Here is a 72,089-nt window from a genome sequence, read left to right on the forward strand (position 1 = left end):
CTCCCAGATGCAGTGGCAAGCATCCTTGCTCTCTAGATTCCTGCTGTGATTCCTTTTCTTTTTAATTTTTTCCCTAAAAAAATGCAGGGACTTAGCTCATGCTGAATGCAGTTTAAATATATATATATCCTGTGGCATCTTTGCTGCTGCTTCATTCAACACCCAAAGAAGAGAAGTGTGGCTGCAGTAGGGGTCTCACATTTGCCTTGCAAAGGTTGCAGAAGAGTAAGACTGTCTTTCAGTATCCAGATAAAGCGATTGAGTGAATCTCGTCCATCTTTTTTGGCCATTTCAGGAAGGCATGTTGAATATTTCTATGGAGTTAGAAGGAAAAACCAATACATTGAGTAGGAAAAGCCTTGGAATAAACTTAAGAATAGATAGGGTTCTTCATACTGGGACTGAGAAAACACGTCTTTGTAAACAGTTGTATGTACCTCCTTTCTGCATAATACATTGGTTTGTTACTCCTGTTTCTGAATGCTAGCGTCTCACAGAGTTCCTCTTTGTGTAAGTAAACATAGGCATTTGTGAAATCTCAATCACAGAATCACAGAATGGCCCGGGTTGGAAGGGACCTCAAGGATCATGAATCTCCAGCCCCCCATCACAGGCAAGGCCACCAACCTCCCGATTTAATACTAGACCAGGCTGCCCAGGGCCCCCATCCAACCTGGCCTTGAACACCTCCAGGGACAGGGTGAAAGTGTAAACAAAGAAGTATCTGTAGTTTTATCTAGCTGTTGCTCTATGTAAGCATGAATGTATCTTTCACTCCACATGTATGTGCATGTGTGGATAGAGAAAAACTGTGGGAAACTCCTCAGGTGACTGCCATCTCTATAACAGACCCCGGTTAGTGTGCACTTAGACATAAGAAAAAGTCCAGCTCAGCCCTCTGTGTCAGCCCTCAGCACTTGTCAACAACTGGTAACCGAGCTTTCAGAGACATCAGTGGAAGTGATGGGCATAGGTCATACATTAAAGAAATGCTCTTTCTACCATTTCTACCAAGGTTAACTGGCTGGTCACTCCATTGTGACATACTTGTCCCACACAGAGTAAGGCACAAAGTCACAAAGCAGAGGCTTTCAGTGGCTTTATTTGCATTTAAACTATTAAACTATTTAACACTATTTAAGGGTTGAAAACATTGCACAAGAGATAAAAGAGATGGTTGTTTATGTGCAAGCCCCTTTGTGTATGCAGAGCAAAGTAAAACTGGAAAACACATCTATAAGGCTATTTTTTGACTAGCAGTAGTAGGATCAAAGACACAGCAGGTCAGTGTCTGCACTCATACTTTGCTTTTTCGTCTCCTCCCCTGCTGTCATGCACAGGAGCACAGAATCACAGAAACACAGAATGGCTCAGGTTGGAAGGAACCTCAAGGATCATGAATCTCCATCCCCCCTGTCACAGAGCAGCTGAAGGAGACACCAGCAAAGCTCTCCCACAGGATCATCCTGCTTCATGTGCGTGCCCCACAGGGCCCTGTTGCCCCAACCAGCAGCAGAAGGGATCTGTGTAACTGCCCTGGTTTAGTTCTCTTACCTGAAGGCTCTGAGTCACGTTATCTATGGTTGTACTGTCGCAGTCACTCTGACTGGCAAAAGCTCCAGTTTCAGACAAATCTGAAAGACATACAGAGATGTATATAGTTAGTTGGTTAATGAACCCTTATGGCACCCACATAAACCCCAAAGTTCACATAACAGTACTTGCTTATGAGAATCGTGCCACTGAGCTGCAGTCTTAGTGCTGCCTTGTATACCTGAGGCAACTGGGTATTAAGTGGGACTAAGCTGCACAAACAGTCAGCAATCTAATTGCATATTGGTGGCTACTCAGGGCTGTGTTCCCAAGTAGAATATTTCCTTGCTGTAAGATAGTCAGTTTTTAAGTAATTATTATTCACATCAAAAAACAATATTACCTCACCTGAAAGAAACCCTGCAAAAATTACAAAAAACAGCATTCTCCAGAATGGGCAGGAGCTAAACAGCATTTTTGCTGCAGGAGATCAGGGGCTGGCTACCTACTGCTGGTGGAGCCTGGAAGATTAAGTGCTGGAACCAGACAGACCGCTACATGTAAATAGGTGTCTGGTTGTTTGCACTGTGCCTATCACCAGCACCCGGTGTGGATGCAGTATTGCCCAACCTGCCAGGAAGCCACTGGGCAATTTGCAGAGTGCTTTGAGGAGGATAAGGGGAGGGTCTTGTTACCACACTGAGATGGGCTGGCTTTGGATTAATTACTGTTGTATTGTAAACATGGTTAGCACATGCTTTCCTGCTCTTGCTCTCTTCCTCTCTAACTCTATTACTATATCTCTCTCCTGAGTTAGTCTGTCTGTCTCACGTGCACATTCATTTAGAAGACATAATTGTACTGAAGGACCTCAGCCTTGTATCTCACTCTGAAAGAGAAAGCTCAGGACAGCAGATAATGGCTAAATAGATTTGGATCGAGGAGCTGTGCAATGTTATCTGGTAGCATCCAGAGTTTAGCTACTTAGTAAGGAAGGCTTCCAGTTTCCGTATGGTTTCCGTTTCAGGTTATTAAATACAAAATAAACAAAGTGGAGACCCAGGCAGAAAAAAAAAAACCCACAAAATCCTGAGAACATGAACCTATTCTCCAAGCATACCATATCAGTAGCATGGTATTTCTAGATGTAGTTTGCATTTTTTTAAATAGGTCCATGAATTTCATACACCCTTAAGTCCATTCACAGGAGATGCCAATTAATTAGCAAAATTACCGCTCAAGTTTAATCATTTCTACCTTTTACTAGCAGAGTGTTTCAGTAATCCAGATACTGCTGACATGCTGGGAGTGATTGGCTGACTGCCCCATTTGCAGGGGTCAGGTCTCAGTGCCCAGCCTCTTACCGAATGCACAGGCCTGTGCCAACCCTGTGGGGCCCACCAGCAGCACATCCCAGCACCTCAAACATCAGGTCTGTTCTTTGGCCTCTGATAGTATGTAGCCAACCTACAGCTCACATTTTGTGCTTTACATCACCTATCCTAGGGTACGTACATGCATTTTAAAAAAATAACAACCCCTCCATACATATCACCACCACCAAATTCCTTAATGGTTCTTCCTTTTACTGTTTGTGTAGCACAGTTCAATTTTTTTCTGCAGATATTTGTTTTGGTTGAGACATAGATGTTCTGCTTTCATGCCAGGTTGCAAAACATATTTATTTATGCAGCAGTCTTTCAGGTGTCTTTGTATTTATTTTGCTTCCTTGTTTGCTTCTCTTAGTTTCAGTATAACCCATTATGAGATCCTGAAGCTGTGAAGCCAATGGCAGGGCCTCTGCTGTGCTGACAAAATATGCTTTCTTGTCCTTGTCTTGGAGAGGTCTCGATAAAGGGATGCAGGTAACCGTAACCCACTTCCACAAAATAGTTCTATGTCAGCATGAATGGTGACAGCCTTCTTAATCATAAAAATAATCCTGTATACATTCCTGTAAGCTCATTAGCCAAACAACTTTTTAATACCAAAAAAAGCCAAAGTTTGTGTTTCTAGGCAGACCAATAGGACCTAGCCCCAAACAGTTTACGTTTTTGAGGCTTACACACAAACAGCAATCTTGTTCCTTCTGTGATCAGCAATATGCAGCTAGGAAATCACTTTTGCCAATTATTTAAGGTGCATCTGTACATTAAGGTATTTGTCTGCCAGAACATGTTCACGGGTCTAAAGAAGGCCATTGATAAACAATGTAAGGAGGTAGGATGCTACACACAAACCTACTACTTACTCTGCTCAACTCACAGTTCACCTAGCACATTAGCATGATGAGTAAAGCGGAAAAGCTTCTGGCTTGAGCAGATGTAGATTTGTTTGTGATAGACCGAAAGAAGAGAATAAATGGCAGCTTTTCTTAAACAATCATCACAGTCATGAATTCTCCACCTCAACATCTGTTTGGATGACAATCTGCAATGAAAGTCAATCTGGAGAAAAATATGGGGTAGCAGGACTTGTCCAGGGCAGACTATCTAACAGGCTGCCGTTTAAAGCATAAAACTAGAGTTTAGTGACTCCTGGAGCCATATGCAGGTGAACCTTGTACCGTAGCATTAAGTTCGTCCTTGTTGCCTGTTAACAAACAAAACTTTTCACAGAGGATAAAGAGGATAAAGGTCCCACGTCCTCCTGAACTAAACAAGCCTGGGATTAATTTGTGGTCCTTTGCAAACAATTTACTTACTTCTTTACTTTATAGAACAGTATAATGCGATCGCACAGCAACAACATCCTTGTCATCACTTTCAATCACAACTAACCCATCATACTCACCAGGTACCCAGAAATGGTACAAGGCAAAGCAGCCACCATCAGCAGCAGCGAGGGTGCAGGTACCCGGATTTAACAGCTGAGTACCTGCACAAATGCCGACATGCTTTCTACACAGACTTGCTCCCTTAGCTGCAGAGGGACGCACAGCCATCTAGTGGTTAGTTCTTTGATGAGAGACTGCTGGATAGGCCAGTGGTACAAATTTTAACCACGTAGTATATGTGTTTTTCTGATGTTCTGCAGTTATTTCTCTGCATTTTTTATTTTATTTCAAATTTAGATAAAATATAATACGCTGTGCAATAAACCTAACATTTGGGAGCAAATATTACTTTAGAGAATACTGTCAAGGGCAAACTTAAGAGTTTAATATCTTTTCAAGTTTCTATTAATGAGAAAGACTAAACAATAATCACGAATGTGGTGAAATATAAATTCATATCACAATTCCAAAAGCTATTAAAATTTAATCACGTTAATAAACAAAAATCCTACAAGAGTATTAAAGGCTAAGTGGAGAGGACTATTATACTGTAATGTTAGAAAACAGGAAGAGACACCCTCACATGCATGGTAGGAAAAAGCTTTTTATTGTATGATTGTTTTATAGGAGAACACGTTTCAAAAACATAGGTAATTGAAACACAACAGTAACAGCACATACTTGGTGAAGAAGATTTAAATATTATGTACCTGGTAACATCTTCCACTAAAGAGGCCAAGATACAGTTATGTGATATCCAGCCTTCTCCCATCAAAGCAACCCCCAGCTGTACGCAGTGCTAACTCCAGTAAGGAAATTGGACCCCAGAATTTCCCATTGTCTAATTAGAGGTAAGAGATCTGCTGATCCTTAGTCAGTTGGGAAAGTCATCCATTCCTTTGCCCATGAAAGGTTTGAGGTTCAGCCATTGGTTTGAGTACCTGAGTCATACTTGACCTTTATCAAAGGAACCAATGGAGCAGCAATGTGTTTTGTTGTCTTATGTTGATTAAAAACAAGATTCTGTCTTGTATATTTTAGATAATGAAGGACACCGAGGGCTAAAAAAAAAAAAAATCAATCTCCAAGAAAATATCCTTTCCTTTCTTTCCATTTAAAATCTAAAATTCCTTTGGTTAAATACAAAGCTGTCAAATCTGATTTTTGGAAGCATCCTCATCTTAGTGAACTTCTCTTCCTTTTTGTTTTTAAAGATAGATGGCAAGGGTCAAAACACAAGCTTTTTAGGCACCTCCCATGAGAATTCGTTTCTTCCAAAGTGACCATAACATGCAGTCTTCTGGTAAATGGGCTTTTTTAGATCCAAATCCCTGTGTGAATAATTAGAAAAAACAAAAAACAAAAAACAAAATCACCATATAATATTCATAGTATTTATGAATAAAATCTTGACATAGATATCCAATTCATAACCTTCACCTAGGAAGCATATTCTAAAGATGTAAACATATCAGCGATTGTGTCCAAATGTAAACTGAGTCACAGAACCACAGAACTCCAGATGTGATCTTGCCAGGGCAGAGTAGAGGCAGGGGAACACCTCCCTTGACCTGCTGGCAACATTCAGCATAATGTACCCAAACCATACAGCTGACAACAAAACATACATGTGAACTTCTTAGGGCTACAGGAAATGTTCTTTTTATTGAGAATAATGAGTTTTAATAGAAAAGGAGAAATACATTCCACTCATTTCATAAAATTAAACCTATTTCTTTTTCATAGCAAAATAAGATAAAAAAATATTTTATATTGTAGAAGAAATGTTAAGTCACAGCTTGAAACAGTGACGGAGCACCTGGTGTGAAGGCAGGGCCAACTCAGAGAAGCTCAGGTGCGCTCAATGCAGCTGAGTGACCAGAAGGGCTGGAGCCAGGATCCACCCTTCACAGACCTCATTTAAGGGTTGGCAGGGGAAGCAAAGGGATCTTGTTAGAGCTCCCTATGTATTTGAAGTTTTGCAAAGGTAAGTAGCTTGCTGCTTGCTTTTTTTTTTTTTTTTTTTTTTTTTTTTTTTTTTTTTTTTTTTTTTTTTTTTTTTTTTTTCTCCTCTCTCCTCCTTCCCCCCCTCCTCTGTCTGTTTGTGTCATGTTTCAGTATTTTCTCTTTTGCTGTAGCCTGGTGCTTTGCTTTTGTTCTGTTGTTGCTATGCTTTCCGTCATGTTATAGCTTTATGCATATCAATTCCATTTAGTATATTTGGTCAAAGGCTGGAAGTATATGAAACTTGAAAACATCTGTCATTTTAAAATACATGGCATGCTAGTGCTATATCAAAGCTATCAACTGTGCAGTCTGACAAAAGGTCTCTTTAGAAGTGCACAGAATAATTCTGAACTGGCTTAGTAGGATCGTTCTCACATTGCAATATCTAACAGTTCTGCAAGAAAGCAGTTCTAGGGTGTGATCATCAAGGTGTTTCCATATCTTTCTGCTTTCTTACCTGACAATGACTCCAGGCCGCAGATCAAAGTTTTTGTGCACGATGTCCAGCAGCTCTTTCTCTGTTTTTTGGGAGGTTCCATAAGTGAATAGTGAGATTGAGAGTGGTTGAGCTACTCCAATGGCGTAAGAAACCTATGGGAAAAAAATACACCATAGTTAACAAATAAGCATGGTGCTTCAGTGGGCAAGAGTATGAAGAAATCCAAGTATTTTTTTCAAGACCATTCTTATGAAGACTATGCCTGGTATTGGCACTACCTGTATTTGTAGAGAAAACAATCTTTGTAAACATAGAAGTTTCTGGATAATTTTTTTCCCTGTTACCTATGCTTGTCCCCATGACAGTAAGCATCAAAGTTAAGCTCAGTGAATGTCTGGAAAAGAAAGTCAAGAAAATGGAAGCTAAGCAAAAAGGGCCAGCTTCAAGGAGCTGTAACGTGTCTAACAGGAAGTCTTTCTACTCCCCCAATCCATCACCAAGACAGCTTCTAGTACAGTGTCTTGTATGATGTTTATTTGAGGTAAAGCTGGAAAGGAACAAGCTTTTAGGGAAGAGCACCAGTAAGAACAAACCATACCTGAACCAGAACGCGACGACAGAGACCAGCTTTCACAAGAGACTTGGCCACCCAACGGGCTGCATATGCAGCTGATCGGTCCACCTTTGTGTAGTCTTTTCCAGAGAAAGCACCACCTCCATGGGCTCCCCAACCACCATACGTATCCACAATGATCTTTCGACCAGTAACACCAGCATCACCCTGAATCAGTAAAAGAATTGAGCCACTTTACAAGGCATTTTATTATAACTGAAACAAGGCTATGCAGTCTTCAGAAGACTATAATGTATGAGGAAGTTATCAGTTGTGGATTACTGTGTGATAGCTGAAGGGGTGAACTCATCTCACTGTGTTGCAATAGAGGCTATAAATGTTCTTTAAAGGCAGATTCGTAAGACAACCCTGTCGTGAATGGTGTTTGGTGATCAGACAAAACATAACACACCTAGGTAGCTAGAGCATTCAGTGCTTGTTTCAAAAGTGTAGGAACAACATGGGAACCTTGGTTTAAATGTGACCTGTTTACAAGATTCAAACTGAATACGGAGTATTTCTCACAAAGTACACACTGTATTTGAACCACTGAGAGACTTTATGCTAGGTTAAAAATATACATATAAATAGACCAGTTTTTCATGTTTTTGGACAAAATCTGAAGTTGTGTGACTAATATGCAATATAATTATTATTTACTGTTGCAAGGTATGCCTATGCAACCTTATACACCATTACACGGAGGCTGACAGTCAACATTTCTGATGCAGTATCATTACACAAACTGTCAGGCAGTTATGTGCTAGAAACACATGTCCAGCTTCACATTATCTGTACGTTTATTTGAACTGTACATAACGGGTATGGAAGAATAGGCGGTTAAAGCTATCTTGATTGCATACTTACAAGTACTTGGGATTTTTATTCAATCTCAGTTTACGGATCTTTTGCTGACCAGTTGTCTGACCCCAAACCTAATAAATGTTTGATCATCTGACATTCAGCCTTCACCTGTATGGGCAGGCTTGAAATTCTTTTTGTAGAGAATATCATGCTAGTGAAATTCAACTGCTGGAATGTTTGCATAGCAAACAAGTGGAAGGCCAGAGTTGTTCTTAGAAAGACTAAACATACACACGTAAGAAAACCTCTGGCACTATTTTTCCCACTCTGTTAAGAATTTAATATGAAGGAGCCTTTTGGGTTTCCTATAATTTGACTAAAACCTTAATTTCTGACAGCACAGACTGGTGCAGTGAGAGCACCTTACATGCCATGATGAGTTGACTGCAGAAATTACAGAGGAAGAGAAATGGACTGGTAAAAAGTATAATTAGAAAAACTTATTTTTCAAGAGGCTGCGAGTGTGCTAATACAGCCTGCAAGAGACTTTAAGGAGAGCTGCAATGTCCTCACATCACCATCAGGTGATGCTGTTGGGAAAATTGTGACGCCTGTAAAAACAAGCACAGAGTTCAAGCTATCACTGGACTTGGAAACAATGGGAAAATCCCAAGTGAGATTTAGTTTACATCCTTAGATAAACTGAGGTGAAGTTGAAGATAGAATTCCTTAGCTTACTTTGTTAAAAACAAAACTTACTGGAACCTGGAAAGCTGAAGATGTAACAGAAAGGGAAATATTTATTTTTTTTTTTATTGCCACAACACTATCATAAATTGCACAAGCCCACTGATGATAGCGATTGTAAGGCCGCAGACATGCAAGCAGACTGACCCATACTAAGTAAGCTTAGCCTTGGTTCAAAAAGCTGCAAACACACACTGCAACATACGTGTTTGTATGTGCAAACATTAGAAAAAAAAAAAAAGTTTCTAACAAGAGATTGCTGGCTGGCTTAGAAGTACTAATAATACATTTTTAAATGAGTACAGCTGAGTGCACACTTCAAGATTTTGTATGTGTGGTTGTCATTTAGCGTGTAGCTATGATTGCTGTACATGTTGTTGGGTTTTTTTTTCTCCTTGTTACAGTTCAGTCCATTTGTCTGTAGCCTAAAACATCAACAATACACTATTATAGTGATATGATCGATTCAGCTACACACTAAGACTGTGCAACAATGATTAACTTCAACATTTTCCTGCCTGTTCTAATGTGAAGACGTAGAGCCACAGAAATACCTCTGGCAAATTCCAGTAGGTGAATGAATTTGAATGATAACAACCACAAAAGTTTGTTTGGAGTTGCTGCGAACTTGAATCTAATTTCAGGAAGGGGCTTTGAAATTTTGCTGTGACAAAGGCAAAAACTTAGAGCATGCTGTGAAACAGTTTTTAAAACCTTAATCTCAAAAATCCCAGTCCTACAGAGTGTGAAATTTCTGACTTATCCAAGTGTGAGATTAAATTATCCCTCCTAGTTCCCATGTTGTCCAGATAAAGCAAAAGCAACATTAGCCTTCTCGCGAGAACAGCCTGTCATAGAATCATAGAATGGCCTAGGTTGAAAAGGGCCACAATGGCCATCTGGTTCCAACCCCCTGCTATGTGCAGGGTCACCAACCAGCAGACCAGGCTGCTCAGAGCCACATCCAGCCTGGCCTTGAATGCCTCCAGGGATGGGGCATCCACCACCTTTTGAGAACAGATGAGCACCTCAGCTCTCACTGGTGTGGGACAGAACTATATAGGTCTGAAGATCACATTCATTGTAAAAGATGTGAACCTACTGTTGTCCATCTCTTTCTGAGGCATGCTTTCCATGAGAATGGTTTGTTTGTCTCATACAGTGTTGGATTCAGACCTAAGAAACCCAGAGCTGGGCTTGTATGTTTGATATTAATTTGACTCAGCTTATCTGCTGAAGTTACATCACAGAGAATGATGCAACCATGCCCTCAAAGCTTACTTTGGAATACAGCACACAAAACCCTGAGTGCCTCTCCCACCTGCAGCCACAGTTAGAACTTCCACTAGTCTGCTTGCTTCTCACAACTTAAGAGTGGTTGTGCAGGGCTGGCTGAGCATCTGTGTTAAGGCACACAAACACTGGGGATGACAAGCTGATAGAAGCATCAAAGTAAATGCAAACCTGAGGCCCTCCAATAACAAAACGTCCACTAGGCTGAAGGTGATAAATAGTTTTCTCATCCAAATATTTTGCAGGGACAACAGCTTTAATCACACAGTCCTTCAGGGTTTTGCGCATATTCTCCAGTGAAATGGTTTCATCGTGTTGTACTGAGATCACAATGGTGTGAACACGCACTGGTATGACTGCTCCGTTCTCCTGAATGTACTGAACAGTGACCTGAGCAAAGCAGGGAGAAGGAAATAAACAACAAAAAAACATTTGTTCCCTTGTACATAGTTAAGTGCTTCTGGCAGTCTGATGCAAGCTAACCATTTTCTGACAGTCAAGCAGGCTATCATAAGCAGTGGAAACTCTTCCCCTGCTAATTGTAGCTTATTCAGTAGCAACCTTGGCACTCTGAGTGCCTTTTATTTTTTTCTTTAAAATTATATAATGTTTTAGAGAAGTGAAATGGGATGATTTTCAAGGACAATCAGTAACTGATTGGATTGCTACTCTGTTGGTAAAGGAGAAAAACCAGAATGACAGCATCTTTTACCTGTGTCTTGGAGTCAGGCCTCAGCCAAGGAAGCTCCCCGCTGCGCCTCAGCTCTGCTAACCTGGCATTCAGTTTATGAGCAAGAATAATTGTTAGAGGCATACATTCCTCTGTTTCATCCGTTGCATAACCAAACATCAAACCCTACAGGAGGAGAGAAGAGACTTCAATCACTGTTGAAAAGCGCCAGAACCGAAGGCAAGGAGATTTTGTCTGAAAGAAAGAGCAAACAGCACCCTCATGTTTACTTTCTACTATTTAACGTTGCAATCTAAGAAGCCTATATTCAGATCAGGTTCCAACATGCTACAGTGAACAACCACGTTCAAGAAACAAACCACGTTCCAAGGATTCTTCACAGAAGTCCTGAAGGTTTACATGTTCAGTTGGAAACCCAGACAAAAATGAGAAAGTTTGGGTGAAAAAAATAAATAAATAAATAAATAAATTGGAAAAAAAGATCTGTTTGAGCTGAACAATTTCAGGACTGCTCTGTCACATGAAAGATGTTTTTACTACTCTGTAAAGACTGTAGAGGCTTAGACTGTCACTAACTCATACCGAAGCTCACATCTGACTTCTCAGAGGAATGCAATTTGAATGGTACAAAAAAGAAGTACGATTCAACAGCTATGGCACCTGAGTCAGATTTGCACTGCAGCATAGCATGCTTCTACTCACAGCTTCTACTGTTGTTCAGCCCCAGTCCCTGTGTCACAGCACCATTTGTGAAGTAGAGTCAGTAGCGTTTTCTTTCTCCTCACACAGCATATGTTCTGATACAAAAATAACGACTGGGAGCTATTCAGATACAATGGGAAAGGAGGCCATGAAAGTGCTAAAGAAAGCCAGAAATCTTTTTTGTCTTTTGTAGTCCTTTGTCCCCATGACAGCATAAAAGCATTTCAATTTTTGTCCGCAAGGTGTGTTTTTTGTTTTTTGTTTTTTTTTTTTAAAACAATATTAGCTTGGCTCCTGGACTCTGATATCCTCATTTATGGTTCTCAACAGCATCGTTATAAACTAGATATTACTACTAATGATAACTACTGTAAATGTTGAACTCATTCATACAGGCATCCGTCAGATTATGGAGTTTTTATGTTAGCCTGTTTCTCTTGGGAACACACTGTAATTATCTGCACATGTTATTTAGCTCACAGAAATGGAGCTTGGACAACTTTAATTACGTGGAATACCTATTATAATAAAACAGATCTCTGCCTCTGGGAAATAAGGGAGAATTAAAAGTACTCTGGCATATTTGCCTTCATTTTACTAATGCTGCAGACAGTTGAAACATTGCCTAATTTTTTGCTGCGTAAAATCTCGAGAGCTTTGTGAAAGTGCTAAGGTCCTTTGTTTATTTCATCTTACAAAACAAGTCTGGCTGCAAGATGAATGGTCAGAGGCATCCAAAGCCAGTCAACAAAAATACAAGAAACATAAGCAAAAATCTTTGTGAGGATCTACAGACTGCATCCTCACTACTACAAACTGACATAACTCTCCTGGCTTATGTGGACTGCCATAATAAAATCCAGCAAAAAGCCTGCCTGCAAAATACTTCCAACTGACTCAATAAGCCTATGTTTTTTTTATTCTGGGCTAGACCAAGCTAGAAATGCGCAAGTCTTCAGATGGGTTTTGTTTTAAAAAACACAGTAATGATATGAGGTAATCTCTTTCCATTCAAACGTTTTGGATATATCAGGTGTGATGTCACATCTACCTGATCTCCAGCACCAACATCCTCTTCATCCCTGTGTAAATGAACTCCCTGGGCAATATCAGGTGATTGCTGTTCCAGAGCCACTAAAACATTGCAAGTCTTGTAGTCAAAACCTAGTTGAAAAAAAATAAATAAATAGAATAGTGACAAATAATTTTTTGTCTGTCACAGTTTTGTGGAGACAGGACTTGGACTCGATAGACAGTAATACAGAAGCAAGAGAACAGAATTTTCATTCTGAAGAATATCACATTTAGAATTCATCATCTAACTGCTATTTCTTGATAAATGTTTGTCGATAGACCTTAATTTTGTGGCAGAGGTGGTAGGTTAGGAAGGATTGCCTCTATTGATTGTTACTGTTTGTTTTCTCTTGCATTGGCACCCTCTGCCAGTTAGGAACTGGAGATAAGTTGTAAAAGAAAAATAAATAAATGATAAGCCTCTCCCAAACAAACAGTATTCAAAACCTCTGTATAAATTCCTATGAGCTGATGTTTTCAGCAATTGAAGAACTTGCTTTCTGATATACACGTAATACATGCAAAGCAGTGTTATGTACCTAACTCTCTCGTAGGAGTTCATATGAGAGAAAAAACAGATTTGAGTCTCACAGAAAATCTGGAAATGGGAGATTACTTTACATTACATTCAAAGACCAAAAGGAAGATTTAAAAAAGAAATGTGAAGAATTATATACAATGGTAGGAAAGTTTTCCACCTTTCCCTGGGGTATATTAAGAATAATTTGAATTTCTCCAAATTTAGCATTTCCTAGAATTGTAATTACTGCTATCATTCAGTTAATAAATCACATATACATGTCCATATGCATATGAGTCACTTAAAGAATCCTCACCACCCTCTTTTAGATAGGCTATAATGAGATGAACACTATATGTCAGTATGCAATTTTTTTTATCTTTACCTCTACTTTCATATAGCAACTGTTTTTCTCTGCATCTGCCCTTATAATTTTGGCAGTTAAAATAAAAATCAGATTTATGAACTAATCGATTAGCCAGTATATTCTGAGAATCCTGCTGCTGTGTCGTGATGGAGGCAACCTGCAGATGTGCTGCTGTGATTCTCTCCTACAACAATCTCCCTGGAAATTATACAGCTATAAAAAGATTGCAGCTAACAACAATTTTTAAATAAAAGACTAGGAAAGGTACAATTATTGTAACAGTATTCTTGGAATATCTGTATCATATTAAGAGATTCGTGGCAAATCCAGTAGTGGAATATGTCTGGTGTTTACATTGTTTTGTCTTTTTTATCATTTTACAAAACACAGATCTGCCCTGGACTGCATGTTCCTCAGTGTGGGCATTTGTTCAGATGCTTTGCACTGTGAGAGTCTCCCAGTAATTCTGGATGCCGCCGTAGTAGATATATGTAATAATAAACCTAAGTTTCTTCTTCCTTATTTTCCCCACCAAGACGCATCTACCAGCTTGTCACATAGCAGATTCAAGTTCTCACAAGTTTATGTTAGTGGTAGATTCTGTGGCTCAGGTTCACAGGTCAAAGTATATTCTGCCCACTCCCTTTCAGTTTTAACAAACATACAATGTTTTTTTCTACTTACTGGGATAAAGCCAGAAAGTGTTTCACGTAGCACCACGTAAGCAGCTTTCACACAGGATATTGAGTTTTTATCAGGCTTGCTAAAGCCCACATAAAGAAGTGCTAACAGACCTGGTTTGCAGTTGCTTACTGCTTGCTCTTCAAGGATTTCAGGAGTTTTTCCACCAACCTTTAGCTGAGTCATCATAGCCAATGTGTCTAATTGCATCTCGGACAACCCTCTGGTAATCCACAATAGCATGAGATGTGATTTCCCCACAGAGCAACACCATTCCTGTTTTACATACTGTCTCTGAAAACAGAGATGAAAACAGCATTACAGTAGCAGAATAATCAGCCCAATAAGACAAATAACTATGTCTGTGATTATGGTGATTTAGAGAAATCTACCAGATATATACCATCTTCGTATTTTTATGCATTTTTTTTGCAGTATTTATCTCCTTCTACAACCAATTTCTTTACCACGTGTGTGAAAGAATGAAAAAGTCAATTACGTCCAACTCAAAAACGTGAAACTCAAGCATTCAGCATAACTGAGTTATATGTAGAGATGTTCTGGGAAATGTAGTATTAAACCAGGATTTCCATGTCCACTTAATCACTCTAAGACACACAATGAGGTTAAATAATTCTCATCAGTGACCAAGTGTTCTAAGAACTTGCCTCCAGCCCAAGGAGAAAGACTTTAAAGCTGAGGTTTAGTTAAAAGAACTGAGAAAATTAGCTGAGGAATGATGGTACAACTCTTTCTGAATAGATAATAAGCAGTCATGGGGACTAAGACTTGAAAATTAGTACTTTATTAAACATAATAAATGTACTGTTTAGAAAGGCATTCAAATATTGAATGATGAAATCCAATGTATTTTTTCTCAGAATTTTCAGTCCACACAGAAAATTAACTATTCTACCCTTCTGAAAGTAACTACCTACAGCTGCTTCAGCCTTTTTAAGAACTTCTGCTGTTTCTCCTCATCTCTCACTCTCTTGAAGACTATATTCTTCATACAATTTTTGGGAGTAAAATGATTTAGCACGTGACACCAAGCTCTTTGCCAACATATTAACAGTAAAAGAACAGTGGCTGAAAGCAATGCAGCAAACGACTTACCACAAGCAACTTTGGCATTTGGATCCTGTTTGAGATGGGCATCTAATACAGCATCACTGATTTGATCACAGATTTTATCTGCAAGGCATTAAAACTGTTGTTCAAAACAGGAATCTCAGTACAAAACACAGACCCTTTGCATCTGTTTGGATAGACAGGAATTCTTACATTGCTTATTGAAGTATTTAAGCAAACTAGATAGAAAGTCACATGCAATGTCATGACAGCAAGACAAATAGATAGATCAAACAAGGAATGTACTTACTAGTCATAAACTAGTACTACTTATAACTTAAAATCACTGAGAAACAAGTGTGTTATGCATAGAGTTCTGATATGAGTTACCTGAGAGGCTAAGAGGTTTTACTGCTTGCCTCTTCTCCGCCATCACAACCATTACAGCATGCAGTCCACAGCAGCAGTATGATAAAAAGGTGATATTATACCACTAAGTTCCATCTCACCAGCAGAAAGTTACAATGTACCTGAATAAGGCCACTGATAAAGCCCGATTAAGAGTTTAGATCACAGATTAGATAACTAATATGCCAGTTATTGCACGTATTAATCGCTTCAATATGGAAAGAATGAATACAAAAGATGATTAGTAAAGGTAAGCTGCATTTGAACATTCTGCCTCTCAGGAATGGAGCATGTGTTACTAAATTTGGGACAATTATTACCACACAGGAATCAGACACTATTCTTGCAATTTTTTTAGAAGTCCAAATGAGCTTTGCTTATGAAGATTAGGGATAAAAGTAGCAAGACTTTGATTAAAATGCTTGCTCTCTTCAAATTTTCCATTTTTTACTAGACAATAAAGCCATATTTTCAAGCATTAAAGCAAAAATTATAAATGAAAATAGTTGTTTTTTAATACCTAGGTGCAACAACAGAGTAACTGAGACAGGATGACCTTCTTAGTGCAGGTCCAGAGCCCTGCAGCAAACTCCAAGTGTTAAGAAACCTGTAAAGTCTTTTTTCACTACAGAAAGTTTATATGGCAGGAAAAACATTTCTCCCTGTTCTTGTCCCACATGAAGCATATCTTCATCTGCATTAGATGACAATGTCCCATATTAGTTAAAGCTCATTGTATGCGATGTACTGCTTATTGAATGCAATCTTCCCCAAAAACTCAAGAAGAACACAAGTAATCCCTGTGGCTAATTCATCCTCATTTCATTAGCAGCACCCAGCCAGTACAAAGAGCTTGACATAGATTTTGTGGGTTGAAATTGATTTCTGAACTAGAACTCCCCTGAAATGTCTCAAGGGATCATTAGCTATAGTAGGCAGACTGAGAAAAATGTCTCAAAATCAGGAAAAAAATATCTTACAGGATGAAATCATTCAAGCTCAACTTAGTTCTGAAAGGCTGAAGGAAAGGTAAGCTACCCCAGGAAATCCTAGTGGGTATTGCATGGGGCTCTAAAATCCTGAAAGGTAATATGCTGAGGAGAGTTTCTGTCCAATGGATGACAATGTGAGTAGATTTGACAGCTGGAGATTGGAGAAAAACAGATAAAGACTGAAAAAGTCAAATCTTAAGGGTAAGGAACCACTAAAGCCATTCCTATAGAGCTGTGTAGTATGCATGGTTCCTTCAAGACTGGTTAAAAATTGAACATCTTTTTAAAAGGTAGAAATGGAATTCAACCATGGTTTGTTTAGTTGCGTTTGAAGACTTGTTGGATGAAACTTCATTACCTGTGTAAAATTTCTACCAGAAATCCCCTCTGACGCACGTGAGAATTTTAATCATTGAAAAAATCAATTAGAATAATTTATAATACCATGCTGATGGTCTGATTTTGGATTAAAATAGATTGAGACAAATCGTTTTGGCAGTTCATTCAAAAATGGACGGCTGGTGCAAGAACCAACAGTCCTAGTGCAGTTAGGTACATTCATTGACATACACAGGGGCAGCTATCACCATTCGAATGAGAAAGCAAGCAGGATGATCAGCTGCTTAACACATATGTCTATTAGTAAAGGTCTCAAATGTAAAATAAAACCTGGCATTTCTATTTTTAGTGATGCTTAGCAGGCTTTGTGTGCTTTTCATTCTGTTATTTAAATTTATCGTCTCAACTGTCACAGCTCTCTTATAGCTGCTGAATGTGACAGAATATGTTTGTATTTTTTGTTTTTTTTTTTAATTTTAAATTCACGTAGTGAATTGCTATCCAGTAAGACACATATTGCAAAAACAATGCCTAGCCTGAGGATTTCTTGACTGAACAGGAAGATATTAGATAACTGTGAATTCTCATCTAGAAATCCAATCACACCACAGAGCCAGCCTTGTGGCAGAGATGCCAGCTAGCCAAAGAAGCAGCTTTTGATAGCTATAAAAGGGATGAAAGGGTCTGATGATAAACCCTACTGAAATGTTAAGTTGCCAAATTGTAGAGTAAAGAAGGTATTCAACAACAAATGTGATCTCCACTGATTGGGAGGATCTCCAAAGTGTTTTGCATAGTGGACTAGAAGTTTGTTGTGTAAATCCAGACTACAGTAACAGCACAGCAGTTGTAAGTGCTATCTCCTTAAAAAACAAGTGCTCTGTAACTGAAGACAGTTCTCAGGACTCTCCATACATTCATCAGAAATAAAACCTACGAACAGCAACAACCAAAACTTTAATTCAAAAAGCTTCACCCTTTGAAACTGCAAACAGGTACTACCACACTTCTAGCTTTAATCATGCAGTAAATATCATAAACATCAAACATTTCAAACCTAAGGTTCATTTTCTTAAAAACCTGTGATTGTCGAAATAACTTAGGGTAGCACAAATTTTAATACTTTATTTATGTCAACAGCACTCGAAGGTGAAATTATGCATTCAAAATATGGTAAACTGAGCAATTCCCAGGATCTTTTTGTGCAAAATTAAAAGTTCATAACACAGATGCCTATCTTGAGCACGTCACTGAAAAATGAGCTTTCGACCAAAACCAAGGTTCATTGGAAAGACTTTGAATAGCTGAATTCCACCGCTTTTCCTTCCTTAAAAGACTCTTGAGGACTACTTGTTGAAAACAGCTGCCACACTTCAGTATTAACACTGCTGCAGTGTTAAAACAGCTTTTCCTACATGTTCTCTTGTTCAGTATGCAGTTTACTGAATTATTACATCAGACGTGAGCATCAGTTGACTGGAAAGATCTGCACTTTCTGATTTTTTGGGGGGAAGGGTTTGGGGGTGATTTTTCTTCTGTGAATATTGACACAAACATTTTTTAATACGGTTAATAGTCTGAGAGTGCTTTTAGCAAGTGTTCTCTCATATTTTTAATACTTACTGCAAAGCTGAATGACATTCTGTGTGCAGGCAAATCCACCTGGTGCCATGCCAGAAAGGGGAAGGAATTAATTCTAAATAGTTTGGCACCTGTAAGACATTGTGGGTCAGAGTAGCACACAGTGCCTTTCAAAGCACAATGAAACCATTGTGCAGCACAGACACTCTTCTCCTGGATGAAGAGAGAACCTATTTTATCAGAGAGGTTGGACTAGATGATCTTCAGAGGTCCTTTCCAACCCTTACGGTTCTGTGAAGCGAAGTGAAGAAATGACAAAAAACATCCAAGAAAAGAAAATCTGTTATTCATGTGCTTTTATTACATCAGAAAGGAGGAGGTTACGTGTAAGCCTGCAGAGAGTTTGGAATTTGCCCTGCTAAATGCCAGGATTAAAGACCTTCTGGAAAGGAGTTCAAAACTTTATGCTCAAATCATTTTGAAGAAGTGGGTCTGAAAAGGTGGGATAAACAGATTTCTCTGGATTTTTTTCTTTGGGGAGCATATATAATGCCTGTGTATATTAATCACTGCCAGCTATTTACTTTTTTTCAGCTATTCTGCAGAACTCGGGCTTCTTAAGTACACACAGCTCAAAAGCATTGTACAGATACAAGGCTGTTGTCTTTACACACAAATAAGTAAGCATGCAATTTCTTCTGCTTTGTTTATCATGAAGGTATATGTGAGAGCATTCAACTCAACTGTTATAATCAGAACAACTCAGATTTCTACCAGACAAGGATCTGGTTCAGGATCTTCACATTATACCTTTGAGCAAAATTATGCTACCACATGCAGAAAGGAAGTAATCAGGAACATTCAAATTATCCATTGATAGCAAACAGAGGTACTCAAAACTCCTAATAAACTTCTAGCACTACTGATAGCAAAATCAAAAGCCCAACTGCTGCCTTGAGCACTGGCCCCAGTTTTAAGAAACAATCAAGATTTTCCTGGGAGACAAAAAGCTAATGGTATATCCTTACGTCTAGTGTAAAACCACAGACAGGGAAAACGTCCTTTGGTCAGGTTGTAAAAGTCAGTTTGCTATTACAAACTAGACCTGTTGCTGAGACCAATAAGACCTACTGCTGGACCGTGATCAGGAACAGCCAGAGTTATTTACTGTTATCCTGCTATACTTGATCTGGAAAATCTGGATATTTCTTTTCCCATAGGTGTATATCGAAGTGTATATTTTTTAGGAAAATACACCACCGAAAAAGTTAGAGTAAATGTCAACTTTATACTCTCTGCTCTGCAATAAAGCTCTTTGGGTGTGTGCATCTCAGAGTACCCAGTGATCCAGCAGTCTCTGGCAGATGAGACGATGGTCACAAATCTCACTGGTGGTAACATTTTGTCAAAGGCCTGGCAGGTATTTCAGAGATGGACAACATTCACAGGACTTAAAAGAAGACCCAGGAGAGTTTGTGGAAATAAAAAAGAAAATCTAAGTAACTGAAACCTGGGTCATATTCTAACACAGGAACCAAGACAAAAAGGGACCTGATAAAGAAAAGAAGCTAATGGACAAATAAAAACCTGGGGCTGAGCTGAACTATTTATCTTCCTATTTGAAGACTTACCTTTTACAACCTCAAAGAGATTAAAAAATGATCAGAATAGCATCAGTTATGACTTGTCATCGTCAGAAAAATCACTGTCAATTTAAGATCACCCTACAGCATGCTATTTTTCATATGCAACTATGTTGTTCTGTGGTTGCTGGATGTAATTATACACAAATTTGAGATGGACTTACGGACGAAGGACTGAATATGGTTGTCATTTTCTGATGGTGTTACATCAGAAAGAACTCCAACTTGCTTAACCTGAAATTGACAGCAATGGACTCAATTGCATCAGCCACAGACTTGACCTGCACTAATAAGTTAATATTATAGAGGAGTATCAGAATTACAGACGTTATATTCTCACTGCTGACCTTTATGTTCTCTATGTTATCCCACCCATTTACGATGTAATCACAAGAAAAAAAAAACACCTTGCTATAGCAAAAAGTACGTGATACCACACCGCCTTCTAAAACAAACATGTTTTTCAGGACATCAAACAGTCTGTTGTCCCTTGGACTCGTTTGACATAAAGTACGTGTTTTGGGCAGATGACCATTTGTTTCCAATAAAATTGAACTTATCTCTGGTGACCATATATACATTTTAGCAAATATCTGCCCACTATTTGCTTAAGCAATTCCATATATTGCATGAATACCCAGATAATGAAATGGGAGAAAACATGTCAGCAACTTGGACATGTGCAGATGCAGGGACCACCGATTTTTCAAGTCTTTAAAATAGACTGCTTATGGGTGACAGTTTTAGAGCACAGCCTACATGCAAGACAGTTTCACAGTGCCCATAAGGATATGGAATTTGAGAGGCAAGCTATGTACTCTTATCCATATGTGAAACTTGAGCCTATCAGAGGTACAGTAATGCCTCCACAGTAATACAGAATAAAAAAGCAAATAAGATGAAAAGGAAGGAGTAGCAACAAGGAACCCCACTGCCCTCCGCAGGGTAACACACCCAGCAAAGGCACAAAAACTCCTGTTAGAAGAACTCTAGTTGCAGTGGTTCTATAGTCTACATGGAAAGGTCCAATGGAAATGTAAAAAGCACCCTGTTAAACAGACTTTCTATAATAACACTAATAGCAGATTCATTCTTCTTTGGACTTTTATTTCAAGGAAAGTATTTTTTCTTGAATGCATTTGCCATAGCGGCTTCTTACCTGGATGTCCTTCTCCTACTGACTCTGATGTGAACATGAAAGCTCCTTCATCATCCAGCGTGTGATCGCATAAACCATCCACTGGCCCATTCATGGCTGTGATGCTTTTCCTGATGGATTATTTTAAAAAGTGGTTGAGGATTTCTGCCTTTAGTGCCTTCTGTTAAAAGTGAAGGTTCTTTCTGAGCAGGACTGCCACTGTGTTCACTCACTACCTGTAATACTAACTCGAATTTTAGTCTGTGAAATCAGCATGGGCTTGTATCTGTGTATGCATGCAAGGAGTACGCATGTGCCTGAAGTCTGTATCCCTACCTAGCCTGATCTGTCAGTCTCTGGGCTGCTCCTATATATGGAAAAGTGAAAGTGCCTAGAAAATCATGTGAGGAAAATGGAAGAGCCCATTTCTTGGCAGGGGAGTTAGTTAATTTGGGGATATTTCACTAATTAACTCAGTTCTTGGAAACACTCTGGATTCAACCCGTGCAAGATTAAGTATCATAGGAATTCAAATGAGCGTGAAGTAATCCAGAAGTACTGGTGACGGTTCAGTTCAGCTGCTTCTCCACTTTGCCTCTCCCCCAATTCTGGGACCTATGCTGTGTTTCCAACCGTGTGTTGTGGTTTCACAGGGATAGATTAAAAAAGGGTAAATGCATGCCTTTCGTAGAAAAGACTGGAAGAAGTTTGTTCTGCATTCTGTAACTGTATTTTCCTTTTCCTTTTTCACCTCTGGAAAAGTAGAATTCTCTCCTGAAGTATTTTTTTTTTCATTTTCATTCATTACTCCTGTGTGTTTGAGACACGAAACATTTGATAAGATACAGCACATGACAAATTTCTCGTTTATGCAGACCTCTTCTTGCAACCTTTGCTCTCCTTTTCATCTGCCTTCTCTCCTGTTAAGATCCATCCTAATTTTCTTCTTGAATAATACCCTCACATTACATTCTGTAATCCTTAGAAATAGACTGACTGCCTCGGCTGAGAACTCAGTACTCAGTTCCACTACGAAAAACGACTTCAGTCAGATGGCTAGTGTCTGGGATATGCTGGTGGTATGACAGGTATGAAGGCAGACTGCATTTTGTGGATATATGTCTGTAAGTCTGAATGCAAAAAAAATGCAAACATACCTATAAGGCAGACCCAGACCATGCCCAGCACTACTGCACCATTATCAATATAAAAAATAATAATAATAATAATGTTTATTTGTTCTTAATTCATTTACAGAAATTGCTCTAGCCTCAGTTTCAGATCAAGTTATAGATCTAACAAAACCAAATTTTCCCTTCACTGAACACTAAGTTATACTCTCTTAATCATTCACTCCAACATTACAATACAACACCTGGTATTTGGATTGAAACAAATAACATAGCACACGTTCCATAGTCCTGAAATGTTGGCTGCAGTGACATCCTTACTACTCTTCTGTTTAAAAAGTCAGTTTACCTCCAACTCTTCATGTTATTTTAGAATACCCCTGTATACGGTCCCTTGGACTTAAATTTCTGCATTGCCACATATTTATGTAAGAATTCATTAGAATTTTCACTTTCTACCTACATTCCTGAAAATAATAACCAGTTTCTGTGAATGTTCACCAGTGATCTGCTGCAGCATTGGTCCACCTCTAATTATCACGGACATGGATTAGTCTTTTTCCAAACACGCTCTCTTGGTTTTCTATTGCATAGAATTCATGTCACAGGACAAAAAATTACCAGTTGCACTTAACAATGCAGAATTCACATACCAGATAAAATGAGCCATAGCTTTCTGTGGAGTAAATTTTCATCATTCCACTGACACTAAGATTCCATCCCAGCCTGAATAAATCCTGCATTGATATCACAGAGAAAGATAGAATTAAACAAAACAAACAAACAACAAAAAACAACAAGAAAAGACATGAAGATCAAAGAGTAACTAATTATTTTAACTTTAGTTAATGCCTAACATTCAAAAATTATATTAACTTTTAAAGTAAAACAATGTCAGCGGTATGCACGTGTTCTTAAATGTAATTGTTTTTTTCTATGGAAGTACAGAATGGATAAAACACCTCTGACAAAAAAACAAAACAAAACAAAAAAAAACCACCATAAACACAAGAGTTTTAATTCTGATTCTATGGTCAATCCTCCAGCAAAAGAAGACAAGATCGAATATTCTCAATCTGCAACCCTCTTATTCTGTACAAAAATAAAAATTGCAAGCTCTTAAAATGCTAATTGGTGCAATTAATTGGACACACGAGCAGTGAATTTGCAGATCTGTTGTTTATCCTGCTTTTGCAGTTCCTTCTTTTGAATTAGTTTCTGCCTAGTTAAACACATTGGTCTGTGAGACCTTTGGGGGGTCAGCCTTCATTAAATAGCCTCTCCACAAATAGTGCTTTTTAGAAATGCTACACAGCTGCATTTCACATAACTCATGTAAAACCTTCACTTGGAACTGCTTGCAGTCGCAATTTTACTATCAAGAGCAACACATTTGCTATATGGCCATGAAGCATCTCAGCATGCTCTTTTCTAGGACATCTTCCAGGACTCTAAATGAGCGTAGGGTTAGGTAATGTTTAATTTGGCTTCAATTCCCAGACAATTTGACTTGCTAAATATTTGTGAAAAGCTAAGATAGAGCTCTAACATCATACAGTTTTGGCACAGATCTTCTGCCTATGAGAAGAAAAAAAAAAAAAAAGTTTATAGTAAACAAAAGATGGATATAAGCATTTTTTTTTTCATTGCATTCATTGCATTTTACAGATAGAGACTCACCTATCAATGCTACCAATGCAACTGGCTTCCAACATTTCTTTTTACTTTCCTGCATAGTCAACAGGTTTGTGATACCAAGCTCTAGCAAAGTCAGTTTCTCTGCAAATCTCTTTATAAACCCTATACAGCCTATCATTGTGTTAAGTATCTTTAGAGTATATTCCATGAGTTTTACTCAGAAGATATCTAGTGGCAGAATTTTCTCAAGCTGTATAACTTCGGTGCTTTGAAATGAGGAGAGAGATAGAAAAACTAAGGCAAAAATAGCACTGTCCTCTGTATTGCTGTACCTATTTATTCACGTTAACAAGAACCACTGGAATAGCAAGGCAGCTCTTTCTATTAATTGGAAGAGGCTGGTACCATTCCACACTCTTGTTACTTTTATTTGTAGCAGTTCAGCAAAACTACTTCTCTTCTAACTACCTCCTAGTTCATGTAACATTTGTCACCTATGAGGAGGCATGCTAGGTTTTACTGTAGCCTTGAGAAAGCCCAGGAAATAATGAACAAGATTTAACTTAGAAAATTATGACTGACTCCAATTGATGCTGCTGATTCTCTGGGCAGATATGACTGATTAATTGCTTTGACCCTAGACCTCTCAATGACGTAGGCTCATCAGTTCACTTTACTTGCTTGCCTTGCTCTTTCTTGCCCTTATCAGTTTTTTCTCCTCTATCCTCCTCCCTTCTTCTTGTCTTGCTTATATCCTTCTGTTTGTTTAAGACACATTTCCCTTTCTTCTTTCCTTTTCGCTTTTACTTACTCTTTTTACTCCTTTCTATCTCCCTACGCTTCTCTACTGATGTCTTATTTACATTATAAACCACTGAGAATGGAGCCTAAATGGATGAATTATATCTATAGAAATGAAATAAAATGAGCTTGAATCGAATAGCTTACATGTAAAACTATCACTGCAGAAGAAGGAGGGAAGATCCTCCAGATCTAGACATCCTCGCTTCACCTACAAAAGAATCATGTTTTCTCTGGAAGCAATACACATTTAGACTCTATTCACTCATACTATTTCACTGCAGCAGACACTTTGAAGTGACTTCTTTCGAACAATGAGGAAACCGTATCGAGGACTCAGAAGGTCTTCCACATTATTAGAATCAGTCATGGTAAAACCATTCCTTAAACTCTTTAATTTAGTTCTCTCACCTCAACTTTCAAAAGCTTAGTAAAACAAATTGATCTGTAGAGCTCATAGACTTCATAAGTAACATTCCACTATCATTAAAGGATCCAACCTCACACTTAGATTTAAAGACGCACAGAAATACTTTGTGCACACAAATAGCACACGTGGAAATGTTCTCCCAAATATTTCTCTTTTGTTCTCTTAACTTCATCATCAGATATTACTGTACTCAAACTACCTGTTTAACAGGCTGACATGAGTTGTTCAGTATATTTGTTTTGAGGGAGGTGGGTGTTTTGTTTTTGAAACTAACGTAAGGAAGATTTGTTTATTTGGGTTTATTCCTTCTGCATGAAAAATGACAAGCAGAGCAATAGAGCTTGTATAGCAGGATCTCAGCACAGATCTCACACCTGCTTCAGAACTCTCACCTCTATCTAATATTTTCTGAAAATGAATGTAGTTCAAGGTTTCTTGGATATGCAGGTGCAGAATTTCACTGGCCCATGAACGTTTAGGACAAAATCAAATATTACTGGACAGAAAAAAAAAGATTGTTATTATAGAATAGAAGGCAGTATGTGTTCTGAGTTGGGTGTTTATCACCTCTCTCCTTTTCACACTAGAACATGGGAACTCCTGTCACCTCTGCAGACCAGTATAAGTAATTCACCTCTTACCACCTTGAGTTTTCTTCCAACATTTTTGTGAATATCAATTCCAGTTACAGCAATTTATCAGTGTGCATTTCATCTAACTTAGTCCAGAGCTGCTTTAGCATTTAGCCACATTTAGCATTTAGTGATTCTCTACAATATTTCACATCTACGTTCCTCTCTATGCTCTAAGAAGTCTTTTCAGGTTCTTCCACAATGAATAGCAAAGAATTTTCTACCCATTCCATATGCTTATTCTCTTCACGCCTTTTTGACTTCCAATTCTCCACTCTGACACAACATTGAACCACAGAATGGTTGAAGTTTCTACTACAATCCGCTCCTCAAAGCAGAACAAACTTGAGCAGGTTGCTCAGTGCAACGTCACTACGTATGAAGGCTGCTCCAAAAGTAATGCCTCCTATTTTATGTTGGTTGTATGGCAGTAGAAGTCAAACGTTCTCACCAGTATTTGTTGCTGCATGACAGACAGCAGCAGAAGAGCAGTCTGACAGAATAGTGTCTGTCGTGGAAATGCATATGAAGAAAAGGTATGGAAATGTGTTTCTTCTCCATGCAGAAAAAATTACATCCACTCACACTCATCGGTGCTTGCTGAACAGTTATGGAGACCAAACAGTGAATGTAACCACAGTGGGTGGTGAGGTGGTGTGTTTCAGCAGCAGTTATGGCAAAATGAAAGACAAGTCACATCGCAGATGGCCGTGCAGATAATTTTAAAAGTGCAGCATGCAGGCTCTTGCTCATCACTTGTGAAAATACATAGCTAGTAGTGGTGACTATGTTAAAAAATAACATTTTGTAGTTCAGAATTTGCTCTTTCAAATAATGTTATTGTGCTCTTTGTATCTATTGCAGTTTCCACAGAAATAAATAGGAGACACTGCTTTCAGAGTGACAAATGTAAATGATTAAGAAAATTAATTTCAGTCCTATATCAAAGGAAACAGAAGTCTTTTCTGGCAGTATTTAGCTAGAATAAGTTAAAAGTGTCTGAGTTTAACCTAATGTTCCTTGTCAGGAAGCCAGATTGGATTCCACAACTGTGTTCTTGCAGATAGGTTTCTGCAACATGACTTGATGTACTAGAGTCAATATTTGTTTCAAAGTCCAAAGACCACCTGTTCTGTAAACATCTTTGAACCTCCACTGCAAAAAAACTCTTGGGTGAGGACTAATTGAATGCATCAGTTTATTCCCTAAACTACTGAGGAAGTAGTAATGGTTTACATATATACACTAATAATGTCACGAGACATGTAAATGCAGAAGGTTGTACAGATGCCAAGCTGCTAGAAGACTGCTGTGTTTCCCTAGCCAAATTGTTTTTGAGATACAGATCTATGACCGCAGTGGGGTTTAGTCTGGACAGGTGATTAGCCATGTCATTAACAACAGGGAGTCCTAACTATTTACTCAGAAAGGAACTATAGTTTTGTGCATATCTGATGTATGATCACACCCGATGCAAACCAAAATTAAGGGTTGTGCTCTGTTTCCTGTCAGATGACAGCCACCCGAACCAAACAACTGACCGTGACAACTGGAAAAAACATTCAGGTAAAATACACAGATGGCTTTCTGTAAGGTTAAAGGGAGACCATTTATAATTGAACATTTTTTCATTCCTGTCCTAGGCATAATTTCAACAACTAATGGGTTAATTTATTAAATTTAACAGAAAGAAAACAGAAAATAAGGTACTATTAAATTCTGCCTTGTGGCACTGCTCTGAGGAAATAACACTCCCAATGAAAATAGAATCAAGGCTGCATTTAACTTTAATGAAAGCAGAATTTAGTCATCAAGGTACCTTCAGTTATTTCCTAAGGATCACATCAAAGTTGTTGCTTCATGGCCTTGGCACATATTACATAGGTCACTCTGAAAGTAATGTCTCCTATTTATTTCCACGGAAATCAGAACAGAGACAAAGAGCACAATAACACGATTTGAGAGAGCAAATTCTCAGCTACAAAATACTATTTTCTAACATAGTCACCACCATTAGCCAGGCATTTTTGCTAGGGATGAACAAGAGCCTTCATGCCACACGTGAAAATCTGCACCAGTGTAGGCGGCCCACTGTCACCGCTGCTGAAACACACCACCCACTGCCTCGCCATGCTCACATCCACTGTTTGGTCTTCAGAAACATTCAGCATGTACCAATGAATGTCAGTGTGCCATTTTTTATGCATGGAGCAATTCAATGACACATCTTTGCTTCATATGCCTTTCCGTGTCAGAATTCATTTTGTCAGATTGGCCTTCTACTGCCATTTGTTACACGGCAACAACATGGAATGGAATATTGGTGGGAAAGTTCAACCTCTGCTGTCATACCACCAATATCCATCTTTGATGTTGTGGGCCAACATAATATAAGAGGAGGCACTACTTTTGGAGCAGACCCTATAGTAATCCATAGTCACCCATATGTGCACTGTTTATGGAATCACAGAATCATAAAATTATTTTACGTTAATTTTGCAAGACTGAAAATGACAGCATGATGCTGTGAGTTTCAGATTCTGGCTTCCGTGGTTATCTGAAGAAAACAAGATACAAAATATATCCCACAATTTTGTTAGTCATTGTGCCTATCAATTTCTTTTCAGAAACATTCCTATCATCATTGCTGTAGAGCTCAGACAAACTACCAATGCTCTGAGATGTGCATGCAACTGCTGAATACATAACCTCATTGGCCACATCTTTCAGAACCCCTCTCAACCTGACCTAATCACCAGAATTGATTCAGCTGGGTTGCCATTCAAGTACTATTTTCACATACTTGAGCTGGGCAAATATATTAGCGAACAACAAACATCATTATCTTCATCAATGTCTGATAGATTTCACCGCACCTCGTCATTTAGCAGTTGCAAATAAACAAGTCCTAAATAAAACACAGCCAAAACATTCTTAGATGTCTGCCTAACCAGAGGATGTTAGATAATGGATGAAGGGCATGTAGCATCAATCAAGACGGAGGCATAAATCTTTCTGTACAAGTGAATATTTAACCTTCTGCCAAATGGTACTAAGCCTGCCTGAAAAGTGGGACTTGTGAGGTGACCCTTAACAATAGGAATGTTTTTAATGAAGAAAAATGTCAGGATTAAGAATGTCATGCCTTTCCTGCTGTAGTGGAAATGCTAAGTCATAGCCTGAAGCAGTGATGGAGCACCTGGTGGGAAGGCAGGGCCAACCCAGAGGAGCTCAGGTGCACTCAATGCAGCTGAGTGACCAGAAGGGCTGGAGCCGGGATCCACCTCTTACAGACCTCATTTAAGGGTTGGCAGTGAAGACAAAGGGATTTTGTTGGGGGTTGATGCCTGCTTGAGGCCTTTTGAAGGTGAGTGAAGTCTTTGTTTTGTTTTTGTGTGGTGTCTGTGGCTGCTGCGTTGGAGGATATCCTCATCTGTTGTGGGTCTTTGCTACTATGGTTTTCATTGTGTTACAGTGTTATACCTGCTGTACCATAATGTACCAGAAGTAATAAAACAAGCAGAAACAAACCTGGATATGACCTAGAATTGATGTTCACGATATAGGTTAAGACTACAAATTCTAGGGCTAAGAGTGTTTATTTGCCATTTTTGTTAGTGGAGTACTCAGCTTATGCTCATCACGAAATTGAGTTACTCCATGTAACTCATGTTAGATCTTCTCAAGAAAGTAAACTTGTTTTATTTATGTAAAGGGTAACTAAAACCCTAAGGGTAAGAGAAGGGCAAAGAAAGCAGCAACTCTCTTTAACTTCCCAAATACTACCTTACATGGATGGGCATAACATTAAAAAAGTGCAAGAACTCTTCTTTGGTGTATCTCCTCCTTCTTCTACTCTAATATTTTTGCATCCCTTCACTTTTTTCCCCTTCCAGTTTTTCAGTTTTTACTACTAATGAGTTTGTATTGGGGTACTTAATTTCCTAAGTTCATACCAGTCATTAATTCTGTCTCCTAGGCACAAGGTACTTTCTTTTGAAAATATTGAAGTAGCACCCACCATAAATCAACTACTCAAAGGTGTACTTTTTTTTTTTTTTTTTTTTTTGTATCTCCAGGAATCATAGCTTGTAAGAAAACACTATGCCTATAATTCATCTCTTAATTTACCATTTCAGATTGCTGTGAATGCCTTATCATTCCAGTAGCAATGGTCAGAGCATGAGTTATTGAGAGGTGTTGGGTGATCCATTCTATTTCATCATCTCTCTCTATCTCCAGTAGCACAAAGTATGTTTCTGGGGTTCTGTAAATCTTTAGAAGCAAGGTCACAAAAGAGATTGCAGTGTGTAGTTATTTTGAAGACACATGCACAGATTCCCACACAAACGGCATGAATGTTTTATTAGGACTGAAGTGGGAGCTCTGCTGGTAACTTCAGTAAGTACAGACCTGCTCTCCACAGAAAATAAATATTCTTGAGACAGAATGAAACTAGAATAAAAAAATGAATTTACAGAATTCACGAATTCAGAATACAGAATTCACGAGTATTTGAACCTATTCAAAACCTGAAGGGTTTTTGCTGTTCCCAAAATTGAATATTGATAAATATGAGGAAACTAATTATCTTCCCATGCAGAGCAAAATATAGACTAGCAAATAATGGGAAACAATGCTACACTGTAGGTGAAGAGTCAGAGCAAATATATAAGAATATACAGGTATGTTTGTAGTCACCTGTTGATTTTCTTTGTTTGTTTATTTGTTTTTTTAGCCAAGTAAAGCTTGGATAAATTCTGAAACAAATGTGTATATTGTGAAAATATGTTGAGTTTCACAGACAAAAAAATCCTTAAAAATGCACATAGGAAGGGTAGAGGGAATACGTGTTTAAGTTATCAATGGCCGAGGTCTGAAAAATGGTAAAAATTTCTTCCTAACCTTATTAAGAGATCAGTGTCTATATAAACACATTCTATTAACAGGGTAGAAGAGAAATTACTTACTATAGTATTTTTGCTAAGACACCCACCTGTATAGTTTTAAAGTACTGTAACACGATAACTCAAGCCCAAGAGAGAAAAATAATAATGGTGTGCTATTTCTATACGCTCTGCATATATACATACATATGAATACTGAAAAATGTTGAAGAGCAGCTGCCTCAGAACTTCACAGCAATCCCAGCTCCAGAAATTTTCAGCTGTCAGTGCCTAAGGGTAGCTTTTCAGTGCAGCTAGGTTTACAATGAAACAAACAACAAATCCTGTCTCCAGGGTTACAATTATCAGTTAAGTAAATAGCACTTTTTAAACTTATCTTCTAAATACATCAGTGGCAAAACCAAAATTGCTCAAGATAACAATGAACCAAATACAGGTGTGTCTGCATGTAGCCAGTCATTTCTAGAAGAAAGTCGAGTCAGGAGGTGGGGTAGAAATGAAGAGGAATGATTGGAGAAGCCCAACACACTCCCAGGAATGCGACTTGAAACTGAGCAAAGGGGAGCTACAGTGCCTTGCTGCTGCTATGGCAATCATTTATTGGAATGTTCTCTCCCTCTCTCACCCTCCTCAGTGTAATGGATTTTCTTTCTTCTGCAGTATCTTTCCCTACAAGTAGTTTGAATCAACTGTGTTGAGTGTGTTGCGAGTTCAACGAGTAAGAGATGAGTTCTCAGAGGTAGAACTCATGCTTACACTGGTAGAGATCAGTACTCTTACTAATCATTTCAGAAAGTTCAGGGAGAACAAAGAGGGTTACTTTCTTCCTGCACACACACAAAAAAAAAGAGAAAATTGATAAAACTCACTTAAAAAAAAATAAAAAAAAATAATAAAAAAAAAAAGCAGACTAAGTTCATCTTCGTTTAGCTTATGCAAGACCACATTTAAATTGCATACAAACCAGTAAAAAAAATCATTTATTTTGTCAAAATAAAAAAAAATAAAAGAAACCATTTTGCTGGGCTCTAACACCAATGGGCTGAACATCAAACTAAAACAAGATATTTTTCACAATATTACTTAACCAAGGTTAAATGGAAAAGGAGTCATAAGAGTATTTCCTCTTAATAGACCCAAGAATTACTCCACACAAGAAGTGACAGACTCTCCTTGGTGAGTTTGTTAAGACTCTTAAAACTTCTTAATAGCCTTTAGAGAGGTTACAATAATTCAGTTAAGTTTGTTAATGATAATCCTAACTACTCTGTATTTATCTTAAGTCATACTCAAGCTTCGCATTGGTTTTAAAATATTGTTGAAATGTTAAAATATACCAGGTGCAGAATGTTTGGAAGGAAGGGTTTTGACGACTTATTGTAGTATATCTTTGTGTGTCAATGCAACCTCTTAATAAATAACATCTTGCTTAAGGTTGACAAGAAACCGATGGTTAGCCTTTTCTACTTGTAACATCAATGCTTCCCTGATGCTTTACTTTCAAGTAATAATACAACCATGCTTGGTATTAATAATAAATTGGTTTTGTTTTTCTTAAACTCACCTTCAGTTAACTCACATTCAAACAGACAAATTTAATTAATTTTCAGCAAATGAGTTTGATTTAACAAACTAATGGTCTCAAATGGTTCCCAAAACAGTGATTGGCTTTGGGTGCCCTGTATCTGAAGATAAAATGGAAGCACTCGGCATCTCCATAATGAACATCATTTTTCATGACGTAGCATCTTTTACAGTAACTTCAACAAAAACTTGGTATAAACCCCAACAATTCAGATTTGTGTTATACACTGACATTAGTTTATGGTTATAATGACCAAGGTGCGAGCTCCCAAATCCTGTGCATCAGAGTCCCCTGCTCCTTATCAAGTCTCCTGTGCTGTGACAACTGAATGATATTTTTCCTCTATCTTGACCTTCTTCCACCACTGTTAGCCCATAGTATCTATATAAATGCTTATGGTAGTCTAGTTTTTACCTTCCTCTGAATTGAAATACATAAGCATAAAAAAAAGACTTACAGTGTTTATAATGGTTATGCCAGAAACCAATTAAATCTAATAAATAAAAATCAACCAATATGGTAAGGTATTTTAAAATGCACTTTGGTCCTTATCAGCAAAAAGCAGGATTAGACTCTTTTCTAGCTGTAGCTGCTATATCACACTGCTTTTTAACTAAGCTAAAAACAGGAACAAATTCGAAGAAGGAAAGCAAATAATAGCTGGCTTCAAATAGAAGTAAACTGTCTTAGCGAAGTTCAGAAGAAATCAGTTTTACATTTTATCTGGACAAATTCATCCAACTCTCGCTGCCATTAGGAAGTTGCTGTGTAAAGCTTTTGGATAGAGAAGGATGTTTCTTTATACTGTGAAAGAGAATCACCACTATTAGAGACTGCATACTTAATAAAATCTACTGTCTTAAATGATAACATAGAAATGTGCTTGCTGCACCATGTATTTCTCTTCCTAGGAGAAAAGCTTCTCACATTACCAGGCTGAGTTTCCCTCTCTGTGAACCCACTGGTAATTAAACTATTCATTTTGTCCTATTTTGGGCTTCATATCTGTTTTCATCCTTATGTTCCAGTGTTGTTGGAATGAGAACAGCTGTGATTGGACACATTACTATCAGCACGTTCTCTGGAGGGTCTGTACTTGGGGTCTTATAACAGCCTAAGTAAGTCTGCTCCTGTTCTGAAGAAAAGGAATATTGCAAATCCATATATTTTCTGTCAGTATTTAGTATAATATTTTCAGCAACATGTCCTATTATCTACTTCTGAATTCCATCTTCTCCATTTCATATAAGTGTTTTTAGTGAAAAAGCAAACATTAACTCCCATTAGATAATTACACTTTGGGTTTTTTAGAAAGTATGGGTTAAACTGTCACATCACCTGTAGTAATGATGAAATACTACCTTTTTCCTTGTTCTGCACCTGTTCCACAATGAAGTTTAGCAGGAAAGGTAATGATTTTAAGCTGCCTTAATTTACTTTCACACTTAGATGCAGAAGTCAACTTTGTTGTGAACAGCAGTAACATTTCCAAATTTCCTACAGCTGTTCTTCACCTACAGCACTGACACATTTACCCTCTGGTCCCATATTTAAGATGAGAATTATTGTGAAGCAAGGAGAGGCAAACTGGGCATATCAAATTATGAAGAACTGGAATTCCTTTAAATGACCTTTGAATACCTTATGTCTTTATGTAACACCAAAGAATAGGTAAGCTAGAATCTGCCAGAGAATTTTTGACAGTTGCTAAAGGAGTTTTCTGCTAAAAGCTTCCATTTGAAAACTCAAGTTTGGGTTTTTAGGGAGAGAATGAGAAACAGCAACTGAAAAAGTTAAAAAGAGCTGAAACAAAACGAGAGATGGTTTGTAACTGAAAACTTTTTTTTTTTTTTTTTTTTTTAGGACGCACTCTAGTGGACACACAACAAACTGGAATGAGGATACAAATGTTATGGAAGAATAGATAATGAAAGCCACTGGTTGGAATTAGTGATTAGACTTATTTATTAGCATGTTTAAAGTTGTCTTAAGTAATTAGGCAATATAAACATATGTTATAAGTTATATGTGAAGGCTGAAGTTTCCATAGTAAACATAACAAAAGGACTGAAATAAAAACACTGGCTCAAATGAAAACCTTCATCTATTTATCCAGCTAATCCATTCAAGGCTGGCACAAGAAGTTGCTGTGTATACAACATTAATATATTTTAATTAGATTAATAATGATATTTAGTAGAGATGATCAACACAGTGCAAATTCAGTAATTTTAAGATCTGACTAACCAAAATGAATATACTGACTCCTGCAGCTCGCCTATTATCATGCAGTAATCAGTAAAGATTTTAAATTGTAGAGTAAACAAGTAGTGTCATTAAAAAGTACCTCACAATTTCTGACAGACTGACTACTTTTAGTACATGTTTCTACTAAGCCCTTCCAGTACTTGAAGGGAGCGTGTAAACAGGAGAGGGTATGACTGTTCATGAGGGTGGATAGTGATATGACAAGGGGGAATAGTTTTAAACTGAGACAGGGGAGGTTTAGGTTAGATATTAGGAGGAAGTTTTTCACATAGAGGGTGGTGAGGCTCTGGAACAGGTTGCCCAAGGAGGTTGTGGATGCCCCATCCCTGGAGGCATTCGAGGTCAGGCTGGATGTGGCTCTGGGCAGCCTGGTCTGCTGGTTGGTGACCCTGCACACAGTAGGGGGTTGGAACCAGATGATCATTGTGGTGCTTTTCAACCCAGGCCGTTCTGTGCTTCTATGAAGTCACAGAAAGTTACTTCTTAATGGCATAAATACTCTGATTAAATTTTGCATTTTGTTCCATGTACGAAACTTGCTTCACCTCCTGATACATACAGCGTTCCTTCTTAATATCAGAAACCTTTCAAATTCATGTCAAGTCTTTTCAATCTTTTCTTTTTTTTAACTATATATTCAAATGATGATATTGTAGCCCCTACTCCAAAATAATCTTGATACACAAAATCTGTATCTGTATTAATTTTATTTTACACTTCAGGAATCAACAGGTAATCAGTGAAAAATGTATTTATTTCTTTTATCTCAGTTCCAGTTTTCTTTCTCCAAGTCAGCTGTGCCAGCTACTGTAGTTTAAGAACAGAGAAGAAGCATAGCATGCCAAAATTAACAGGCTTTATAGGAGCACCCAGAAAGCCAAGAAACCAGAACAACAGGTATGTGTATAATCAGTTTTCTATACAAAGTACACTAATTAAGGCATAGCCCTTCAGGGCTAACTAGTAATGAGTAGAAATAGTTTTTACTGCTTTCAGATCAGATGGAACTTTCTTGTTCAAACTCAGTTGCAATCTAAAGACAAAAACAAATATATCAGTTGTAAGCATTAACATTGTAAGCATTAACATTGTACAAAGAAGGAAAAAACCTATAATACAGACTAGTCTTCATTCATAAATAGAAATATGCATTTTTCCATTCAGTTAAATATGATGAAGCCTTATCACTAGTCTGATTCTCAGATTCAGTAAGTTTGGATGATGTGTTAGATCTCTGAGAACAGACTAGTCTCAATGCTAAAGGTGAACGTAGTTTCATTTCATTGATCTATTCTCAATTCATATTTTAATACAAAAATTGTAGCACTGCAAAACCTGCAGTGACATCACCAATGGATTTATGTAATCCAACTTTAGACAACTTCGGGCATGAAAACGTCATGGATGATGCAGAAGACGTGTGACAAGAGAAGGTCATCTGAGCCAACGTGACTTCACCAAGGGCAGATTGTGCCTCACCCATCTGGTGGCCTTCTATGATCAGTGGATAAAGGAAAGGTGGTAGAGATTCATGCACCTAAACTGCTGCAAGGCCTTTGATACGGTCCTGCATCACATTCCTGCCTCTAAATGGGAAAGGTATGGTTTGGATGAGTGGACTGTTCAGTGGATAAGCAATTGGTCGGGTGGTCATTGGCAGAGGGTGGTCTCTGTCCAGGTGGAGGCCCCTCAGAGGTCCATCTTGGGACCAGCACTCCTCATCATTATCAATGACCAGGACGGCACTATCCAGTGCACTCTCTGCAAATCAGCAGGTGACACTAAGCTGAGTGGTGCATTCGATGGAACATAAGTAAGGGATGCCATCCAGAGGGATCTGGACAAGTGTGAGAAGCGGGCCAACATGTACCTAATGAGGTTCAATAAAGCCAGAGTAGGGGCAATCTCAGGTAGAACTGACTGAGAGCTACCCTGGGGAGAAGGACTTGGGGGTTCTGGTGGATGAAAAGCTTGATGCAGTCAGCAGTGTGTGTTTGCAACTCAGAAGGCCAAGTGCATCATGGGCTGCATCAAAAGAGGAGTGGTCACCAGAGTGAGTGAGGTGATAGTTCCTTTCTGCTCCACCCTTGTGGGCCCCATCTGGGGTCCTGCATCTGTGGCAGAGTTGCTGAAACTAGATGGCTTTTAAGGTCCCTTCCCTTAATGGGAACCCAGTTTATGGTTCTTTGATTCATTTGCACTTCTGATTTTGCAATTCATTTATTTAAGGACACAAAGCCTCACGTACAGTTTTTAATATTCAGTTGCCAGAAAACTATAAAAAATAGGGCTAGGTGGGACTTAAAGGTCCCATTACATTTACCTCTTAGCAAAATCAAAATAATTGTGAAAACTTGATCCTAGGTATAGTCATAAATATATTCACAAAGGTATTTGAAGAACCTTTATAAAATAAGTTGTTAATAAAGCAACCCTAAGCTTAAAGCACGTTAATACCACATTTAAGTTCTGAGTTGGAATGAAACTGATAATGTCAGAAAACAAGTGAGCAGATGGCTAAGGTTAATAAAGGAAAAAGGGTTCAAATGTAGTATCCAATCCAGCAAAATTCCAATTCACACTATCGAGACTGTAGCTGAAAAAAGATAGATGCATCAATATTTATCTCCAGTGATGTGCATAAAATGCATCATCTGTTAAACATACTGCCACGTTTACAGTCAGTGATGGTTGATTTATACCCTCTCATGTACTAGCATTATCAAGCACAAAGTGGTAAAAAAAAAAATAAATAAATAAGGTGTAGAAGATGCTTGCATATCACAATTTAGATTCATAGTTGCAGTGCTGTAAGTACTGTTAGGCTGGCACGGGGCTCAGATAACATGATTCCTAGCAGGTCTTTGCTGCACTGAGCGCTGTGTGTGCTTGGTATCTGGTCTTTTACATTAAATAGTTGTTCTGACAACTGTGCAGCAGAGTGCATTCTGCTGCACAAACAATATACTTCAGACCAATCAGAAAAACCTAGGTAATTTCAGTCAGAAGCAAGTCAGTGATTTAGTCCATGTTCTGTATGATACCTGCCCAAAAGGCAAAGTAAGGTTGCTTCCTCTCTGAGAATATTAATACTTCCAGTCGTGACACACAACACCATCGAGGGGCATTTTAAGTCTTGGGGATTTATTCACTCAGCACCACATGGTGGTGTCTCAGACTGCACCAGGCAACAGGCTAAGGACAGCGTGAAGACCGTGGTCAAAATAATATCCCTTAAAATTATAGGAACGAACCAGCAGAGGGTTAACTAGAACAGTCCTAATCGTTGATTTGACAGCAAGCAAATATCCCATAATTAATTATTTGTAATCTCTTTGTTTCCCAACACTTACCTCAGACAGTCCATTCTCATGTAGTTCCTCAACACTGGACAAATTAGGTGCTCCTGCTCTATCTGCAAGTTCAGCTGTCGTCTTTTCATTTTCCCATGGTAATGGAAATATGTTTTCAGTTAAAAGTATTCTGTGTCATGAGTAATCATCTACAGTGGATACTTTAAATACACTAAAACATCTTTTACGTATTAATGTAAAAACAGTACTTCAGATGCACGCCACACGAATGTTAGCGTGTGAATGGGGTCTTTGTATGCCTGTCAAGACTATTTCTTGAGGTTTTCTTTTAAATTACAGGATTCTTTTTTCTTCTATTTATATACGTACATACTTCATACATTACATTTACACTGCCATTTTTCTAGTTATGTGCTATCAGTATTTCAACACAGAGCTCTAAAAATATCTCTAAACTGTTGTGCTCCGTGTAAAGTTGAGAAATATTTCACTATTTCAATATTCCATATTGAAAATTCAAATATAAAACCTAGACTGAAAGGAAGCATTACCCATCCTTTCCTGATGTTTGCTTTTTTTTTTCTTTGTGTTAGTTCAACTTTTGCTTCTAGGTTTCTGCCTTGTGTTCTGTATTTAGTGACTGGCTGGGGGTTGAAACCAGATGATCATTGTGGTCCTTTTCATCCCAGGGTGTTCTATGATTCTATAGTCATAGTGAGGCAGTGGGTGGGGTGTTTCAGCAGTGGCAACAGCAGCAGTGGGTTGCCTCCATTGATGCTGATTTTTACAGTCGTGGCATGCAGGAGTTAGTTCATGGCTGGCAAAAATGCAGGTAATGGTGGCACTGTGTTGAAAAATAGCATTTTGTACCTGTGATTTTGCTCTCATGTAGCATTCTCGTGCACTTTGTTATATGGAAATGAATACCATGGAAATGAGTAGGAGGCTTTTGGAGTGACCTGTGTAGTAGACTTAACAGCAATGATATTTGAAGTCACTTAATGACTCCTCAGTTGCATTTGAACTACAGATGAGATGAAGACCGCTGCAGCAATAGCTATGTCCTCAGCTGTAGGCAGTTTAAATTTATTTGGTTACATAACAAAGACTCAATATATCTTTGCTTCATGTTTAGCAAAACAGACATCTCCAAAAATAAAGGTTTCTGCCTTGTGTTATGTATTTAGTGACTGAATCTGAAAAAGACAGCTGATAAACGATATTTCCAAATCTTTATTAAGCTTTGGCTTAAACCTCGGGATCCTGCTGCTGCAGCTGCATTTTCTCTTCTTCGTTCTGCAGTTTCAACTTCTCCCGTTCTTGTTCCTATCATAAAGAAGACAGCTGAAGATAGCGTACACACTTTTGATACTCATTCCTCACACCCCTTAGTAGTTAATATTTATTACGTCCTATCATTTGGATTAGGCTCTTTGAAGTTTTGCACAGCATGTAGTATTAATTAATCAGATTAATCCATATAGATTCTAGGGGAAAAAAGATAGGTAAGGTAATTAACTACAGAAGACAGTCTACCACTTTTAAGCTACTTTACATATGAATCTTAAGTTAGTTGCTCTTCAGCTTCGACTCTTCATTTTTGGTAACGTCTTACCATGCAGCAGGTAAGTTTTTTTTCCTCAGCTGCCGACTAGTCCTTCATTTATTATTTCCAAAACATGATGTTTAAACACTTGTTATCTTTTTTTTTTTCTAAGTGACTATAATCACTGCAATAGTAGTCATACAATGACTACTATTGTAGGAGAGCTGCAAGTTGCCCCAGCATCACATGCTACTATAATTATGTATTATTATTAACCTGTCGTTGTTCTTCAAATCTCTGTTGTATCATCAGTTCTTCTTCCTTCATTTTTCTTAACATTTCAAGTTCTTCCAGGGCTGCCTGCTGTTCTTTTTCCAGTTCAATCCTTTCCAACGTTCTCTATTTCAGAGGTAACACAAAATCAATTTTAAAAAACAGCAAAACATAAAGAGAGATTAAACGGCATCGATTAGATTGCCATGAAATGGTTTGCCCAAGCTAGATCCACCTTTTTTTCTTCATCTAGAGTTCTCTTGTAATTGTAAATCCAGTTCACCAGGTACTGTATGGGGTCTGCAGGCTGACGCTCCACAACCTCTGCCAGACCCTTTTTTAAGCAATCTCCCAGGCAGCTCTTGAGGTATTCAGATTCCATTTGCACCTACTGACGATAAACCAACAGCCATTCGTTACCAACTGCAGAATTCAGACCACACAGTCTTTGCTCACCTTCCTTCACCCACCCCGCTGCCTTTCCCAATAGGCTGGGGAACAGAATTGGTAACAAACAAACAAACAAATCAGGAGTTTTGGGAGTATTGACTGCATCTCATGCTGAATGCGATGCTAATAATTTCATCGAAGCTAATTTAATCAGGCCATTAATAGGAGAAAATCGTCTAAATACGGAAGCGGTCCCCTCCCGTGCCGTTCCTACCAGCCCGCTCGCACGGCGCGTCCTCCCGCGTTACCAAGCAACCGCACGCCCTGCAGGCGCCCCCCGATCGGAGTAAGCGGCCGGGCGGTGTCGCTGCTGCTCCGCCCGCTGCCTTCGATCGGCCGCCGCCATTTTGCGTCCGCTTCCGCCGGGTCGCGGAAGGTTGTGAGGACACCGCGCATGCGCGCGAGCGAGCGGCCCGTCTGAGGCGATGGCGGGCGGCGGCGGCGTGCCGGCGGAATCCCGCGTGGGGCAAGTGGTATTGCCCGGCGACGTGCTGCTGCCGCCCGCGCACGCCGAGCAGGACCCCGAGCGGTTGCCGCTGGGAATCAGCGCGGCCCCGCGGGGACGACTGCTGTGCGGGCCGGGCCTGCGGCGCTGTGCCGGCGGGCTGCTGGTGACCAAGTGCGGGCTGCTGCGGCACCGGCAGGCGGGCGGCGGGGCGGTGGCGGGCGGCGCCTATTGGGTGGACTCGCAGCAGAAGCGGGTACGGCGGGGCGGCGGGCTGGGAGGGAGAAGGGGGGGTGCCGGAGGGGCGCGCTGACCGCTTGTACCGCTCGCAGTACGTGCCGGTGAAGGGAGACCACGTGATCGGCATCGTGACGGGCAAGGTGGGGGACGTGTTCCGGCTGGATGTGGGCGGCAGCGAGCAGGCCTCGCTGTCCTACCTGGCCTTCGAGGGCGCGACCAAGAGGAACAGGCCTAACGTGCAGGTAACGCTGCCCGGTGTGCGGCCTTTTACCTTAGCAAAAGGTGTTTGTGCCGCTCGCGCGATAATAAGGATTAACGTGGCCCGTGGCAACCTTCATCGAGGTTTTACCGTGGCCCGTGGCAGACCTGATAAAGTACTGCAGTAACAGGCCTGGCTTTTGATGCTCTTAATGTCTGGAGAAAGAGAAACTGAAGTTTGGTACTTTAAAGAGGAACAGTTATTGTGTGCCATATAATTCTGTAATCTTTGGTAGTAGCCTTCCACATTCTAGTGGAGATACGGTTACACATCTTTAGCATTCCTAAAGATGTCTTCAGTAGAAGAGGAGAACACTTCCTATTATAACAGCTCATTTCTCTATCACCATAATTCATTTCTCTGTCACCAGTAATTAATCACCTAATCACAGAATGGCCAGGGTTGGAAGGGACCTCAAGTATCATGAAGCTCCAGCCCCCCTGCCACATGTGGGGCCACCAACCTCCCCATTTAATACCAGAACAGGCTGCCCAGGACCCCATGCAACCTGGCCTTGAACACCTCCAGGGACGAGGCATCCACAACTTCTCTGGGCAACCTGTTCCAGTACCTCACCACTCTCATAGTAAAGAATTTCCCTGAAGATCATCTAGTTCCAATGTCCTGTCATGGGGAGGGTTGCCACCCACTATGCAGATCATACTGATCCTACTGCCCAGGGCCCCATCTAGCTTGATTGTGATTGCTTCCAAGTATGGGGCAGCTACAGCTCTGGGCAGCCTGTGCCAGTGCCTCACTGCCCTCTGAGTAAAGAATCTTTTCCTAACACGTAACCTTTACCTCTCCTCTTTTAGTTCAAAGCCATTCCCCCTTGTCCTATCACTCCTAGGCTATATAAAAAGTCACGCCCTTCAAGTATTGGAAGGCTTCAGTGAGGTCTACCAGGAGCTTTCTCTTGTCCAAGCTAAACAAGTCTAACTCCCTTAACCTTTCTTCACGTGAGACGTGTTTCGGCCCTCCTCTGACTCACTCCAACAGCTCTGCATTCTTGTGACAGGGCCACAGGTTTGGACACAGTACCCGAGATGGGGCCTCATGACGGCAGAGTAAAGGGGAACAGTTATCTTGCTCACCCTACTGGATACCTCTGTTTGGATCCAGCCTAGGATGCTCCTGGCCTTCTGAGCTGCAGATGTACACTGCTGGTTCTTGTCCAGATTTTCATCCAATTAACAACTATTTTGCTGTCTTGGTGCATGTTTATCAATGGGATGTTTCTTACAAATGTGCAGTATGATCTTCACTACTGCTTTTTTGTTTTCTGGTACTGCTTGCTTTAGGTGGGAGATCTTATTTACGGTCAGTTCCTTGTAGCAAATAAAGACATGGAACCAGAGATGGTCTGTATAGACAGCAGTGGAAGAGCAAGTGGAATGGGAGTAATTGGGCAAGATGGCTTCCTCTTTAAAGTTTCCCTAGGTCTGATAAGAAAGTAAGTACTAAGAAATCCAGTTGTGCTAACCTGTAAGTGTTGTGGTTTAACCCAGCAGGTGGCTAAACACCACATAGTCATTTGCTCATCTTCCTCCACACACTCCCCCTGCCTTTCCCAATAGGCTGGAGAAAAACAATTCTGTGCAGCTGAAACTAAGAGAGGAACATTGCATTTTTAGATAGGATATGCATAACTATCTCTAATCCAAGTAGTGTGAACTAGCCAGTAATCAAGCTATGTGGTTGTTCCAGTGCATTGATGCCAATTTTACTGAGTAGAGGATGCGTGTACATTGAGCAGTGCGTGATTATCACAAAATATGAGTTAATAGTGATAAATGATGGTAAAACTTCTTGTTGGTTTGATGCTGAGGGGAGGAAAAGTAGGCATCTGTTCTTTGAAAAGTGGCTATTTCATACCTGGGTTTTGTAAATGATTTGGTTCACGTGTCCTATCATCAGTGTGAACAGGTAAGTTATTTTTCAGCCTTGTTCTCGGTAACTCTTCTGACTAATTAGAAAAACAATTATCAATACACAAGTGCTCTCCTTAGGTGCACGTATTTTGAGAGAAAAACTTAAATTCTGATATGGTATGACTGTTTTGGATGGACATGCAATTTGAATCATCTTACCTTTTGGAGTTGCTTTTGTGATGCCAGTGCTGCAGCTTAGTTGCTGACTGATAATGATGTAATACTTACCAAACACGAGCATTCACTTTTTCCTCTAACTCTTACTGATCTTATTTTACAGACTCTTGGCTCCCAAATGTGAAATAATTCAGGAACTGTCACAGCTGTACCCATTTGAGCTGGTGCTGGGAATGAATGGAAGAATATGGGTAAAAGCAAAAACAGTTCAACAGACTTTAATTATAGTAAATATTTTAGAAGCTTGTGAATATATGACTGCGGAGCAGAGAAAACAAGCGCTTGCCAAACTGCCAGGGAATTGAGTAAAAGAAAATTTGAGCATTTGTGAGAACTGTAGAACACTGTGTTTATTTTTGTATTCACGTTTATATTAAAAGTCGCACTAAATGAAGTCCTAGATGTTTTTGGTGGTTCTTCAATTCCCCTGATGCACTCAGCTGGTTCTACCTTATTTAGGATCACTTGTGATTATGAGACACTGTCCACTGTTGTGGATTTTGACTGGTGTGGAGATGGGCTTGAAAAGCTTCAATTAACTGTGGGTTTTGACATGCAGTTTTCAGTTTTTCCAGAAGAAAACCAGTCAGTTTATAAGCTGGGTATATTTGGTTTTGCTGGTTAATTTTAGACCTTCAAAGAGTACGTGTTAACTTGGGGGAGCTGAGAGCATCCTGTGAATCATCTGTTCTGGTCAGGTGTTCTGTATAAGTAGTGATGGATTGATCTACTGCTATCTTAGAGAATTTGAGAATAGAGACACAGGTGGAGAAATACAAGAAAGGAATTGTAGGGTGTACCTGAGAGTAATTACAGTGTGCTTCAGGCAAGTGATCAGGTACTGCTGAATGCATCGTCCCAGTGGCATTAGAACTTTCCCTGAAAGATAACCTGGCTAATGGTCTTGATGAAACAGAGTTCAGAATATCACTTCAGTATGTACATTTGGGAAACGTAATGGCTAAATGGAGGTGCTATGAGGGCTGCTCTGAAAGTAATGCCTCCTGTTCTATTATTTTGGCCCACCGTGTCAGAGGTTGATGTTGGTATGGCAGTACAAGTTGAATCTTCACTCCAATATTCTGCTACACGTTGTTGCCACATAACAGATGGCAGTATAGGGGCAGCATCTGACATGGAACTGCTTGTGAAGCAAAGATGTGGAATTGAACTCCTTCATGAAAAGAATTTGCACTCATTGCCATTCGTTGATGCTTGCTGAATGTTTATGGGGACCAAAGAGTGGATGTGAGTATGTAGCCCGGAAGGCCAACTATATTCTGAGCTGCATTAAAAAAGGAGCGGCCAGCAGGAAGAGGGAGCTGATTGTACCCCTCTCCTCGGCTCTGGGACCCCCAGTACAGGCAGGACGTGGAGCTCTTGGAGCAGGTCCAGATCATCCACTACGATGATCAGAGGTCGGGAGCACCTCTCCTCTGAGGAAAGGTTGAGGGAACTGGGATTGTTCAGGTTGGAGAAGAGAAGGCTCTGGGGAGACCTCATTGTAGTATTCCAGTACTTGAAGGGAGTGTGTAAACAGGAGGGGAACGACTGTTAAAGTGGGTGGATAGTGATAGGACAAGGGGGAATGATTTTAAATGGTTAAATGTTAAATGGTTTTTCCGGCATTAGGGGGATACAGTGTCATTCTGTTGTATGAATAGTTTGTTTCTGATGTTTTAAGGAAGTTCCCTGGAGTGGTGGTGTAGTTCTTTGACAGCTGCTTTCGTTGGGAGCAGTACTTATATGTATTCATCTAAAAGTCTACAACAATGAAGTTTGCTGTTTTAAGCAATTACCTGGATATGTCTTGTGGTTCTTAAGCTGAATGACTTGATAAGCAGTATTTAATAAATTAGTTTTAATAAATTTAATAAAATGATATAATTTGAGTAAGCCTGCAAACGTCTCTTAATTCCAAATAGAAATGAAATCTTTCCTACTTACTCAGTCTTTTATCCAAAGTTCAGTCCACAGTATTTAATTAAATGTTTCCTAGTCATCTTTCTCATTTAGAAGTTGCTTCTATTCATAGCCACATCTGACTCATCTTTAATATGCTTACTTAGGGCTTCCCCTGATTCAGTAAAACCAAACTTTAATGGTTTCCTTCTGAATTGTAGCCATTAGATTCATAATTCCTTTGTTTCACTGCCCTTTCTCCTTAGTATTTAGGGTACTGTTCATCTGCTTGGTGGATCTTTCTTAAAAAGGCTTTTAGCTTTTCCTGTCTCTTGTGCTCCCAGTTGAAGTGACTTGCACCCACATGCTATAAATACTTTTAAGCTTTTAATGTCTCGAGTGTACGTTACTACACTGTAATAAGGATTTCACTAAATCTGTTCTTCTTTGTTGTCTCCTCAAATTAAACTAAGCAGAGCCCATGGAGGTTTTTTGTTATTAGGAAAAGAAAGAGTCATAATAAAAGTATTTGCCAAATCATATCAGGGAGCTAATTCTAATGGGTTTTGTGAATGGTCTTGAATCATAATGGTAAAACCACAGGAAGTGGGAATGGCACGGATCATTTCCTCAAGAGTTGTGGCTTGAAATGAAATTAGCCTTATCTTCCCCCCTTTTGTCTAAGCAACCTCCCTTCCAGAAGTTTTGAGTTTTAAGCCTAATCTGTATGATAAATGAGCATTCACTGATGGTAAAATTCCGCTTTTTGTGGTGCAAAGTAGCAACTGGTGGCTTTGAAAGTTTTCTACATTATTACTGCTATGTTTTACACCACCTCTTATCATGTCTTACTGCCAATCATAGAACCGTTTGAATTGGAAGGGTCCCTTAAAGGTCACCTACAGCTCGATCAGGTTACTCAGAGCCCTTCCAGCCTGACCTTGAATTTCTCTAAGAATGAGGCATCCACTACCTCTTTCGACATCCTTTTCAGTGCTTCACCACCCTTATTTAATTTTTTTTTTCTTTATATCCAGCCTAAATCTCCCCTCTTGTTCATTTGAAACCTGTTCCCTTTGTCCTGTCAGAACAGACCCTGCTAAAGAGTGTCCGCTTATTTCTTTTGTCTTAAATCTTACTTTTCAATATGTAAAGGTTGTGGAGTGGGCTCTTAGATACTGAAAGGCTGCTATTTTGTCTTCTGCAGCCTTCTCCAGACTGAACAGCCCCAACTCTCTCAGCCTGTCCTTGTAGGGAAGATGTTCCATCCTTTGGATCATTTTTGTAACCCTCCTCTGGATATGCTCCAGCAGATCTGTGTCTCTACTGAGGAATCCACATCTGGATGTAGTATTCCAGCTGAGGTTTCACCAGTGCAGAGTGCAGAGGATGAAAGTTACCAAATTGAAGAAGACTCCAGATGAATGTCAGTATGGACACAGTACATATTCCAAAGATGAGCACAACTGCTTAAAGATCAAGTTCTTATGGAATTAAATGGAAATCATACATTAAAAATAGATGGCTTTGTCTAGGTTGGTGTGTTGCACAGAGCCCAAGAGTAAATGCTAACACAAGCTATAGGTATGTTGTGTTGAAACTCAGCGTGATAGTAAAATATACTTGTTTTACTTTAGCACAAGGAAGTTGCATGTGCAAGTAGTTCAGTGTAATAGGAGGATTAGGAGCTTAACTCTAAGGCTACAGTTAGTGTGGCTGTACCTCTTCTGGATGAGATGTTTACTGTGCCCATCTACTCATTACCACTTTACCAATAGCAATTTTCTGGGACGTGTATTTGATGTCTAGCCAAGTTTTGTCAGAATGACCCAGATGCTTTTCATGGTGGTGGTGGTTTGTTTTTCTAACCCAGTTCTTTAGCAGAAGAGATCATGGAAGTTTTCTCTGAAATTTTACAAACCGAGTGCTGCTCATAGCATAAATTTGTTAGAGAAAGCCCCATTCTCTTCCTTAGTGCTTGAACAATTGATTTTCAGCAACAACTAAACTGTTAAATTAACAGATTATTTTAAGCTTTACAAATTGGCTACCTCCAGATTTAAATGCATATATATATTTAAAAAAATGTTATACCAGTATTGCTAGCTATATGGAACCAACGTGATGAGATTCATTATTTGTCTTTTTTTGTCTCACCCCAATAATTAGTCAATGTAGGACACTCGTATTAGTAATACAAGCAGTCTTGTCCTTACTAGTGACTTGTATGGATTGCAGTATGTTGAGTTACTATTGAAGTCTGTAGCAAGGAATTAAACCTGTCAGTTCTGCCCCAACAACTTACAAGAGAAATAACCGAGAAACACTTTGAGTGCTGGGATTTTAATAGAAGCTAAGTAGTAGCTGTGGGCAGTTAACCTGCACTGGTGTGAAATGGCTGTTTTTCCCAATATCTTGATCTCTGGGAAGTATAGAGTTACTGCTTCTTTTGTTGTATCAACATGGGTGTTTTGGGATGCTCAAGAACTTGATTTTGTCTATAGGACCGAAGCTTGATCACTTTTCTTGTGGTATGATAAGTTAATAGTAACTCTTTTTAATTGACCTTAATGTCCTACCTAGTGTGAGAAAACTTTAAAAAACAGAGCAGAAAAAACAGTACAGTGCTTCAGTAAGCTAGACAAATAAATGATAGGCCATTTAGAATCAGTTTTGCTTTAATGTTACAAACTGATGTAAAAAATATATTCTATTGTAAGATCACAGATATTATTTTCTATGAGCAGTAGATCATCCTGTTGGTAGTACAGGAAAAGGTCTACACTGTGGCAGTTGTTTAGCTTGTACTGAAATTGTGTGTTTCACAATATCTTCACATGTTTCTAATGCTTTAGGTTTGAAGATTTTTTCCTTACTAGGTGAACTTCACTGGCATTTCTTGAGATGATGTGTTATTTTTTTCTCAGTTGTAAATTCCATAATTCCTTATTGTTGTATTTGACTTTCAACTGCGTACTTTACCGTGTCAGATTTAATGGGTTGATTGCATGTTCCTATTTGTTCCTATGAGTGCCTGCTTTTGTGGGATCTGTTTCCTTTATCTCTTGTTTCTGAGCTTGTGCTTCACAGGTTGATGTTTGTTTAGGAGGCCACACCTAGAGAATATTAGTGCTCATAAAGCCAGCGGGAGCCAAAACAGTAGAAAATGGAGGGAGCTGGATGGGTGATAAAACACCAGGTACCTTGAAGAAAACTTGCTTTGGAAGAAAGGTGGTACAAAATGGAGCTCAAAGCAAAGCCTTTCTGGCATCAAGATGCCAGACTGAAGAACACGCAGAATAACTAATGACCTCATCAGCTCTTTCCAAAGGATAGCTAATGTATTACAATAACTGATAGGCTTTTCTGTGATTCAGAATGTTTATTAAGCTATTGCCAAAAAGAGATGTGTATGAGTATCTGTATATCCATTAAGACTTACTAATTCTTACTTCCTGCCAGATTCTGCCAGATGGACAGTGTTGCACCAATCTCTGCCTGGTCTTTCACTGTGAACTGCTCATCTGGGTAAAACGTTTCAAAAGACCTGTAGGCCTTTTGGTTTACTCAGTGACTACTGTACCCTGCTTTAACTGAAGATAACTCTGTGTCCAGTCTGTTTTTATTTGCAAACTGTACAACCTCCAAGCAAGATGACTTCTGCCTGGTCTATTTGAAAACTTTGTCATTCTGCATCTGTATATATAGGCCATCAGAAGGACGGACAGAGGTGAAAAGTTCAAAGTTTTACAAACTGTATTTTTGTACGTGTGCATCTTAATTAGTCCAGACTTAATTAACCTGTAAATCCTTCTACAGACATGGGATCTAGATACTGCCCTAGCCTGTCACTGTGTTGCCATATTGCTTCTGAGATCCCCTATTTCTCGATATAAACGACAATCTTTATGTAAGCCCTTTGTCTAAAAACACCCTTGGTCTAAAGCCGATCTATAGAAGCATGATCCAACAAGAAACATAATTAACTTCTGAAGTAACGCAGAGCTCTGTCATTCTGTACATAAATTGAATGTTTCGTAATGCTACGGTCATGTTTTAGCATAGATACTGATACAGTGCGTGCCAAGGTGGCTTATGTACTGACATGCTGGGGAAATTTAATTGGCTGGTGGACAGTTGGCAGAATTATGCTCTTCATTCTGCAGTTTCTTCACTATGAGAGAGGTGAGGTGATGGAACAGCTGCCCAGAGAGGCTGTGGATGCCCCGTCCATCCCTGGAGGTGTTCAAGGCCAGGTTGGATGAGGCCCTGAGCAGCCTGGTCTGGTATTAACTGTGGAGGTTGGTGGCCCTGCATGTGGTGGGGGGTTGGAGCTTCATGATCCTTGGGATCCTTCCAACCTGGGCCGTTCTATGATTCTGTGAAACTGCTATGCTACTTGATTACGAAAGTAGGAAGAGAAGAATTCAGCATGGTTTTAAAAATCATCATTCGATACCCAAGAACTAGATAGTGTTGGTACCTGCTGCTCTGTGAAATGTTATTTTGTATTAGGGATTTTATTATCCTCTTGTTTCAGATGAAAAATGTGCAAATAAGGTCTGTGTGGACAAACTAAACCAATACAGATCAATCATAATGTGACCTTATCCAGAGGGGAAAATAGAAAAATAAGGGAGTTAACTTCCCATTCAGCTTTCCTGCCAAAACCTCACTATGTTTTCTAAAGTAATGAAGGCAGCGATAGTCGAATGAGGTCGAGGAATGGCTGCTGTTATTCCTCTCACACAACATGGTAACTTTTCATGTCTGGAGACTCAGGAGGAGGTTTTTAGATGACAGCATTTTCATGACGCCATTTGTCTTTCACTTCTATATTAATTAGAAGCATGCATGCATTCAAGCGTTTTCACTGCTTTATGAATCAGGAAGATTTTCCTAAATTTATTCCAAGTGTGCAGGTTCAGATTTTTCTATGTTTTTCTTATTTCAGTAGGGACAAATGAAGGTGGGGTCACTGCTGTGATTAACTGCTCGTTGTTCTTGCTTGATGCTCCTCAGGGGCTCCTCCTTGGAGCAAAGAGTAAATAGGATGTTTTTTGTCTTGTGAAAGCTCTTTTCTCTTGAGAGCACTGACTACCTTTCAACCTGGGGGGAGAAGGGAGGGGAGGCCAGCTGCCAGACTGTTAGAGGTGTAATGTGCAGCAGTATCATTGAGGAAAGAATTGTTTTTTTTGTTTGGCGTGGTGACAAAAATAATGGAACTGCAATTCCAACATTGCTAAATGTTGGTAACTGGAACCTCAATCATAAAAATTGGAAGAATGGAATGTGGACAGTCTGTAGAAGTTAGGTTTTTAATTATTTGATGACAGTTGAACATGTTACAAGGGTGGTTTGTGATAGGACAAGGGGGGAGGTTAAACTGAGACAGGGGAGGTTTAGGTTAGATATTAGGAGGAAGTTTATCACGCAGAGAGTTGGTGAGGCACTGGAACAGGTTGCCCAAGGAGGTTGTGGATGCCCCATCCCTGGAGGCAGTCAAGGCCAGGCTGGATGTGGCTCTGGGCAGCCTGGTCTGCTGGTTGGCGACCCTGCACACAGCAGGGGGTTGGAACTGGATGATCATTGTGGTCCTTTTCAACACAGGACATTCTGTGATTCTGTGTTTGTCCATTACACTTTTAACATGATGCTGTTTTCCTGAAGACCACTCTGGCACAACAGCAGAAATGCATGAATTCTGGTATTGATTTTATTTAACAAACAATGAGAAAGCCATTTCAGTGTATTGTGATTGGGTATGGCAGAGCACCTACCTGAGCTGGTTTAGGAGCCAAAGTGGAGAGGTTTTTTGCTCTCATGAATTCCTTGCATTTCCAAAGAAATGCAGCTCCAAACCCAACAGTCCTCCAGGTTCCTCAGCTCCTTCAAGAAATCAGTAGTGCTGTTCCTGCTTCGAATTTTTCTTAGGCTTTTCCTTATTTTTAGTTGCCATTAACCACATCTGGGTGACTTCCCTGAGCACTGTGATGCAGAAGGGGCTCTGTCCTGTGGGATGATTGGATGGTGAGGTGCTGGAACAGCTGTCCAGAGAGGTTGTGGATGCCCTGTCCATCCCTGGAGGTGTTCAAGGCCAGGTTGGATGAGGCCCTGAGCAGCCTAGTATACTGTTGGATATGGGGGGTGGCGGCCCTGCCTGCAGCGGGGGGTTGGAACGTGCTGACCCCTGAGGTCCCTTCCTACCCAAGCCGTTGTGTGATTCTGTGATGCTGCTGTCCAGGGCTGCTTTGCACGCAGGCAGTACAGTGCAGCACCCTTCAGACACAGTGTGATATGGGGCCTACTGCCTTTCCTCTTTATGTTTTGGTATATGGCTGCCAGCGCTGGAACCCTGAAGAGATAGGCCTCAGAGCTGCTGACTGGAGGGCTGCCCAATGACCACGAGCAACAGAGGAGCAGCTTGCTCATTAGGTGATGCTGTGACACGTTATTGGCAGGCTGATCTGGGCAAGTATGTTCTTGAATGAGATGTATATGTAAGCATTTTAAGTGCCCCGTTAATCAAATGCTTGAATGATAAGGTCACTGCATTCTCGGGCTTTGCTCATGTTCTTTTTTTTTCTGCCTTAAACATATTTAAACTACGTATTTGGGGCTTTCCCTCTGGTTCGTCAGAAGCCAATAAAACCCTACCGAGGACAAGAAGGGATTAAGGATGGAGCAGGAGCTCTCCAAGCTTTCGCTAGCGGCCTGAGGCGGGCGAACCCCGCAGCACGTGGTCAGTGGGCGGCCGGGGGGCGGTGCCAGGCGGCGGCACGGAGCGTCGGCGGCCGCGTGAGTGTGGGGTCGGGGGCTGCCGGGGGGCCGGGGCGGCAGTGCGGGCGCCCTGCGATGGCTGCGGGGCCGCTCCGAGCGGCGGGCGACGCGGGAGAGTGCTGATGTCAGCCCTGGCGGGAGGCGCCGCCGCGGCCTTGTGACCTTGCGCTGCCCCTCGGGGGGTGAGGAGGGAGCGGGAGGTTGCGCCCGCGGGGCTGATTCGCCCGTCCTTGCGGTGTGATGTTTGGGCTGATCGCCGTTTTGTTGCGTCGTTTAGGCGGAGAGTGAGTGGGCGCAGTGAAAGACAGAGATCCTGTGTTTCGTTCTTAGCTCTGTTCCCAGCGCCTCGGTGCGATGCCTGGTGCGCTCGGGCTGCAAAGCCTCGGAAACCCCTTTGGACTGCTTCGAGCTCTGCTGGCCTCGTTCTAATCGGAGACAGGAGCAGGCACGGGGTTCAGAATGGGGGTGTGCCCAGAGCCTCGTGCTGCTACTTGGTTGATGCTTGGTGCTGCTGCTGCTGCCCTGCTGGGTGGAATAGACACTTGTATTGATTATCCTGTATTTCTGCTTTTAGTAGTAAATTATTCTGCTGTTGGAACAGTGTGATGTGAGGAATGTGGAAACTGAAATACAAGGAAAGCAAAAATATAGGGGGGAAATATGTCTTAATTTGAGCTTGACTGTGCAGTTCCTGCTGGAGGGAGCAATTGCTGCCATTTGCCAGGCCCACAGTTCTGTGTTTGCCATACTTTGCTGAGCATAGCAGATCTGTTGGTATTCCCCTATTTTCTCCTTTGCAGACCACTATGGTGCTTAGCTTTTCAGCTGTGGACCCCAGCAGACCCAGCTGTGAGCTCATTCTGTGGTACCTACACATAAGCACTTCTTGCAGTTCTGTGCTTTAGTGCTTCATCCCACCTGTGCAGCATCTCTGCATGCTGGTTGAGCAGAGATTTGAGTTGTCCCTGGCACATATTGAGCAGCCCATTCCCTCTGAATATCACACAGAAGATAGACAATTGGAAGATTTTCCGAGTGTAAGAGATGCTTAAAAGGAAAAAGTAGACGAGATGTGGGTTTGTGGCATGTCTTGAAAACATCCAGATGGAGAGTACAGATTGCATAGTTTAACAATAGTCTTCCTTTCCAAGGAAAGAGTATTGTTCCCTTGCTTGACACAGTAACTTTCTCTTCCAATCCCACCCAGTTGAATAGAGCAGTGAAACGTGCAGGTTGGGGAGAAACCTGGAAAGAAGGCTGCTGCTTTTGACACAGGGAGTGATTTGCAACAGGATCTTTGCAGTGAAAGAAAGAAAAAGAATCACTAACATTATAAAAAAAAAAAAAGAAAAAGGAAAAAAAAAGAAACTAAATTCATGCCTTCAGAATGTTAGGAGGGTGCTGTGTTGTTGATTTTGGCATTCAAAGGACATTGCGGGTTGGCAGGGACTGCTGGTCCAACCCCTGCTTAAAGCCAGGCTGATCTTGGAGTTGGATAGGCGGGTGTATTTTGCAATCCCTAAAGGTATTTAAAAACTCATCAAATCCTGATGAGCATGTCACCGGGTTATTGGGAGTTGTAAATGTTCTTTAAAAGGAGCTAATTACAAAGATATTTATAATCTGGTGACTCATTTCTGGTGGTATGTCTCATAAAAAAGTAATCAGCTCAAACCTGTGCTTGGGATGTGCAAGTTGTGACAAATCTCCGAAAGACGATTAGGCTCATGATGGGAGGGAAGAGAAGGGGTGAAGAAGCAGTGGTCAGAATCAACTTGTGAGAGCAGTTTTTGGTCACAGAATCACAGGATGGCCCGGGTTGGAAGGGACCTCAAGGATCATGAAGCTCCAATCACCCACCACATGCAGGGCCACCAACCTCCCCATTTAATACCAGACCAGGCTGCCCAGGGCCCCATCCAGCCTGGCCTTGAACACCTCCAGGGATGAACAGGGCATCCACAGCCTCTCTGGGCAGCTGTTCCATCACCTCACCACTCTCATAGTGAAGAATTTCCCCCTGACATCCAACCTAAATCTTCCCTCCTTCAACTTCAAACCATTTCCCCTTGTCCTGCTGTTATCTGCCCTTTCAAAGATCAGAGGATATGTGGCAGTGCAGTCTGCTTTGTGGCAGTGCTGGCTGAGTGTTTCCACTTCTGCTTGTTCTTAGGAAAAACATGCAAGTAAATCTGTGTGTGCTGCCATGACTCTGACAACTGGAATACACAAATTTTCCAGTGTTTTTTGACACAGCTGCAGCAGGTCGTGTTTATGCTGCTAAAATAAATGTTTAAGGATAGCTATCCTCTTAATGACATTTGTGGGTGGCAGGGAAATGAGACATCTAGAGAACCATGTTTCAATTGGTCTTCTTGACGCGAGGTGAAGACCATCAACCGACTCTTACAGCAGGGCTGAGACTTGGCTTGTTTAATTTTGGGTTAGCTAAGTACTGACAGACCAGAAAACAACTTGCTCTTATCTTGGGAATCTCTGATGGCCACCACAAAACCACACCAAAAAAAAAAGTCTTTTTTTTTTTGTTTTCTTTGGCTTCTCTCTGCAAAGAGAAGTGCTCCATCACTTGTGGAGGCTTTGAGGACTGGTGATGTTTGCAGAACCGAGAGCTCTGATAGTTCTGGAGAAAAGGAGGCTCTTCAGCACTGCATAGGGTGGCATTTTTTAACAGGCTGACGTCTCCTTCGTTGCTGCCAGGGCTGTTTTTGTTGTCTGGGCGCGCGGAGGAGGGCAATTAAAAGTACAAAGGACCGAATACAGCAGGAAGACACTTATTGTGAAAATGCGCGGCTCTAAAAACAAACCAAAAAACTTGAGCGCGGCTCCTAGCTGCGTTCTCGGCTTCGCGAGCGCGGAGCGATCGAAGCGTTAATCCCGGCTCGGCGGGGATTGGACAGCTGCTCTGGCGTAAGCGCTTCGGGCCGTCCCGGAGCGCATAGCCCAGGAGGAGAGGCAGGGCGGCTGAGCCCCGACGCTGCCCGCCCGTCCCTCGGTGCGCTCCGCTCCGCCGCCCGCTGCTGCCCGGGGCTCTGCTGGCTGCCTTGGGTGAGTGCGCGCCTTCTGGAGCCGCTCGGGATGCCCCGTCCTGCCTGCTGCTGGGGGCGGTCACCGAGGCTCTAATGGAGGGACAACGCTTTTGGGGTGGTGGAAGGTTGCTGTGTTGCTTGGTAGGGGAGGAAAGTCGGTGCGGTGCATGCCAAGGTGGCTTATGTACTGGTATGCTGGGGAAACTGAATTGGCTGATGGACAGTTGGCAGAATTATGCTCTTCGTTCTGCTGTTTCTTTACTACGAGAAGGGTGAGGTGTGGGACTGGTGCCCGGAGAGGCTGTGGATGCCCCGTCCCTGGACGTGTTCAAGGCCAGGTTGGACGGGGCCCTGGGCAGCCTGGTCTGGTATTAACTGTGGAGGTTGGTGGCCCTGCATGTGGTGGGGGGTTGGAGCTTCATGATCCTTGAGGTCCTTTCCAACCTGGGCCATTCTGTGATTCCATCTCCCTGCTTGTTCAAATAGCAAAAGATCACACATCTGGATGAGTTTTTTGTTCAGTTAACAGAGCCCGAGGAGCCCAATTAGACCGAAGAGGTGTGTTGGCTAAGATAGTGATCTCTGTATCGAGACTACAGCTGAGTGGATGTGAAATAATGGAGGGAAGCTGGCTTTCAGCAATGCTAATGATGGCAGCACTAATGATAATGCTCATAAAAAGCGGGAAGTTGCTTGTTTAGTAGTTGTCACAAACTTGGCAGCACTTTTGTACACAAATGAAATACACGGGAAAATACAGTTTTGTTTTATCGCCATCCCTTCTTGTAGCTAAGAATTACGAGAAGAGCATCTCCACTAGGCAAGATGGGAAAGAATATCTGGATCTGGGAGGGAATGGGGCTATGGCCTTTTGGTGTGCCACGCAGATTGGAGCATCAGGGCGACACACTTTCAATTACATTTTGGTTGTTCTGAAAGCTGGGGTCAGGATGGTCTCTGATACGAGTTAGATGCACAAATCAAAAAATGTCCTTACAAGCACTTGAAAAAAGTATGTAGACAAAGCAGATAAGGACAAGGAGAGTTTCCCCGTGTTACAAATAAGCCATGAAGTTAGGTTCTGTTATCTGCGCCTTGTTTGTGTAAACTGCCCTTGTTTCCTGCTCAGGCTCGTCATCCAAAATCCCAGTCTATCTCTGGGATTTTCATGCTTCAAGGTACTGTGGTCCTGTCTTCCTCAGCACCAAGTATAGCATTATATGGTGCTACAAGGAAAAAAAATCTCTTTTTTTCAGTATACTTCTAGCTATTTCTTTAGGTAGGCAGGCAGTTCATTGTATTTGGTTCTCAGAGGCATTCTGGAACTGGTTTTAAGGATGGATATAGAGATTTTCACCTGGAAAAATCTGGGCAATGTGTCTGACTCGAAAAGTGGAGCCTACTCCTGGTTTATACTTTCTGAATTCTAGCAGCAGTTAGCTGTGGAGACAAACATGGTGTGTGTTTCTGGTCTGTTGCCAGTCACAGTTCAAAACAGTGACGTTTTTCCTATGTTTATAGGGGAAAAATATTATCTTCTGTTCAAAACTGTATATACAGGCAGCAATAGTCACCAAAAGAGCGTGTCTCGGAATGGGGTCTTGCAGATGGCTGTAGAAAGTGTTTGATTCTCTACAGTGTAACTTATGAGATCTGCAGCCCTTTGTAATACCTAACTGTTGTGATGTAAACGAGCAGTGACTTTTTACCCTGCTAAAACTTTTGTGACTTTTGTACCAGTTCTTGCTCACAGCTGGATCTTGAATTTTATCCCAGGCTAAACTTGCTTTCCTCTACCCTCTCTGGAAGGTGGCTGTCAGCCCTTCCCAGTCTTGTGAAACCTATGCAAAGGTCAGGATTGGGTACTAGAGTCTTCAGCAGGGAGTTGCTGGTTAATAAAACTGCCATGAAACCAGAGTTGCTGATAACAATGAGCAGTTAGTGCTTTTTAGATGTGAGCCAGCATATCTAATGGCTTCCATTGCAGTGTTATCTGTTCTGATCAATGGGTGTGAAATTAAGTTGTTTGTTCCTGATGTGATCTGGGTTTGTAAGAGTGGAAGTTGATCAGGATATAGAAAGTGCTGTCCAGGGCATGTTTGTAATGTTAATTTTTTTTTGTACCCAATGAAATGGGTTGCAAGTCTTAGTATTTCTTTTTGTAGAAAATACTGCTGAGCTCTGCTCTTGGCTCTGTGCCTGCTTTGGTTCATACACTGAACTGGGAACAGGAAAGACTACCAGTTCCTCCTTATCCAGCATTATCGGTATTCAATATTAGAGCTGATGTTTCTTTTTCTTTCCAGAAATGTCCTTCCTACCTGACTTTGGCATCTTCACTATGGGCATGTGGTCGGTTGGTCTCGGAGCCATCGGTGCAGCCATAACAGGGATTGTGCTTGCCAACACTGACTTCTTTTTGTCCAAGGCAGAAAAAGCAACACCAGAATTTTTGGAGGGGATAGAGCTAAAAACTTTGGGGTCAGGTAAGATTCTGGATGTTTGAGCTGTCGTTTGAGGAAAGAACCTCTATATGACCAAGGCTGGAAATGCTGAAGAACAGTGAAGTGTGCATAGAAGGTTTAATTTTCCTGAATTATCTGTAGGGGATACAAGATTTCATGCAGACCACGTGAGGTGTCTGTAGAGTTTCTCTTAGTCTTTTCTAGTTTTAGGAAGTAGTTGAGTGTTCTTGATAGCAGATGATTCTGGTGAAGGAAAAGCAACCGGTATTTCTAGAAGGTCTATTTCAAATTATAATACAGTTGATGTGTATAATTTTCAGTATGTGTGAAGACACACACTGAAAAAATTAATAAAGCAAATAATACTGTTATATACATGGGAAACTTCTCTGAATTGTAGAATCAGAATTGTATTTGAATGTGGAATTCTCTGCAATGCTTTCAGTTGATGCTTTTTTTCCTCTATAAACAGAGCCAAGAACATTCAAAGCAGGTGAACTGTGGAAGAAGAATGGTGCAGTGATCATGGCTGTGAGAAGACCTGGATGATTTTTGTGCAGAGAGGTACTTACTTGCTGAACTTGGGGGCTAATTAGGATGAATTAAGTTCTACTTGTATGGATTCCCTTTGAATAAAGGGAAGAGGTGAGCAGGATAGTTATCATACACATCTGAAGCATCTGAAAGATACTATCCTAGCACAAACTGGTTACTGGCTAGCAATGTACTAGTTTTAGTTTTCTTTGCAGCAGGTTTGTATAGATTGAGTCTTGAGTATTTTCCTTCTGAAAGTGATTAATGCTTTATTTTTACATCTGTCTGAGATCTAGCAGACAGTAATTAGAAATGGAGACTACCCAAAACTCAGTTATTTATGAGTCTTAGGAGCTAGTCATAGAGATTTATTTTGGACGTATGGAATATGAGCCAGGTACTGTCTGGTCAAAAGCAATCAAAGATTGGACTGGCAGAAATCCATCAGATAAAGCTCACCTGCAAAAAAAACAGGTCCGTGAAGGGGATTCCCTCACTAATCTGGATGCTGAATGGGTGCTGAATGGGAGGCAGGAAGGCAAAGATTGTGAAGGTGAGGAGAATGTGTTATGAAAACTCCCTGTTTCCTCACCAGCAGTCTATGTAGACTTGTACTGGTTGATAACAGGGTGGGTTGAGAAGCAGGACTTGATCCTTAAGCTGGCATTAGGCTTCTTGGGTGGAGGTGGAAAGTGACACTTAGAATGCAATTTGAATGTAAGATGTGCCTGGAAACAGTTGTAATGTGCAACTTGGCCGTTATTTTTCTCATAGCTAGGGGGAAAAATAGCTATTATGTTCTTACTCGCTGCTCCATAAAATAGTACTTACATATTGTAGCCACTTATGTAAAGTATCTTCTCCCGTCAGTAATATCTGCTTAAATATGTGTAGGACTAATGGAAGGCATTAAACTACTTTGTCCACTGAACAGGTGTCGTGTAGACAGAAGGAAAATGCCCTGCATGCCTGTTCCGATACAGTCAGACTGGAATTGAGTAAAGTTTTTTTTCAAAGCTATTTTCCTAAGTCATAGTAAAAAACCCTTTTCTTTCAGGAAAAATTTGGGAAGGAAAGATTTAAATTTTCTGATTCTTGCTTTTGTTTCAAAATTTTGGATTATTAACAGAGGCAGTCACTGTATAGCTCAGCTAAATATGGCAAAGAATTATTTTGTATTTTAAATGCAAAAATGATTGAAATACATTTTAAATTCTCTAAACTGAAGTTATTTTGGGTTGCTTTTTACCCAAAGCATTTTTGTGAGTTGATGCTTGACTTTATCTAGGTAGAAAACTCTCTAACTCCAATGTGATGTTAAAAAGCTGACATTACTTTGTTCCTCACACCACGTACCAGGTGACTCAGTAAGTCAAGCGCACCTTCTCAGAGTTCATGGTCTACATTTAAACACTTAATGCATACATATGCAGTACATCACCATGCATATTCATTCTTTTCTAAGAATTCATTAATGTATATTAATATCCCTCTGGGGGATGCACAGTTGCATCTAAGGTGGTCATAAGACCACCTTCTTCCTCCCCTTTATTTTTCCTTCAGCTTCAGTGCAGTGACTTTTGGCTGACCTGTAGCTGTTCTTCCACAATTTGGCAAATTTCCATTACTTTTTAATGCCATAATGAGCAACGTTCTGTCTTGATACACTACAGCTCAAAACAATTTATGTGGAACTCAAGAAATAAGTCCTTGCCCCTGGTGGGTGCAAAGATAAATCATAGAATTATAGAATGGCCTGGGTTGAAAAGGACCACAGTGCTCATCTGGTTTCAACCCCCTGCTGTGTGCAGGGTTGCCAACCAGCAGACCAGGCTGCCCAGAGCCACAGCCAGCCTGGCCTTGAATGCCTCCAGGGATCCACAGCCTCTTTGGGCAACATCAAGTAGTCTTATTGTGAAGTACTTCTTTGAAACAGAGTCACTGAGAAAAACAAGGCTGTCCACATACCAGAAAAAGCTGGATTAGAAAGTTTTAGAACTAGCACACATTGATTCCTTTTAATAAACTGATACATTGGTCTTTCAGCTGATATATTGATCCTTATTGCTAAGACATCCTTTATCACTGTTGGTTTCCGCTATCTTCTACTTTGGGAAGGAACTCCAACTTTGTTGTTGCTGACAGTGCCAAGAAGGAACATGTATGTGCCTGGACTCAGAGTTTATGTAATAGAGGAGCCTATTGCTCTAGACTGGAACATCATTTCTCAGACACGTAGACTGTTGCATCCCAATACAAACTTGATTTGTTGATTATGAAAGTTTTGAACTGTATTAAAAAAAAAAATCCAGACAAAATAGCCATTAGCCACCCCCCTCCCCCCTCCCCCCCATTGTTTTTTTAGGAAGAACATTAAGGCAGTTTGTTCAAGGGAGAACATAAAATAATTAGCAGATATTTATGACCAGAAAAGAAAGGTGTGACAAGCCTAAGCAATGATCCTTTAAGCCTTACACTTTCCTACTTACTGTTTCCTTTTGATGTTGATTCATCCTTTTCATTTCCTCTGGAAAATATCAAGAGTAGTGAACTATAGTGCTGTGCTTACCTTTTCAGCTACTGATATCTTTCTCTAATGTCTTTTGTCTGTTTGCCCTATCTATGTACTTATATTTCCTAAATTCTGGATAACCCACACCCACAAACCTTTGAGTTAAGGCATAGCACGTAGCTGACTGACAGTGTTCAAGCAAATGTCCTTTTTTTTTTTTTTTTTTTTTTTTTTTTTTAAACAAGTGTAGAGTTCTGTTGAGGACTTTTGTCCAAAAAAAATGAATTATCTCAATTGGAGAAGCCTTGGAGACCTTTGTACAAGCTGTGGGAGCAGGGGTTTCTTCAGCAGAACAAAAAGGCAAGGAGATGAATGGCAATATATATGTATTTATACACCAGAAAAAAGTAATAAAGCAATATTGCTTCTGAGATACTGAAAGTGTATGAAGAAATTTCTTGTTCATTTTCACTGGGAAATCTAGGGAAGAGGGTGTGTTTTCACTCCATTACTTACTCTAGACTTGTATATTATGTTCCTGCATTGAACACTCAAGTGCTTCACACAAAGCCTGACATCATTATGATACGTTTCTTTTTGGGAAAAGATGTGAGACTTAGGCCTGGGAAAGGTAGGTGATGTACAGGCAGGATCTTTTTACTGTTCTGTAAATGCTTAAAAAATAGTTGAAGCTGTGGCACAAGCAAAGCAAGCATAGAACTTGGAATTAACAGTGTGTTTTCTCTAGGATTTTATTATTTTTTCCAGAGAATGCTCCAAAAGTTTTCTTTCTCGCTTAGTGAAGAAAATTGCAGTAAACTTAACGAAGACCGGCTTACAAGTAGATCTTTAATGTCTAACCTACAGATGAGTCTCTATTTTGCACCTGAAGCTAGAATTTATGTGTTTCAGATGCTCTAAAATTCAAGGTGAAGCTTTCTAACTTCCATCTACTGCCTGAAATGTTCTTTTTTTGTTTCATAGGAGGCTTCTGAGCTTTCCTCTCTGAAACCTCAGCTGTCCAAGCTGGGTGTTCCTCTCTATGCTGTTGTAAAAGAGAAGATAGGGACCGAAGTTGAGGATTTTCAGCATTATTTCAAAGGAGAAATCTTCCTGGATGAAAAGGTATAATGAAATCACTGCTATTTTCCTTTTTTTTTTTTTTTCTTAATACCAAGCTTATGGATGTCCTCTTTGAAGAGCTTGTATGATACAGATAGAAAGTATTCTGAATGAATCGTTGTAGTTGAACAAGTTAAGTTTCCCCTCTTTGTATGGGAACTGCTGAGTCACGGCCTGAACCTCTGATTGATCACCTGAGGCGAGCCATGAGCCAGCCAGAGGAGCACAGCTGAAGGCAATTCAGCTGTGCTGCCGCAAGGGGTGGAACCTGGCTCCACCTCTCCTAGACCCATTTAAGAGCTGGCTACCAGTGGGGATGGATCTCATCTGGAGATCCTCTCTGTGGGAGTTTTGTGAGTGAGCCCAGGATAGGGGTAAACTTTCTGTCTATTCTCTTTTTGTTATCGTAATCTGCTTTGCCAAACTCTCTTGTTTATTTTGTAATTATAACATCTTAATATTCATTGTTTATACACCCTCCTCTTTAACAGATACAGTCTGTTAATATTAATTCTGTTCTTGCACTGTCCTTGTGACTTGCTGTTGTTAATAATGTATGAATCAAGGTCTGAAGGTAGAAGACAATTAGTTCAGCAAGTGCAGCTCTAATTATGATGTGGCTTGTCCCATTATCATAGAATGCCATAGAATGGCCTGGGTTGAAAAGCACCACAATGATCATCTGGTTCCAACCCCCTGCTACGTGCAGGGTCGCCAACCAGCAGACCAGGCTGCCCAGAGCCACATCCAGCCTGGCCTTGAATGCCTCCAGGGATGGGGCATCCACAGCCTCCTTGGGCAACCTGTTCCAGTGCCTCACCACCCCCTGTGTGGAAAAACTTTCTCCTGATATCTTACCTAAACCTGCCCTGTCTCAGTTACATAGGCACATACTGTATTGCCAGTTTAATGTCCTGCAAAACTACAGACCTGCTTACTCCTTAATACAGAGGACCCATTTAGAAATCATTTGGCTTCTGAAAGAAATATTCAAAACTGATGAAAAGATGCCTTTATTTACCATTCTCACTCTGTCTGTTTAAAAGAAACTGATTAAAAAAGAGGGTTGATGAAATTTTAGGACTTCAGCACCTATTTAAACAGCACTTTTATTGCTGTAGTTCAAAAATGAGAAAAAATGCACATATCACCAAGTGCTCTTTGTTCTCAACAGTGTTGGTGTAGATGATTGTGCTTAAATAGCTGTGGATCATAGTTCAAAAGACACATAAAGGGAGGCAGTAATCCTAGTTGGCTGTGTGGAAGTAAACGGTCATGTGGTGTGTAAGAAATTAGTTTAGGTGCAATTTCTTTACAGCTCTGCCTGTTCATCTTTTTTATTTATGGTCCTTTTTGGATACAGGGTTGTAACGTCTCCTGAATTTAATTTGGGAGGATAAGTCCTTTTCACTTTGCTGTTTTCTGTTTAATTGCAGAGAAGCTTCTATGGCCCACGCAAACGAAAAATGATGCTGTCAGGCTTCTTCCGCATTGGAGTCTGGCAAAATTTCTTCCGTGCTTGGAAAAATGGTTATAGTGGTAACCTGGAAGGAGAAGGGTTCACTCTCGGAGGAGTATATGTGATTGGAGCAGGAAGACAGGTAACTGCAAACCTGCTGGCAGGTTTCTCTTTTGTAATTACTCATTTGCTTATCAGCTGATCTCTTCTGAGGAGCCTGGGATTAGTGTATGATTTTTTTTGTGTGTGTATTTATATAGGGTATTCTATTGGAGCATCGTGAGAAAGAATTTGGTGACAAAGTCAGCCTTCCATCTGTCCTTGAAGCTGCTGAGAAGATACAGCCACAGGTTTCATCAGCTGAAAAATAGTTGCACGTTTTTCTGATCACAGCTTGAAATGTAGAACATATCTGTTTCTTAAATGTGCAATTTAATTGCTTCTTAACTATTTAGTGATTAGTGCCGAAGAAAGGTTCTCTTTTCAAATGTAATAACTGATGAAAACCCTTTCAGATTTTTTGTGGCTTTGCTGTCTTTCAGGTGGTCAGAGTTTCAGCTGACTTTTTGTGTCTGACTGTATTAATGAAAGGCTGGGTCTAAAATCTGACGTAGCCTAGATGTTTTCAGTCAGAGACAGTCGGTTGAAAGTCTGTCTACCTAGGGGAGCAAAACCTTGCTAAACCTGGAGAAATTAACCTAAGGTTGAAGGGTAATAAAATTTTATGTGGATAAAATGTCTTCACTCTTTTTTTTTTTTTTTTTCCTTAACACGTAAACACATCTGTATTTCTAAGAAATCATCTGGTCCAATTCCTGGCTCTACGCAGAACCACCCAAAATTCAAACTCTATGTTTAGGGGCATTATTTAAGTGCTGCTTGAACACCAGCAGTTTGGTGTCCTGATCACTTTCCTGGGAGTCTGTTCCAGTTTCTGACCACCCTCTTGGTGAAGATCTTTTTCCTCATATACAACCTGAGCCTTCCCTGATGCAGCTTCATGCCATTCCCTCAGGTCCTAAATCTTGTCAGTCTAGATTAGTCAATCCTGACAAAATCCTGTCAGTCTAGATAATTCAGAGATTCTGCGTTCAAGACATTCTGTTGTATTTTGAATAACTACCATATCTACCCAAGTGAGTTTCTTGTTAATTAAAGGTTCTGAGAATTCAAGCTGTTTGTGTGATTGCCTGCGAGGAAGATAGAAGACATCTAATGTTCTCTCTAGAAGATAACTGTGATATGAGAGCGAGTTCCTTTTTGTGTTTGTGATTCTAAAAAATGGGAAACAGTATGAAAAAAAGACTATGTAGAGCTTCCATTTCTAAATGTTCTGCATCAAGTGTCCTAGAATATCCTTAACCAGCTGGCGTATGTATGAAATAACTTTGGGTGGGGGAGAAAAAATGTGGGCTGGAACATAATGAGATAGCAAAATAATTAAACAGTTAATGTTTTGTCCTGGCAGGATACAATTCATACCTGTCATTCTACTCTTCTGGCCTTAAAATTTATGAAAATTTGCTGCATCATTGATACTGAAGGCAGGGATTCTTTGTACCTCTGAAACTTTGGTAATATGCCTGGTATTGTTATTTTTGGTATTAGTATTATTTTGTTATATTGTTATTTTGCCTAGCCATATGTAGGGTCATGCATGGTGATGACTATATGAAAACTAAAAGCCTAAACTTCACAAGCAATGAAGAGTGGTATTGATTTGTGTTAAATCAGTTGTGCAAGTTCTGCACTTGTGTCATTATGGGTAAAATCCTGACTTAAAACGTCTAAACAGACCTAATTTTAACTAATATGCACTCTTCATAGTTTTTTGTTCACTGTTGCCTGAAACAGCACTAGCATTGAGGGTTTTGGGACAAAATCTATATTCATCTGTGTCTTCTTCCATATTTGTTTCACAAAATCTAGTTAGATGTTTATGCGCATGTTCTCAATTGTACTGTCTTGGTTAGTTTAGGTGCTTGAATAAAATAAGTGTCCTGGTGTTGTATGAAGGTGTTTAGGTTAAAAGCAAAAAGTGTTAGTATGGGGTTCTTAGTTTTTAGGTTTTCAGAACCTGATGCTTGTGATGGTGTTAAGGAGTTGAGACACTAAATGACAGAGTGGAGATGGGCTCCAATGGAATCCCGAGCAGCCAGAGAACTGTCATGAGTTTGCCCCAAGAAGAAAAGAATTCTCTGAAGGCTCTTTATCCTGGTTTTTGTATTGTTTTAAGAAAGTACCCATAATGTGAGTGCTCACCTAACAGTTGTCTTTGACAGGCACGTTGTTATTTGGAGCGCAGGTGGTAGGAAACACAAAAGAGATGATGGAAGAAATACCTGAGAGCTGCTGTTTCTTACCGTGCAAGATGCTACTAATAAAAAGGAACTTACAACAGGAGCAGACTTCTGCATCACAACTCTTACTGAGTTTTGAGTTGTGCTTTACTTGCAGTGGGAATGGGAGACTTTGTCTTTTGCAGAGGACAGATGCTGCAAAAAGACAGGCAAGCAAGTACTGAGCTCAGAGAGATCTGGATTTCAGGCCTTGTTCCAGTGGCTGTTTACACATTTTACGTAAACACGAAATGTGAAATACGTAAACAGTCCTTGGAGTATGGGCTGGAAGACAGATAAATTCCAAGAAATGTCATGTCAAGTACTTCAGAACTCGCTAAGCCATGTACTTGAAGTTTTGTTGGATGTGCAGTTGAATTTCACCCTTTCTGGCAGAGTTTGCCTATGGTTCTTTTGAGTCAAAGTCCCGAAGGTCTCTTATGAGATAAAAGCCACTGTGTTGCAGCCCTGCTGTTATTCCAGCAAAAAGGCTATTGTTTTGTGGCCCTGGAAATCAAGTCAGGAAACCACTAGGTCTAGCATTTAGAACATTTAGCCAAAGGGTAATGGCTGTTGAGTATGTACATCACTAATGCTATAACATGATGAAGCATACGCTTAAGCATAGAAATGGTTTTAGAACTGCAAGTTCTCTATGCTCCATCAGCAGAGGCATGCGTACAGTAACCATGTGAGACCTCCAAATATGGGAATGCGCCTTTTGTTGCTGTTAACAGCAGCAGTTCGTGTAAACAGCTGAAGGAACAGTGTTCTTCTGGATTTGAAAGGTATATACATTTACTCACATGTCAAAATTCTTTAATCACATCTTTCAGAGGTCAGCATAAATTTGGAGATACAAAAAGTACAAACGACGTTTGAAAACGTTGAGAATTAGTCATTAAACTTTTTTTTAATAAGCCAGCCTCGGGATTATTTGGAGTTGCCTCATTCTTTCCGAACTCCACGTTGACAGAATACAAATGCAGAGGAGGGAAGATACGTGGTGCCTTGGAGCAGTTAGTAAGGCTATGAAAAGGGCAGTCTCAAGGAAAATAAAGGGGCAGAGAACGGCAAGGGAGGAGCCATTCAATCGCATGTGAATTCCCAGTGACAGGTACTGTTCAAGGTCTGAATGCCTGGTTTAAGAAAATGTTTTCTTCTGTAAGTGTTGATTAAAAAATAGTATTTTTAATGTTGTTGATTTTGTTGTGTCAACAGCTACCTCTGCTGGCCCTGTTCCTTACTCACATTTAAAGCTTTGATGTTTTCTTCATTTAACACAAGTATACAATAAGTCTTTTGTCAGTGCACCAAATACAACATCACAATTGAACACTCAGTTGCTTACTGGAAATTCTAATGCTGGGAGCACTAATAATTGGAAACTTTCTTATTCTGGGTTTGAACAACAAAACTCTCCTGTAGTATTTTCTTTTCAATTACCTTTCCCTTGTTTCTTTGAAAGCCTGCCATTCATTTTTTCATTTGGTACAGGAATAAGGTTAGGATAAAAAACCTTTTTAAAAAAGGAATATTCTGTGAAGCCGGGGGGGGGAGGGGTAGGTGTAATACAGGAAAGTGCTTTTTACCTTAAAAGATTCCTTTGTAAAACTTTAAAATGTATCAATGGTGTTTCCTGTCTTTGGTGTCCTTTTAAATCCATGAGAACGATGATTTGCCTCATAGGGTGTTTTCTGTTTGTTTCCTGTTCTGCATTTTTGTTTCCCTGTGTGTGTTGTCCGTTCCCACGGCTGTCAGATGCCTGTAATTGGTGCCATTTGCAAATATACACAACCAGAATGGAACGCCAAAGGATCACTGCCATTTTTTTTTTCTGATGTGTTTCCTGAGATGCACTCTGACAGAAATAAAAGAATGAGAAAGCTCTTTTTATTCCCTAGCCGCTGGATGTCACTGCTTCCCTAGCCAAAGTGAAGGTCAGAAGAAAACCCGATTTTTTTTTTTTTCTGCAGTAAAAGATTTGCATAACAAAGGCGCTAGAAACAGAGCACTGTAGGTCTCCATTAGTCTAGAAGAAAGCCGTGGGGAAAGACATTTATTTTGCAATATTTTTCCTTGTGTGGACCTGTAAGCTTTTTAAAATGATAAAGGAAAGCTATACTATATTGAATGATAGAGTCTGCGGCATATAAATGTTTTCAAATGAGTGCGGAGGGGATGAATTATTAACAGACTCGCTATAATCCTCACCAGTGTTTCATGTTTTACTGATATTAATTCTAGACACCGCCGGTGTGCAAAGGACTTCTCAGTGGTGCAGAAGAGGTACAGTATCCGCTGCTACCAGCAGAGGGCGCTGAGAAAACGGAGAACACGCTGTGGCGAAACGACGAACAAAGTTAAATCACCAGTTTGGTCTGACCACGCTAAATTATATGTGATATCTAAAAAATACCGCCCACATTCATTCTTTTTTTTTTTTTTTCCTAACTGATCTCAGAAATCTTCTAAAGGTTTTCACCAAAATATTTTAACTAATCTTTTAGGTCCAGCTGCTGATTTCCCAGCTCTTTAAGCCTCTCAGTAGATTCTGATCCCCACGCTCCTCTCTCTTAACCTCATAATTATCAAAATCATGTGTTAGTTCCAAATTTAACTCCCATTCCCGGAAGCTTTCCTATAAAAATAGGAATTTATTCCACTGAAAATTTAAGCAGCTGGTAATGATAAAGCTGATGGCATACAGTGGAATTGCTGAATAGCTCTGGCCTTACTATTTTCCACCACCATGGAATAATGCCATAATGCATTAATCATTAATTTCAGGATATGCTCTGTAGTGGCTAGGGAAAGCTGCACTAGCAAATCATTCATGATTGTGCCTGCAAAGTTAAGTGAAAGATCAGGTTTTTCTATTTTTATTCCTGTAGTGCTATTATACCCTCTTACTGCTGAAGTCTTTTAGAAGGCTATCAGTTTTCTCTTGTGCTTAGTTAGCATGTCTGTGAAGGATGAGATGTTTGCCCTAATTTTCTTGGCAACACAGTGAAGCACAAAGAGCAGACATAATATCAAAAGCTAATAAATTGCACATAGAGAGATTGTTTGAAATGTCTCCATGCTGACAGTCAATTTGGTTAATTTGACTATGCTGCAACCACTGACCATTTTGCAAAGTGATCCTTGCAAGTGATCCTTGTTTCTACTGATAGGAATCCCCTTCTTCTGTTCACAGTGCTTAGTTCCTAAAGCTGCTCCCTCTGCTGCTGAACCTTAACAGTTACTATTGCCTATTGTGTTCCAAGTGATAAACATAATAATGAACACTGCCTTGGCTGTGGACTTTACCAAAAACATGGCTCAGCGCTCAGCAAAAGGTGACTGGAGTAGCTTCTGAGATGAGGAAGGGACCTCTTCTAGCTGTGATAATCTACTGACCTCTCTTATCTGCTCCTCCTCATTTAGATCGTCCCTAAGATACAAGTGATCTTTCTTCAAGCATCATCTTTCAGCTTTACCAATCAATTCAATTTTATTCTGCTTCCTAAGAATCCTAAGCCACTATCATGCAATGATCTATAGGTGCATCTGCAGAATTAGAGATGTCTTTATCCACTCCCAGATGGGAGCCCTGAAGCGTGATCTATCTGAGGGCCAGGACAGCTGAGCCTAGCCAAGGCTCTCCAAGTGCTCAGCCTTTCCTGCCTTTGGCTTAAGCCAGCAGTCACAGTATTGGCACCTAAGGCGTTCACAAATGCAATCTGTTGCATTTGTGAGAATTCAGGAATAAAACATTCACATTAACATTTCTTTGAATAACTGCACGCAGGGGGTAAGAAGAAATCCCATTGAAGGGATGTGCAGAGGGCTGTGATGCACTCACTGGTGTGCCTGTCCTCTCACGTTTCAGACGGAGCTCTGTGTCTATCCTTACTAACTCCAGCACAGTACCAGATCTTGGCCTTGACCTAGAAGCATCACATGAAAGAAGCATCAAACTTAAGCAGTGTATTTGTACAAACTTTCCTTCCATCCTTTAGCTGAATTGCTGCCATCTCCATGCGGAATGCTTGCTGCTGGTCTGGAGGAATAAGGCAGTCCCAAACTCTAGGCCCTGAAGCACGCAAAGAAGTGCAGAGAATACAAGGGCTGTAGTAATGCTTCTGGACTTGAACCATCCTCTTTTCCCTCACCTTTCTGCACATCAGTGTGTTTCTCTAGTTTGTGAGGTGCTGAGGAAGACAGCAAAGGTGGCACAGACCTTTTCTTGTGCCAAGAGTGATCTTAAAGCATGGAGAACAGCAGAAGTGTGTGGAAGAGCTAAGCTTGAAACTGGGGTACAAAGAGCTGCTGCAGAGGAAGGCCTTTGTTTCCCATCCCCATTCTCAGCTTTCCGGCTGTTGTTCAACACATGCCCTCCCTCGCATCCAGCTGACTTCCTGAAGCCCTTTCACAAAGCAGGCCTTAGTGTTTTTCATCTGTGCAGGAGTGATACGGAGACCAAAAGTGCCTTTCTCTCAGAATTTGGGAGGACAGGATGGAAAATGCAGACGGGGCAGGAAAAGCTGAGATAAGCAGCTGTGGTGCCTGAAGAGGGCTGCACTGGAGGACAGGCACGCGAAACCAGGGGGTGACTGCCTCAGCTGCGAGCTCCCACTTGCTCACAACATAAGTTGAAAACCATGAGGCAGCCACTTAATACTCAGTTCTGAGGGTCTCACCTGGGGCCCTGGGATACTTGGAGGCTCAAAGTACAATTTAGAATTTTATTTATTCATTTTTTCCTTCATCTTGGGGTTTTCTAGGAAATGCTCAGGTTATGCCTTCGAGGTTACCTCGGAATTGCTCTGTGCTCATTCTCATCAAGGAAGTCGGAGGGGTGTTGGAGGAAGCGAGGTTGCTGAGCTCAGCTACCTGCCCTGTTAGCTGCCACCAGCGACCTGAACCGTTCCTCTGCAGGGTGTGAGTACAGTTATCTCATCCGCAAAACCCGTCTAAAGCAGTAACGACAGCAGTCAAGCTGAGCACGGGCTTCCACCAGCTGATCCGCGCAGCAGGGCTGCGAAGCTGCCGCTCCCCACGCTGGGGTGGGGCTGCTGGAACTCACCGCCCCACCCGGCCCCGAGGGCACCCCGGCAGCATAGGGACAGCTGGAGGGATCAGGGATCTCAGAGTGGGAGGAGAGCGTTGCTGCTGCGCGTCTCCTTTGTGTGCAGCGGCTGCGTGCCCGGGCGCGAGGCGTGGCCTGGCGGTGCATTTCCGCGCTGCTCGGCACCCGGCAGCTCGTGGGGCGAGTCGGAGCTTTGTGAGGGTACGGGTGGGTGTTGGGTTTGGGGGGTGGTTTGGTACTCATGGACTAGCCGAGACGGTGAAAGGACTCCGGAGCGTGCTGAACGTCGCCTCGTTGTCCTTGTAACTTAGCGAAACTTGGTGAGCAGCTGCCGCCCGGGTGAGTCCGAGCCCCGACCGGGGCAGCGCCGCGTCCCGTGGTTGCTGCCCTCTCTCGGTTTTCCTTTAGAATTCCGGCATTTTGTGCCTTGGGAGCGCCAGTGCGCGGCTCCCCCGCCTCCGGGAGCGGGCAGCCATTTCCCCGGGCGTGCGCAGGGCGGGGGGGTTCAGGAGCGCCCGAGGTGCGGAGCGCTGCTTTGTCCTTGCCGTGCCGCCGGGTTCCCTCGGGGCGCCGCGCGGGGCTGTCGGTGCGGGCGGGGCGCCGGGAGCCGGCAGAGCTTCGCAGGTGGGCACGGGGCCCGGGTCGGCGCGGGGCCGAGTGCCTCAAGGTCACTGCTGCCGTGTCCTGACCGTCCCAGTGCGAGAGAACCGGCGTAGAGCATTTACCTGCCTTTTTAGGGAGAACCGGCTGGGTGCTATGCAGAAAGCAAAACCTACGCTGTTCTATCTGCTTCGCTTCCTTGCCGACCTTTCTTCTCTGTGTGTGCATCGAGCTACAGCTGTGCACTTTCAGAGTGTCTGCGTGTAGCTAAGTGTGTAGCCAAGTGCACCTCATGTGCTCTTTTTATTCATAGCTTCATTTGGAACCTTTCTGAATCATAATTTGAACAGTGTAAGTACATACGTTATTTCTGTTGGGTTTTACTTCTTCAGTGGGTGGTGGGGAGGATATTTTAAAGTATTTGGATAGTGATAGTACAAGGGGGAAGGGTCTTAAACTGAGCCAGGGGAGGTTTAGGTGAGATCTTAGGAGGAAGTTTTTCACATAGAGGGTGGTGAGGCACTGGAACAGGTTGCCCAAGGAGGCTGTGGATGCCCCATCCCTGGAGGCATTCAAGGCCAGGCTGGATGTGGCTCTGGGCAGCCTGGTCTGCTGGTTGGTGACCCTGCACACAGCAGGGGAGTTGAAGCTGGATGATCCTTGTGGTCCTTTTCAACCCAGGCCAATCTATGATTTGGTAGTATCTGATTTTTCCAGTGTTGTTTTTCGTTTTGGTTTGGCTTTTGGTTTCCTCTTTTCCTCAAAGGTCATAACACTTGTGACCCCTTGGACAACGCACAAGCCTTTGGA

The 72,089-nt window shown here is 40.7% G+C and overlaps 3 protein-coding genes across 3 annotated transcripts; 2 read left to right on the forward strand and 1 right to left on the reverse strand.

Annotated features, from left to right (window-relative positions):
* Window positions 1-35,807: 35,807 nt before the first annotated feature.
* On the reverse strand, window positions 35,808-41,190 carry LOC306946774 (DPY30 domain-containing protein 1-like; the record flags this gene model as incomplete). The annotated part of the gene is made up of 6 exons (XM_079535876.1): window positions 41,145-41,190; window positions 40,179-40,331; window positions 39,947-40,069; window positions 39,379-39,450; window positions 38,164-38,256; window positions 35,808-35,843 (listed from the first exon to the last, which is right to left on the reverse strand). Exons 2-6 carry the CDS (start codon window positions 40,323-40,325, stop codon window positions 35,808-35,810), a joined length of 471 nt encoding a protein of 156 aa, XP_079392002.1. The 5' UTR covers window positions 40,326-40,331; window positions 41,145-41,190.
* On the forward strand, window positions 40,819-43,774 carry EXOSC3 (exosome component 3; the record flags this gene model as incomplete). The annotated part of the gene is made up of 4 exons (XM_079536586.1): window positions 40,819-41,094; window positions 41,171-41,320; window positions 42,639-42,790; window positions 43,549-43,774. The coding sequence occupies 4 exons, from the start codon at window positions 40,819-40,821 to the stop codon at window positions 43,748-43,750; spliced, it is 780 nt and encodes a 259-aa protein (XP_079392712.1). The 3' UTR covers window positions 43,751-43,774.
* A 13,708-nt stretch (window positions 43,775-57,482) lies between these two features.
* Window positions 57,483-67,972, forward strand: PRXL2A (peroxiredoxin like 2A; the record flags this gene model as incomplete). Its single annotated transcript, XM_079535877.1, has 6 exons — window positions 57,483-57,660; window positions 58,112-58,203; window positions 61,670-61,810; window positions 63,244-63,408; window positions 63,527-63,616; window positions 67,853-67,972. 6 exons carry the CDS (start codon window positions 57,483-57,485, stop codon window positions 67,970-67,972), a joined length of 786 nt encoding a protein of 261 aa, XP_079392003.1.
* Between the last annotated feature and the right edge of the window lie 4,117 nt (window positions 67,973-72,089).

Source organism: Tetrao urogallus, assembly GCF_951394365.1.
Source record: "Tetrao urogallus genome assembly, chromosome: 5".
Lineage (NCBI taxonomy): Eukaryota > Metazoa > Chordata > Aves > Galliformes > Phasianidae > Tetrao > Tetrao urogallus.